At 42.6% G+C, this 70,846-nt stretch overlaps 5 protein-coding genes across 10 annotated transcripts in view; 3 read left to right on the forward strand and 2 right to left on the reverse strand.

Annotated features, from left to right (window-relative positions):
* Positions 1-1,865: 1,865 nt before the first annotated feature.
* On the forward strand, positions 1,866-13,786 carry LOC110492785 (testis-specific Y-encoded-like protein 2). Of its 2 annotated transcripts, none has more exons than XM_021567265.3 (7): positions 1,866-3,378; positions 3,567-3,644; positions 3,746-3,857; positions 9,035-9,189; positions 9,488-9,564; positions 10,780-10,949; positions 11,698-13,786. In XM_021567265.3, exons 1-7 carry the CDS (start codon positions 2,491-2,493, stop codon positions 11,844-11,846), a joined length of 1,629 nt encoding a protein of 542 aa, XP_021422940.3. In that variant the 5' UTR covers positions 1,866-2,490; the 3' UTR covers positions 11,847-13,786. The 2 variants fall into 2 exon arrangements, with proteins under 2 accessions (XP_021422940.3, XP_090059202.1); XM_090203076.1 differs by having other exon boundaries at positions 2,046-2,274; positions 3,559-3,644.
* Positions 13,787-20,735: 6,949 nt separating this feature from the next.
* Positions 20,736-36,660, forward strand: LOC110492136 (semaphorin-3F). Its single transcript, XM_036947051.2, has 18 exons — positions 20,736-21,200; positions 22,258-22,382; positions 27,520-27,680; positions 28,008-28,070; positions 28,229-28,348; positions 28,551-28,644; positions 28,749-28,868; positions 29,071-29,216; positions 29,450-29,564; positions 29,694-29,763; positions 29,980-30,124; positions 30,286-30,508; positions 30,629-30,717; positions 30,845-30,886; positions 30,978-31,135; positions 31,616-31,683; positions 31,849-31,976; positions 34,822-36,660. Exons 2-18 carry the CDS (start codon positions 22,271-22,273, stop codon positions 35,290-35,292), a joined length of 2,325 nt encoding a protein of 774 aa, XP_036802946.2. The 5' UTR covers positions 20,736-21,200; positions 22,258-22,270; the 3' UTR covers positions 35,293-36,660.
* On the reverse strand, positions 35,846-43,721 carry LOC110492137 (actin nucleation-promoting factor WAS). 2 transcript variants are annotated; one of them, XM_036947053.2, is made up of 10 exons: positions 43,273-43,721; positions 41,931-42,071; positions 41,498-41,584; positions 41,264-41,357; positions 40,320-40,355; positions 39,897-40,092; positions 37,884-38,059; positions 37,296-37,750; positions 37,080-37,188; positions 35,846-36,927 (listed from the first exon to the last, which is right to left on the reverse strand). In XM_036947053.2, exons 1-10 carry the CDS (start codon positions 43,378-43,380, stop codon positions 36,869-36,871), a joined length of 1,461 nt encoding a protein of 486 aa, XP_036802948.1. In that variant the 5' UTR covers positions 43,381-43,721; the 3' UTR covers positions 35,846-36,868. The 2 variants fall into 2 exon arrangements, with proteins under 2 accessions (XP_036802948.1, XP_090059204.1); XM_090203078.1 differs by having other exon boundaries at positions 39,897-40,216; positions 43,273-43,498.
* Positions 43,722-43,775: 54 nt separating this feature from the next.
* On the reverse strand, positions 43,776-54,802 carry LOC110492139 (sodium-coupled neutral amino acid transporter 5). 2 transcript variants are annotated; one of them, XM_021566184.3, is made up of 17 exons: positions 54,535-54,802; positions 51,581-51,698; positions 49,795-49,935; positions 49,519-49,603; positions 49,229-49,344; positions 48,138-48,211; positions 47,854-47,946; positions 47,614-47,695; positions 47,393-47,475; positions 47,183-47,241; positions 46,809-46,967; positions 46,572-46,651; positions 46,349-46,449; positions 46,019-46,143; positions 45,539-45,683; positions 45,194-45,297; positions 43,776-45,066 (listed from the first exon to the last, which is right to left on the reverse strand). In XM_021566184.3, exons 3-17 carry the CDS (start codon positions 49,881-49,883, stop codon positions 44,962-44,964), a joined length of 1,500 nt encoding a protein of 499 aa, XP_021421859.1. In that variant the 5' UTR covers positions 49,884-49,935; positions 51,581-51,698; positions 54,535-54,802; the 3' UTR covers positions 43,776-44,961. The 2 variants fall into 2 exon arrangements, with proteins under 2 accessions (XP_021421859.1, XP_021421860.1); XM_021566185.3 differs by having other exon boundaries at positions 51,609-51,698; positions 54,535-54,782.
* A 5,160-nt stretch (positions 54,803-59,962) lies between these two features.
* Positions 59,963-70,846, forward strand: part of LOC110492138 (protein bicaudal D homolog 2) — a 25,132-nt gene continuing 14,248 nt past the window's right edge. The window contains exons 1-5 of one of the 3 annotated variants that reach the window (XM_021566177.3): positions 59,963-60,226; positions 61,335-61,668; positions 65,947-66,159; positions 66,378-66,530; positions 69,731-70,195. In XM_021566177.3, the coding sequence (XP_021421852.2) occupies positions 61,420-61,668; positions 65,947-66,159; positions 66,378-66,530; positions 69,731-70,195 (1,080 nt within the window). In that variant the 5' untranslated portion in view covers positions 59,963-60,226; positions 61,335-61,419. The remainder of the gene's footprint in view (positions 60,227-61,334; positions 61,669-65,946; positions 66,160-66,377; positions 66,531-69,730; positions 70,196-70,846) is intronic. The other 2 variants (XM_021566179.3, XM_021566178.3) reach the window with 2 other exon arrangements.

Below are 70,846 nucleotides of genomic sequence, written 5' to 3' on the forward strand. Positions count from 1 at the left end.
CCTATTTCTACAATTTCTCAATTAGATTTTAAATATAACCTTAATCCTATCCTTAACCACACTGCTAAATTAAGACCAAGAAGCTAGTTTATCTTTTCATAAATGTTTATAATATTGCCACTTTGACTTTACGGCTGTAGTAACTCGTTGAAACCTTGCTCCCTGTGCGCACTGAGTGCTAGTGCGCATGTGATGTTGGTCCATAGAAGGGCCATGAATTGTCATATGCTAACGTGAGTAGATTACCTTGAAAACAACAGTAGAATATCGCAGTCCAGTTTTTGCATTACACCTCAACATATAAGGAAGTTGCATTATATATTCAAAATGCATATTTAGCAAAGTACATAACCAAGCCCACGAGTTTAACCTTTCTGATCTCCCCATCCCGGATCCGGGTTCGTGAATACAGACTCAAGCTCATTACCATAACGCAACGTTAACTATTCATGAAAATCGCAAATGAAATGAAATAAATATGCCATCTCTCAAGCTTAGCCTTTTGTTAACAACACTGTCATCTCAGATTTTCAAAATATGCTTCTCAACCATTGCAAAACAAGCATTTGTGTAACAGTATTGATGGCTAACGTAGCATTTAGCATTAACATTCAGCTGGCAACATTTACACAAAAAAACAGAAAAGCATTCAAAAAAATCATTTACCTTTGAAGAACTTCAGATGTTTTCAATGAGGAGACTCTCAGATAGCAAATGTTCAGTTTTTCCTGAAAGATTATTTGTTTAGGACAAATCGCTCCGTTTTCTGCGTCACGTTTAGCTATGAAAAAACCCCTGTATCCAGGATTGTGTAAATCTATCAGCAAGCTCATTAGCATAACACAACGTTAACTATTTATGAAAATCGCAAATGAAATGAAATAAATATGCCATCTCTCAAGCTTAGCCTTTTGTAAACAACACTGTCATCTCAGATTTTCAAAATATGCTTCTCAACCATAGGAAAACAATCATTTGTGTAAAAGTAGCTAGCTAGAGTTAGCATTTCGCGTTAGCATTTAGCGTTAGCATTAGCGTTAGCATCCAGCACGCAACATTAACAAAAACATAAAAGCCTTCAAATAAAATCATTTACCTTTGAAGAACTTCTGATGTTTTCAATGAGGATACTCTCAGTTAGATAGCAGATGCTCAGTTTTTCCAAAAAGATTCCTTGTGTATTAGAAATAGCTCCGTTTTATACATCACATTTGGCTACCAAAAAAAATCCATAAATTCAGTCCTCAAAACGCAAACTTTTTTCCAAATTAACTCCATAATATCGACTGAAAACATGGCAAACGTTTTTTAGAATCAAGCCTCAAGGTGTTTTTCACATATCTCTTCATTGATACATCGTTCTTGGATACATGCTTTCTCTCCTGAATCCCAGGAGAAAATGACCGCACCTGAAGATTACGCACAAATTTAGACAAAGGACACCGGGCGGACCTCTGGAAAATGTAGTCTCTTATGGCCAATCTTCCAATGATATGCCTACAAATACGTCACAATGCTGCTAAGACCTTGGGCGAACGACAGAAAGTGTAGGCTCGTTCCTTGCGCAATCACAGCCATATAAGGAGAGAATGGAAAACAGAGCTTCAGAAATTCTGCTAATTCCTGGGTGATGCATCATCTTGGTTTCGCCTGTAGAATGAGTTCTGGGGCACTTACAGACAAAATCTTTGCAGATTCTGAAACTTCAGAGTGTTTTCTTTCCAAAACTGTCAAGAATATGCATAGTCGAGCATCTTTTCGTGACAAAATATCGCGCTTAAAACGGGAACGTTTTTTATCCAAAAATGAAATAGCGCCCCTAGAGCTCTAACTGGTTAAGAAGAAAAAAATGTATAAAAAAAAGCGGACTCGGGTGTCCGTGCTATCTAGCATTCTTGGGACTAGTTGAAATGTAAAATGGTTAAGGGTTATGATATGGATATCCCAAGGATCCCGAATAGCACTGGTCTTATTATACCTCAGTGGGCTTCAAACGCTTAAACATTACCCCCGCTGTATCATTGGTGGAAAGCATTCGGCGCGGCGACCTCTAACCAATCAGCGAATTGTTTTCCTGTCCCGGAATGTAATAAATATCGCGGACGAAGAAATAGTGAGGGAAAGGACAAATAAGTAATTTCAGGACTGTGTGATTTATAAACCAATACATTATTCAATATAACGTTAATACTTTATTATGCACAACTATTGCTAAATTGATATCTAGCTTTTAAGAGAATGGGGCCGTGTTGTGATACGAAGGACACACGTAAGGTAAGCTAGCTCGCTTTAGGCCTCTAGCTAAATTTACGCGGAAAAGGAGGGCAAGTAGCTAGCCAAACTAGCTTGCTAACTGTTTATAGGAAATACTAGCTAGTAATTTGTGCAACGAACAAGTTAGCCAGTTACATCTAAGCAAGCAATTCCGCTACCCCCTAACTCATTTGTGGTGTATTGCTTTAGCTAGTAAGCTAGGGTTAATTGGCAAAAATGAGCGAAAAAAAGAGCTGCAGCAAAAAGTCTGCAGTCTCCGCACTGAAGAAACGATGTCCGTCCCCTGAACAGGCTGGTGAGGCCCCGCTTCCTAGTAAGTTAGCCAGAGTGGGCGACGACGTGTCCAGTGAATTAACATCGTATTCTCATGGAAACAAAAATAGGGAAGATGGCGATAAAGTATCAGCAAAGGAAGAGAAGAATGGAAATGACGAGCGTGGACTAGACGCTGATGCACAGGTCAGCGCCGCCGAGAGTGCACCAGTCTCTCGCGATCCAAAGAAAGTAGACACAGAGGAAAGTGCTGGAGATTGCCGACCCTCAACTTCAATGGGCCAGTCTGATTCGGCCGCAATAGCAGCCGCCAAGGCACTCGCTAGTTCCACAAAAGCAACAACAGATGAGGCGAAACAAACCTCCTGCTCCTCCAAAAAAGTTGTACATCATGAGAGACTGGGACACAAAGTTAAGCGTGGTGACCATGAGTCCTCAAACAAACGGGCAAAACCTGAAAGGGGTCTTCACACGCAGGCAGCAGCGGCAGACAGCTCTACCTCACTGTGTGGAGTTGACAGGGAGGATGCTGAGGACATGCCCGACAAGGACGACGACCCAATACCTGGATCATCCTCCACACCGAGTTCCTCATTCCCATCAGATAATGACGATGACGGGGAGTGCGCCATAGTATCAGTGAAGATGGCCCCAGAGATCCGACAATCATTGTCCCTTCTAGCACAGGTACAGATGAGGCTGGATACTCTGGAGAAGAAAGGTGCGTGGCTCCACCAGCGGTTAGAGCTGAAGATGAGCTGCCAGCGCCGTCCACACCTGGACCAGCGCAGCTCAATCACACAAGCCATCCCCGACTTCTGGATCACGGCAGTATCCTTTTGAATACTCCTACAAACGCACACAGTGACACACACACACACACACACTTTTCCAGATGGCAACAAATTACTTCATGATCCCAATTCATGTGCCTGTGAATTATGTGCATAGACACTGTATATGTTGGTGAGTGTGTAGGTATGTCACATTTATTTTTCTCTTGACTCAAAGCTCAACAGTTGTTGAACCACCCTCATCTCTCTGCTCACATCGACGAAACCGATGAAGACGCTCTCAGTTACATGACCAACCTTGAAGTAATTAAATATTCCCAGTGAAAATGTAATGAATCTTTATATTCTTCAGAATAAATAACCTATTGCTCCCCTGAATTTAAAATGTCTTGTCTCCTACGTAGATTGAATCCTTCAAAAACAACAAGCTTGGCTACAGAATTGGGTTCCACTTCAGGCAGAACCCTTACTTCCAAAACGTCATCATAGTGAAGGAGCTCCACCTTGGAATGGGAGGTGAGTGACAGATCCAGTTCATATCTATCTTGCTTGTCCTCTCTTACGTAAACGGACCCGGCTGGTGCACAACAATTGAATATAAGGGCAAATTAAGTCACCATCTCTAAACAATAGACTTTAGGATGCAACATTTAGACATTGGACAGGTTAACACGGGAACAGGACTACCTTGGGATTCTGGCAGGAATGGGGGTCAAGTTTGGGACAGGACCGAGCAGGATCAATAGTCCACAGGGACTGGCAGTGCAGGAATTATTTACAGTTGAGGAACAAACAGTTATTTTTGTGTTGTAAGCAGTTTTAGGATGACATCGTTTTGAGTTTTTTTTCCCCTCTACCCCTCCTCACTATAGTAACACATGTTCTTCAGTCCTCAATCACTTTTTAAAATGTACAATTTTGGTATTTGTGACCGACTGGCTCGATTTGGTCTTGTGTAGCAAAATTTGAAATTGTATTTTTTACATTGGATAAAAGTAGAGACTCAGAGCTAGAAAATGGTATCATACACTACAGTTGAGGAACAATGGGAAAGTAATTCTGCTTTGAAAGTTGATAAACCTCACTTTTGAGAAAATGGCCTTTGAATGTTTTGGTACACCTACTGGAGAGCTCTTTGTCTACAACCATTCAGCATTGTTCACACACTCTTAAGCTTTAGCCACACCCATCTCTTTAAGGGTTGAGCCGTGCTTTGTGTACTAACAGCAGTCAAGCACCCAACCTAACTGGTTAACTTTGGCTAGCTTGCTAGCTACTTCCAGACACAAATGCAAGAACAGCTCACTCTGACCATTTTACTCGCCCTTGCGGGGCTGGATATGCTGTGTTTGTTATCCAGAGCGTTGGTGACTGCAACAAGCTTCTGGCATCAAAATACTTTTTTCTTTTTTTCAACGTTTACTGACACCGGCCATTTAAAAGGGTGTTGAGCGTTTGTAAATTTGTCCGTTATTCTGCGCTCTGGCACACTCCGATGAGTGCTTGAAATCGGAGTAGATAGCCAGAGTGAATTTACCAGCTACGTCTATCAACGGCTGTCACGGTGACATGAACATTCTATTGAAGGACCAAAAAAAGCAGTAACCGATTAATCAGACCATTTTTATATATGTATTTGTAATAAGGACAATTACAACACTGAATGAACACTTTTTTTTTTATTATAACTTAATATAATATATAAATGAAGTCCATTTAGTCTCAAATAAATAATGAAACATGTTCAATTTGGTTTAAATAATGCAAGAACACAGAAGTTGGAGAAGTAAAAGTGTAATATGTGCCATGTAATAAAGCTATCGTTTAAGTTCCTTGCTCAGAACATGAGACCATATGACAGCTGGTGGTTCAAGATTCCCAGTTCTTCAATATTCCCAGTTGAGAAGTTTTAGGTTGTGGTTATTATAGGAATTATGATGCGTCGACTATTTCTCTCTACTATTTGTATTTCATAAACACAGCAATACAAGCTTTTGCTTATTAATATGGTCAAATCCCGAAACTATCATTTCGAAAACAAAATGTTTATTCTTTCAGTGAAATATGGAACCGTTCCATATTTTATCAAACGGGTGGCAACCCTAAGTCTAAATATTGCTGTTACATTGCACAACCTTCAATATTATGTCATAATTACGTAAAATTCTGGCAAATTAGTTCATCGGGCCAGGCGGCCCAAACTGTTGCATCTACCCTGACTCTGCTTGCACTGAATGCAAGAGAAGTGACACAATTTCCCTAGTTAATATTTCCTGCTAACATTCATTTCTTTTAACTAAATATGCAGATAAAAAAATATGTACTTCTGTGTATTGATTTTAAGAAGGGCATTGATGTTTATGGCTAGGTACATTTGTGCTTTTCTCGATGATGAATTAATTATATGCAACGCAGGACAAGCTAGTTAACCTAATAATATCATCAACCATGTGTATTTTTTTTAATGAAGTTTAATGCTAGCAACTTACCTTGGCTCCTTGCAGCCACAAGGTCCTTTTGATGCTGCACTCGCGTAACAGGTGGTCAGCCTGCCACGCAGTTTCCTCGTGGATTGTAATGTAATCGGCCATAATCGGCGTCCAAAAAGCAGATTACCGATTGTTATGAACACTTGATATCGGCCCTAATTAAATCGGTCGACCTCTAGTTACTACCCAGCATGAATCTGCAGGTAGCTAACCAACCAGGTTAAATGTTAGCTGGCTAACATTAGACTATAACTAGCAAAGCAAAGGCTCTGAGATACAAATAATATTACTACACAGATCATACACGTAATGTGTATACGTGTATATCATACACGTAACGTGTAGCTAACTATACACTAACTTGAAATGAAAATGACTTTGACAAAATTAGGAATGTGTAATATCTGAAAATGTAGCTAGCTAGACTATCTTTGACGGATTCTTCTCCCGCTCTCTTGCGGATGCCATGGTTATCCTTAGTTTGTAATCCGGAGACAACTGTGTTCTCCATCTCCTTAGCTATCATACTCTAATTCCACTGATTTCAAAACTTGGTCCTCCAGAAAGTGGAGAGAAACTCTAATGCAGTTCTACTATGCGATATCTTAAAAAAAATAAAAATAAAGAAGCTGTGTTAGACAGGATTACCTACACGTAAGTTTAATGCTAGCTAGCAAAGGTAAAAAATCTGTCCTTCTGCCCCTGAACAAGGCAGTTAACCCACTGTTCCTAGGCAGTCATTGAAAATAAGAATTTGTTCTTAACTGACTTGCCTAGTTAAATTAAAAAAAACATACTGACCAGCTCAAATAGACAAAAGTGCGCTACATGGCAGACCAATCCGAACTCCTCTCTCGGCATGTCCAGCCAATCATGGCTAGCGGCAAGGTTACTGTCTTTCTGTGGCTAAATCAACTAGGCTCGTAATTAAAATATATATTTGTATTTACACATGGCATACAAATGTAAGGCACATGAAAGTTCACATGTTCCAGAAGGCATTTCTGCCTTTTGATAAATAAATCAAAATGTACGTTCAAATGGCTCTCCTGTGAAGTATAGACTCGTGACATATGCCTAATATACTGAAACGAGAACCAATAGTGATGCAGTCACTTTCCTCAACTTTGAGCCAGGCGAGACTGGTATGCATGTTACTGACACTTTCCCTCCATGTACATCTAAGTGCAATATGTGCTGCATTGTACTGGACCAACTGACATTCATCGATGTCTTTTGCCGCACATTTCCTTTGAATTACACAGCTGGGCAGTAGTCCAGGTTTGACGAAACTAGGGCCCGTACGACCTGTCTGGTCGACTAGAATGTCAAGAAGGCAGAGCGACGCCCTATCATGGACAGACCTCTTCCCATTTTAGCAACCATTTGAATCTATATGTTTTGACCATGACAGCTTGCTATCTAGGGTTACACCCAGTAGTTTAGTCTCCTCAACTTGCTCAATAGCCACATTATTCAATAATAGATCTAAACGAGGTTGAGTGAGGGATTTGTCCCAAAAATGATGCTATAAATTTGAGATATTTAGCACCAGCCTATTGCTAGTTACCCATTCTAAAATTGACTGGAGCTCTATGTTAAGTGTCTATTTAATTTACTGTTGCTGCCAACGTGTTTTCGGTAAGTCATCAGCGTACATAGGCACACAGGCTTTATTCAAGGTCAGTGGAAGGTCATTTGTTAAAACAGAAAACAATAATGGCCCTAGACCAGTGGTGGAAAAAGTATCACATTTTCATACTTGAGTAGAAGTAAAGATGCCTTTTTAAAAGAAAATAACTCCAGTAAAAGTGAGTTACGAAGTAAAATACTACTTCAGTAAAAGTCTAAAAGTATTTGGTTTTAAATGTACTTAAGTATCAAAAGAAAGTATATATCATTTAAAGTATCTTATATTATGCAAACCAGACACAATTTTCTTGTTTTTAAAATGTATAGATAGTCAGGGGCACAGTTCAATATTCAGACATAAAATACAAACAAAGCATGTGTGTTTAGTGAGTCTGCCAGATCAGCGGCAGTAGGGATGACCAGGGATGTTCTCTTCATAAGTGTGTGAATTAGACCATTTTTCTGTCCTGCTAAGCATTCAAAGTGTAACGAGTACTTTTGGGTGTCGGGGGAAATGTTGAGCGTAAAACGTATATCATTTTCTTTATGAATGTAGTAAAGTAAAAGTTGTCAAACATATATATATATAAATAGTAAAGTATAGATTCCCCAAAAAACAACTTAAGTAGTACTTTAAAGTGTTTTTACTTTAGTACTTTACACCACTGCCCTAGCCGGCTGCAGTGCGGTACACCACACTCCTGAATTTGCATGAGAGAGGCTTCCATTAACAATAACCCTCTGTTCTATTCGAGGGGTAACTCTCAAACCATAGTAAGGCAGAGGATGCAAATCCATAACACCGACATTTCTTCAGCAATGGTTTATGATCAATGACATCAAAAGCTGCATGGAGTCTAACAAAACAGCTTCAATCTTCTTACTATCAATTTCTTTCAGCCAATAATCAGTCATTTGTGTCAGTCCCGAGCATGTAGTGCCCTTCGCCAAAAGCGTGCTGAAAGTCTCTTAATTTGTTTTCTGTAAAATAACTTTATTTGATCAAACACCATTTCTCCCCCACCCCCCCCAAAAAGTTTGATTGGTCGGCTGTTTGAACCATTAAAGGGCGCTCTGCTATTTTTGCGTAGTGAAATGATCTTTGCCTTGTTCGGCACACACCGTCTTCTAGGCTGAAATTGAAGATGTCAGTATTCACAATGTATTCTGCTACCAACCTCAGCAATTGACCATCCAGGTTGTCGGTACCAAGTGGTTTGTCCTTATTTATAGATTGCAAAAAAAAAATGAATCCGCTGGGCAAGCAATGGAAAGTAGCTACCAGCGAGCGAACAGCTCTCGTGTCTTGTGAGGGGCCATTGCTATGAAAACACACTCAGCAGGGAGTGACAGACGAGTTATTTCTGCATGTTAAAAGGAGCACGGGACTGGAGTAATTTTATATGGGGACAGGAAAGTTGTCGAGGTCATGGAACTGTTGTGGGACACCGACAGTATGGGGAAAATATTGACAGGACAAGACTCCCATGTCAACGCAGGTGTAATCTGGGTTTAGGTGTAAATGAGGCCAATAATGACAATATCCTTCCCCTGTTTCATGTCCTTTTACAGGAACTCCAGTGTCTTTCTCCGACCCCATCCTGTGGTACCGCGGGCAGAATCTGACGCTCCACAGTGAACCCAGGAGATCGGGTCGTGGCATCTACCAGACCTTCTTCAGCTGGTTCAGCGACCACACCAGCCCTGGCCGGGACGATATAGCACAGGTAACAGCATGCTCACTGCTTGGCACAGGTTGTGAGCTGGTGCACAGTCTGACATGCATGAAGTAATCCAGCAAACACATTCAACATTTTAGTCAGCAGATTTTTCACCTAGTCGGCTCAGTGAATCCAACCAGCGAACTTTCGGTTACTGGCCCAACGCTCTTAGCCGCTAGGCTATTTGCCACCCATTGCACAGTTCCACTGGTGACCACACGACTGCCATTATTTTAGGCTCTGACACTCAATGTTACTCCACTATTCCAACACACTGTTCTGTTTGTTCCGTGTCAATCTATAGATACTGAAGGATGACCTTTTCAGAAACCCTCTGAGATACTACCTGACTCCACTGTGGGTACTCAGGCAGAATGGCAGGTAAGCTTCCCAACAACTCCTCTTCTTGTGGAACTAAGTTCAATAAGGACTGTTCCATCTCCATGATACTATTACCATGCTATTACCACTTTAATATGTGCCGTAATGTCGCCTAAAATGATACCAAACACTTTTATTAGAAAGCATTTTGTGTATAAACAAAAACAGGACATGTCAGGTCTAATGATTGTCCTAACTATCACAACTAGGGATGCAAATTTCAGTCAATTTTGCTGCCGACTAACCGATCCCCATTATCTGGTCAACAAACTGTTACATTTTTTCCAAACAGTAAAATTACTGACCAACATAAAATACTATGCATGCATACCACTAGGCTAGATGCATAGAAGGAATAGGCATTTTTCATTAAGAGCTTAATGGAAACAGGCAAAATAGCAAACCTATCATCTTCGTCAAAAGGCCTATTATTGAACATGCACTTCCTGTAATGAAGCAGCTAATAAAACACAATTTTCAAACTTTCACTAGAATGTAAGTCGCAGTAAAACACAGTTCTTAACAGCACACCTGATGTGAGCGGTTCCATATGACAGAGATCAACATCTCTGTTAGAAACATGGAAAGAGGGAATCCAATAGCAACAACTATGATGGGTTGCTAATATGACTGGGATGGTGCCTTTGGCTTCTGGACAACGAAAGAAAGTTGACATGAAAACCAATAGAACAGGAGAGAAATGCTGGTTAATGGCATGAGGAAATCTTAATAAAAGAATTGCCTCCATGTTTCTATGGATGGATTTTGGCAAGGCTTCTTTGAAGCAAATTAAGACATGCCTCATTATTTGAAGTAAAGTAATATTTTCAGGTTTCAAACAATTATACTGCATCAAGCTCATATTGCAAAGTGGTGGGTGATGCGCTGATAGGCTGCCTACCGTTTACTTTATATGTGGCCTAGTGGTTAGAGCGTTGGACTAGTAACCGGAAGGTTGCAAGTTCAAACCCCCGAAATAAAGGTAAAATAAAATATGCACTCGAATGGCGAATGAGAGGCAAACTTGATGAGATTGAGAAATAAAAGTGGCTATTTTTAATCGTGGTGATCAAAACCGTTTAACAGGCGAATGCTTTTAGAATTGTTATTTGTTGTGCAATGACTGGGCTGACAAAAGCACTTCACTCCAGTACCAGCTTTTTGTAGAGCTACTCTCGCGCTGTTAACATCCCTGACCACATCTGGTTCCAACAGCACCAGTGGGCCCAAGCCAGCTGACAACAGCAACAGGGATGATTGTGTGGTGATCTCTGACTCGGATGATGACGAAGACCAGGCTGAAGAGCAGGCTAATCCTGGACGAGGTCATAGCAGGGAAAAGGAGGATGAAGATGAGGACGAGGTGCATGGGGGTCAAGATGCAGGTTAGAGAAGACTAATGGACCTCATTCTAGTGCTTTAGGGCCACACTGTCTGCTGGTTTACCTCTACCTCCTGAGAAATGTGTATAAGTGTATAGCAAGATGTCCCTGTAAGAGTAAGCAGGTGAAACTGAATAGACAGCGGATATGTCCTGAGAATCAGATGAAAAAGCCCACAGGAGGATGGTGACGGAGAGGTGGTGAGACGGTAAGACATTTTCCACAAACGGAAATGTTATACGAGAACCACATAGCATGTGGAAGTTTGTTGGCTCTGCTGGTCAGCTTTGCAGCTCAGTTCAGAACATGAAGTCATTGTTTGGATGAAAGTCTATTTATTTCAACGGTTCAGGAAGTCTGATTTTTACATGCAAACTCAGCAGCTTATTCACACTGATCTGCCAAATCCAGTAGACCCAAAGACTGTTCGTACATTTAAATAAGGGGTATTTGTACAGTCATTGGAAGTAATTTTTTTAATGTTTACTGTGTTAAGGTGTGCTTTGTTTATACATTTTGGTTACCTGATACTTCAATCCACCACTTACTGTTTTTACCATTCTCACACATTTTATTGCCGGGGGAACTAAAATCAACAGTTTTGACCAATTGTACCACATAATTATATTCCTACTCCTTCTCAATATTCACCATAATCCATTGTTAAATCCCTGTTTATATCCCGTGCCAATCACTCCATTTGCTCAGTGGGAAACCCATTATAAAAGGTCTGATCATCTCCATTCTCCAGTGTCTGATGACAGCGGCCAGGAGGCCAGAGAGGATGAGGACTCATACGGAGAGAAGGATGAAGAGGTGGATGAATCACGAGGTCGCGAGGTTCGAGACCAAGATGACGAGGAGGATATTGAGGTGGACGAAGAAGCGGACGAGTGCTAAGATTGTTCATTTTTCCCAGTTTCCTTTTTTCTTATTATGCACAAAATCTAAATTATTAATACATTCTAAGTTCCTCATTGCCTTTTTAAAATTAGGGCAAATTAAAAAAGCAGAGACACAATGTTTTGACCTCCTGGTCAGTCCACCTTTTGAGTACTTTAACTTGGTGAAAAAAATACCTTGTTTCACCTTTAACATTCTGTCATAAAGAGCACATGTTAAAAAACATGTTTTCCCATTTCAAGACTATAGCAGGTGCCTGTTAAGTGACAAGTAAAGTAACAGGGTTGACGATGTTCTTAAATTAGCCATAAAATCCCTCTTAACAGGGAAAATGGAAGCATGTCCTGTGCAACAGGGAGGGGCAATTTGAATGTGAGCTTCACCTCAGAAAATGAAATTGCTAAAACATTTTCTAGAGTGTCAACCCTGTTACCCATAGATAGACATGTTATTCTCAACCCGTATAGTTTTCCACCACAAAACTCTAGAAAATTGCCAAAAAGAGTCGAACCAGCTCACCTGCATTTGTGCACAATTTCTACTTAAAATATCAAAGGGCTGCAAAGGGCACTCATTTCGTCGAATGTTTTGATTTCTGTTTAAAATTTAGATCCCAGTAATAAAGAATCGAAGGAGCCATGCCTATCTATCTTAATTCTGTAACATAAAAGGTATTCGTTCTTGAGTCATTCACTCTAGTTGATAGGGCTACTCAGCACAAAATGGAAAGAAAATCATATTAAATGAGATTTGAGACTGCGAAAATTTGAGAGCATCTCTTGTTGCAAGTAATTCTATAAAACAATCCTAGATATTTTACTGACCGGTATCAGTGATCATGTCTTGAACTTTTCCTATTGTAAATCTGATCTTTGTCGAAGTAAATAGGTGATTTTATTTTTTTGTTGGTGGGTTGTAATAATTTACAAAACATTGTCTCGGATGCACTTCATACTGAACCAAATCTTGTTCTCAGGGATGACCTAGTCGTGGGTGTTTTCATGAAAGGAAACTGATTTATTTTAGGGACCGTATAAGGTTTTCTTACACACCTGGCATTGTTTGGGTGTATCTGTGTAAAAATAAGTTTATTCTACAGTAGTTTGTTAGTTTAAGGTAAATATAGGTAATGTGTCACCAGTGTTTTGCCTTTTCTGTCATAAACTTAGTGTGTAGCTCTACACCCATATTCCCATATTTTCTAGTCAGTGTATTCATTTAAGTCATTTTAAAGTTGGAATCCTGCATGGCGACACAGCCACGTCCGTTTGCGATATTGCAACAAAGAAGTTACTGCAAATAACACTTTTCCCCCTCTGATGTCATTGCAAAGCGCGATTGAAGAGCACAATATGTACTGCAATGCTTTACTGCTCCTCAGCCAGTGGCGCTGTTTCCCGCTACTCTGGATTCCGTCTTTAAATATATTTTAACAAATTGATTGAGATGTGTGAAGTCCAACATTTTGACATGAATTGTAATATTTTGAGCTTGTTGCATTGTTTTTATCTTTTAGAAACTGGCATCATCACAAGTTGTTTTTGCAATAAGTAAAGTTAAGTCACGATGATGTTTGAATGGTGTGCTGTCCAGAGAGAATATTTGCATTGATGAGTGGTCTGACGAAGTAGTATAACTGTAGCCACGGGTTGCTCTTAAACTACTGTAACAATACTAGTGCTTTTATGTTATTTCTTTTCCACACAGACGGATGGCATTGGCATATTTAGAGTTAACCTTTTGTGCAGAGTTCAGATCTGTTAAGCTTAAATCGTTATCTGTAACCATCTGGAATTTGAAATATAGTGTACAATAACAGAAAGTTATATTTTGTGTGCTGAATTTTATAGTATGCTGTAGTTTTGAAGAAAATGTTTGTTAGTTTTTTAAGATGTCCACATTTTTGAATCAGACTTAATTAAATAGCAAGTTATTTATTTTTGCTTACTGTTTTTAATTGTTTAAATGTTGATATTAGAAATTGTTAGGGTGACACAATCAGCCTGTACTAGCCATACTTAACTGGTAGACTGTGATCTGGGCCCAGAACGGGGTCAATATGGGTCCCAACTTTTTAGGAACTCAGTCCAGTTCCACTTACTGCTGTTGAGTTATTATAGAATGCACACGGTGCAATTTCAGAATTTGGTATTGAAATGGCAGTTTTCCTCTGTCATTCACTGATAGACCTTTAGAGAGCTATTTATGTGTCTGAAAATTCCAGTTTATTATGGTGCTGATTCCAGTCTGGTAGGTAAGTTAGGTTGTAGTTATCATGGCCAGGTATTGTGCCCAGGGGCCTCGACCCTCCCCCCAATTTGATTTTGTTGATGGCAAATGGCAATGTGTAGAATTGCAGGAATTTAGCTAAAAATTGTAATTTTTATATCTACCAACAAGTGGGGTTTGAACAGTTTGGGTTAAATAGGTTGCTCGGTGGGGGTTACTATGATAAATTACAATATTCCTCTGGACCTTTGCCACCTAGGAACTTTGTGACCAGACCTCAAATAGTTGACTACCTATGAAAGTTGTTTGGGAAATGCCATGTTCTGGATGGAATATATTGCCAAACCAGAAGATGGCAGTATACAAAAGCAAGGATAATTGGTATCGCTACTCTGAACTGCTTTTGTAACACAAATGATGGGTACAGTCAATTTGGTACAAATTATTGAACAAATGGTACTTTGACTTGGAAACAAAGGCCTACTGTGTATCCATGGTAACTGCATCCCTGAGCTTACCTTTCTTTGCCCAATGATTAAGTATGTTTAATACAGTGGATCTCAGCATGAAAGAGGTTGATACGCAAGATGAGATACTCTAATGACAACTGACTTTGACATTATGACAGCAAAGACATTGTATTCACAATATGTTTAGGTTGGCCAATTCTTATGTGAACAGGCAAAGGGGCTTGGAAGACACCAAACATTATCGGTGTATAATTTATGGTTTAGATGTCAACCTGTATCCCAGTTCAGATATGACGCAGGTGCCAGCCAGTATGTGATATAATTTAGAAATGTGGATTTACATGCTAGCTCTTGGCTCTGAAAATAGCCTCAAGGTGGACATTTTTGGACAGGCCCGGACAAAGGAGCAGCGGCAATGGTACACTTAAACCCTTGATTCCTTTTTTTAATGCACAATTCTAAATATTCAACTAGCAAAAACCTGTCCTGTTAGCTCCAGAACATACGAGACATGCCGTCTAGGAGAGGCACTTACTAATAGCTCTGGAAAAAACAGCATACAGACGCCATCAAATGATCACACAACGACAAACACTTTCTCAGCCTCATCTTGTTTCAGCTCTGCCCACTTGTATTCAGACCAGTGGATTACTGTACCACCCCATGGGCTCTAGTGCAAAAACCACATATGCTTTTCTGTGTACGATTTAATTATGGAGGTGGTTTCCACAATATTGATCATGGTAAACAGACATACGGAATGCAGACAACCATGTTATCCAGAGACGTGTTGGAGCTTGTGGTTGCAGCACCTTAGGTTAAGACTTTGTTTCATAATGAGTGACAGAAGATAAAGCTTTGTTGGATTCCAGCTGGGGTCAAGTCAATGTGATTACACACTGTTAGATACAGTAAGTCTGACGTCTACCTTCTGGTTTTATCAGGAACGTTACTGAACTCATCAGGCACTTGTAGTGAGCCTTGTCCAAAGACGACCCCCAGCATGTGTGATGGGATAGGCTCAACCATGATCCGTAAATCATCTTTGCATCTTAGTACAACATGGTGCCCGGGAAATACCAGCTACTTGACAATGTGTATGCATGTTTGTGTGTGTGCATGTGTGTCACCACCTGTCATAGTATGTACTATGCTTGTGGTGAGTAAGATAAGTTACAAGAAGTTCCACTGAGCAAGAGAAGGCGTGGAGGAAGAGTGAGGGAGTGAGAATAGAGAGCAAGAAGGAGTGTGGGAGACGCTGAGTGGGGAGAGAGAGAGATGATTGGACTGATTCGCCTCAGCCTGGCCTCCCAGCTCCTGACAGATATGCACATCAGATGGATGACTGTTATCTGAAAGATCCTAGAGAGCATGGTGACTACTCAGCTCTGCCTCGTCAAAGAGAAAGAGGGAGGCATGATCTCACTAGAATGATGTGTGAGCACTCCCCACCACACATGCTTGTACAGTCGTGGCCAAAAGTTTTGAATGACACAAATATTAATTTTCACAAAGTCTGCTGCCTCAGTTTGTATGATGGCAATTTGCATATACTCCAGAATGTTATGAATAGTGATCAAATGAATTGCAAAGTCCCTCTTTGCCATGCAAATGAACTGAATCCCCAGAAAACATTTCCACTGCATTTCACAGCCCTGCCACAAAAGGACCAGCTGACATTATGTCAGTGATTCTCTCATTAACACAGGTGTGAGTGTTGACAAGGACAAGGCTGGAGATCACTCTGTCATGCTGATTGAGTTCGAATAACAGACTGGAAGCTTCAAAAGGAAGGTGGTGCTTGGAATCATTGTTGTTCTTTTTTCAACCATGGTTACTTGCAAGGAAACACGTGCCGTCATCATTTCTTTGCACAAAAAGTGCTTCACAGGCAAGGATATTGCTGCCAGTAAGATTGCACCTAAATCAACCATTTATCGGATCATCAAGAACTTCAAGGAGAGTGGTTCAATTGTTGTGAAGACGGCTTCAGGGCGCCCAAGAAAGTACAGCAAGAGCCAGGACCGCCTCCTAAAGTTAATTCAGCTGTGGGATCGGGGCACCACCAATACAGAGCTTGCTCAGGAATGGCAGCAGGCAGGTGTAAGTGCGGAAAAAAGCTTGTCCGGAGAAGACAAGGTGAGCGCTACCATCAGTCCTGTGTCATGCCAACAGTAAAGCATCCTGAGACCATTCTTGTGTGGGGTTGCTTCTCAGCCAAGGGAGTGGGCTCACTCACAATTTTGCCTAAGAACACAGCCATGAATAAAGAATGATACCAACACATCCTCCGAGAGCAACTTCTCCCAACCATCCAGGAACAGTTTGGTGACGAACAATGCCTTTTCCAGCATGATGGAGCACCTTGCCATAAGGCAAAAGTGATAACTAAGTGGCTCGGGGAACAAAACATCAATATTAGCGACCATGGCCAGGAAACTCCCCAGACCTTAATCCCATTGAGAACTTGTGGTCAATCCTCAAGAGGCAGGTGGACAAACAAAAACCCACCAATTCTGACAAACTCCAAGCATTGATTATGCAAGAATGGGCTGCCATCAGTCAGGATGTGGCCCAGAAGTTAATTAACAGCATGCCAGGGTGGATTGCAGAGGTCTTGAAAAAGAAGTCAACACTGCAAATATTGACTCTTTGCATCAACTTCATGTAATTGTCAATAAAATCCATTGACATGTATGAAATGCTTGTAATTATACTTCAGTATTCCATAGTAACATCTGACAAAAATATCTGAAGACACTGAAGCAGCAAACTTTGTGGCAATTCATATTTGTGTCATTCTCAAAACTTGTGGCCACGACTGTACACACACACACGCCTGCACACTCGCTTACATGCATACACAGTGGCGCAGTGGTCTGAGTGGCGCAGCGGTCAAAGGCACTGCATCTCAATGCTAGAGTTGTCACTACAGACCTTGGTTCGATTCCAGGCTGTATCACAATCGGCCGTGATTGGGAGTCCCATAGGATGGCGCACACATGGCCCAGCATCGTCCGGTTTAGGGTTTGGCCGGGGTTGTTGTAAATAAGAATTTGTTCTTAACTGCCTTGCCTAGTTAAATAAAGGTTCAATAAAATGTAAATGAACACAGACACACACACTTCCATGCACAAACACAGGCTTAACAGCCTCCTACAGTACATGCTGTGCACACCACAGGCTGTAGTACACAAAGAAAGAAGCATCTTTGTACCACAATAACTCCTTGGTTTGCCCTCACTGATTTCTGTTGGAGGGCAATGAATTTACGCAAATTACAATGCAAGGTCTATGGTCTCGCCATAACAATGAAACACCTGGGGAGGGATGATTGGAGAGAGACAGAGGCGTTATTACCCAGGAATAATTGGTTGATTTTCAATTGGATGGAAGTAGATGAGAAGAGAGCTGATTGAAGTGGAATATGCTTATGTGTGCCTACTGCTCAATATTGTTTGAGAATCTGACTGAGTATGTCTGGTGTCTGTGTATGCAAGTGAGCGCGGTTCTCACTTCAACAGCTTGACTGACTTCACAAAGTGGATCTCCACTCTCCAAATGGAAGAAGAGAAAGACAAACATGGGAGGTGATTATGGTCCCACCAGGAAAAGATGGAGAAGAAGTGGAGATTTTAATGACTGTTCAAAAATAACAGTCCCTTCAAACCCTTTATTGCCCAAAAATCTGCCATAGAGAATCCATATTTAATGAGCCTTAGCACGCTCATCCATTCTGCTCTTACCGAAGTGGTGACAGATGTATCTCCCAAGACAGACATTTACTCATCCCTCTGTAGCATTTTTCAATATCCTTCATTTTGCCCCCCCCCCCCCCCACCCCTTGTATTTGTTTTCCTTTAAAAGGAATTATTCTAAATCAGCTGTCTAGTCACCCAGCTGCATTTTATAGTGAGGGAGGGTGCCAGTGTTGTCTTCTGTGCAGATGGTGACTGAATGGCTGGCTACGGCTTGGTGAACCCATGTCATAGCGCCGGCCGTACATGTGCAGAAAGACAGCTTCAGAGAGGGAAGCTGCCCCCTTCCTTCACCTGTGGATACCTAGAACAACCCAGCTTCCAGTTCCAATATTGACTGAAATGTTTTGAGCGCCATGTATGCAGTCTTCATGTCAGGGATGTTTTCATAACTTGTTCTCTTTTGATATTCATTTCAGCATGCAGCGTTTGCATGGCACTTACAGCACCTGCTCCACTACCATCTAATTGTCATTCTACTTTTGTTTGAGGGGTATTTTTTCTTCTTCTAGGCAAACACCTTTTATTCTTTCGCATTCTGCCAAGTGTGTAGCTCCTGTTGGTGTGAATATTCTGAACAGTCCGAAATGATAAAAACGTGAATAAAATATCGTCCTTCAGAAAATAAATCTGGTTCACATTCACACCATCCGTCAGTGTAATAACAGGATTTACTCCCTCTTAGGGCCTTGCTTTTGTCCTTGGACATGTTGTTTTGATTGATGTATCTCGGCCCCCTCTCAGGGTAAGAGGTGCTGCTTGAGGCTCTGTGGGCTGTCTGTCTTACAAGGTTTTTCAATTCCATAGTAATCACATGGCACATTACCTGAGGGTCAGATGGAGAGGTCCAGAGACAGACAGACTACGAATCCAGTACATGTTCACAGATGGGCCACATCGTACGTGTTGTGTTTGCAGATGTACTCCTACTTTTGTAAGAGACTGTCTACAATGGGAGACTGTCTTATGTACTTGAGATGTGGAATTGTTGTACAGCAAGTATCTTTTGATCATGTGTTTTACGAATTATGGCAGAACCTGCTCTTCCATTGAATCATTTTGCAGAAGTGTCCTTTCAAATCAGAGCAAATCGAAAAAGGTCTTCCTGTGGACATTCACAGAAGGCAAAAACATAATTCCCACTATGAAAGTGGTGGTGGTGAACAATAGAGCTAAACTATCACACTCAGCGGGTTTAGGCAATAGTGGGTGGGCACGGGGCCGATAAGACTATTAAAAAGCCATATCAGTGACGTTATTGGTGCCCTGTAAAGCAGTGGGAGCCGGTCAGTGTGACGGTGTCTATGGCTGCTCGGGGTACAGAGTACGTAGTACGGAAACCCGAGCTCAGCGCTGACTCATGACACATTTCCTCAGCTGGAAAGAGAAGGATGCCTCCCACAGAAAGCAAGAGAAAAAAATAACACAAAGACCTCATTGCTCACTCCTAACCTAGATGTACTTTACATGAAAGTAACCCAAAGGTCTCTCCTGCCCGATGAGCCAGCCAGAACAATGGGGATGAGTGAGAGTGTAAATAAATGCAGCTTGCAAGTGTGCCGACCTGTGAAGGGAACAAGGCCAGATGGAAGGGAACATTGCCCTGAATGAAACGCAGCACCCTTCGGAACGGACAGTGCATACGATTGACATCTTATTCGGCATATACAATGGCACTGTCTAAATGTCTAAATCAAGTAACTGATTTGTCTCCCTCCACCCATGACACACTGATGTGCAAATCAAACACACCGTCTGAATCGGTTAAATTCTGGCCTTAAGCTACTTATCTGAATACATCCCTGTGCCTTTTCATCTTCTGTATGCCTGATTTGCCAGCTTTCCACAAAACCAATGCTGGAGAGAGGAGAACGGTGTTTGGTAATTTCAGGCATAGAGCTGGTTTGATAGAATGAATGTCTTCTTTAAAAATCCCCCTCCTGGATACTTTGTGGCCGTTGTCATGAGCCCAGGAGTCAGTCCATCAGGAATCTTAGGAATCTGTAGGACTCTTCTGGCTCTCATGTGGAGCTAAACAGCTCTGAGATGGAGACATCTTTCAGGGCACAGCACAGGGCCTCAATTTACGGTGACATCGGAATGTAGGCTATTGTATATGCACAACCAAGGTGTATAATACATTAGCCTAGTTGTACAGATGGGAAAGTACTGTATATAGTGGCAAAGTACTGTATATAGTGGCAATGTACAGTATATCATTTGAAATAATAGCCTGAAATTGTATTTTTATCTCTAAATCAATTTAATGTGATATAATAACATTTTAGAATTTAATGTATTTGAATCATTTAGAATTCAAGTTCATTTCAATTCCCTGTTTACTTTAGCCTAATCTACATTAGCCGAAATCAGACGTTTCCCCTTACCAGGATCAAGTGGGTTAAAAGTGGGACATCCTGAGCTTTACCATAGTACTGTAATGATAGGAGAAGGAGGGAGGGAGCAGGAAGACGGGGGGGAGGAGAGGGGGCCAGCCCTCTAAACACCTGCAGTCACAGACCTTCACAGCATAGGACCCTCATGAGGAGACGACATACGGACCTATACTATTATCTTATTTTCAGATGGACGGGGGCAATGGGAATACGACAAAAACTGTTGAAATTATCATTCTATAAATCTTGATCTGAAATCTATGGGATATGTTTTTTGTCGTTTGGAAATAATTCGAGAGAGACTAAGAAACTCTGCGGCTCTAGGCTATAGGGTTCTAACTGAGTGAACGTTTAAGCATTTAAGACCTTTTCAAACGGATTTTCGTTGTTTTCGTGTGGAACTTCAGTATCTTAAATTGTTGAGCGAGACGCCCAAGGAATGTAGCGATAACATCTTATTATCTTATTTCTGGTCTCCTACACGAGAAAAAGAAAAAGGTAGGCTACGTTGGCAAGTTCTCTCTAGACACTTTTTTCAAAATCACAAGTATTTGTTTGTTTGTTTTAGTCAGTGTGTTGAGGGACCAATATAATTACCAAGAACGAAGGGGTAGCCTACATCTGGAGAGAACGTTTACTCGCTCTTTCTTTTGATGTGTGAGTTCACAGGTAACTGCGATGTTATCAGGAGCCATCGATCGACGTCATGGTCATGAAATGAATTCCTACATAATATGCACAGTCGACAGTTCATGATTCCCCCCCTCAAACAATTACAAGATGAAAACATTTAGAATATAAACAGTTTCAAATTAGAAATACATTGTTTTTATAATGTTCACAGGACACAGATGTACACAAGTCAAACTTGTAGGCAGAGGAAAAAAAATGGGCCGTGACAAAGGTTAGGTTTATAATTGTAGAATAAGTGCTTTATAAACAGCACCCTGAAATGTATTGCTGGGCACACATTTCCCCACCCAAGGGAAAATATTTTTATGAATGTGTTTACAGTCTATATATGAAGTTCTATGAAGTGCTTTAAATTAACTTGCTATTTAATTTCCTCCCTTTTGCAAGTTATTGTAGCAGATGCAGAAGTACTCTGTGGCCTACTTGATATATTTGGTTAGAAAAATAAGAGCATTCCAGGGCGCATCTGATAAGTACTCCTTTGGGGAGAGAATTTAATGGACGTTATGGACTCAGCTTTTAGTATTCATAATTTATAAACAATCCTATCCAGCAAAGTGCAGATACTACATAATGAATGCTGACATAAAAGTAAAACAGTTACCTGACAACACCCCTAAACTGTCAGAAATGGTTTTCACATTATTTTCTTAGCAATGTATTTTGTATTTCCTGCATGAGGCAGGAAATGCACTGTTAACTGTGTGTCTCAGTATGACTGTCTAGCACAAACAGGTCTATTAATTATGTCTCCCATGCCCTCACTCAGACACTCACAATCTCACATCACACAGTGGTCTCTTTCTCTCTGTCTCCCTCTCTCACACACACACAAACGTGACAATGAATTATTATCTTTCAGACCTGTCTCTACTATGGATAGTGCCAAGACAGCGACTCGAGCCCTACTCCTCCTGTTGAGTTTCTGTGTTTGCAGTACCTCAGGCCTCCAACAGTCTGCTCCGAGGATACGCCTGTCTTTCAAAGGTGAGTCACTTGACCAGAACATAGGTCTCTCAGACACAGACACTGCTCATATGTCAGCTGGCATGGCTTCCAGGATAGCTTGGTAGCAGATATTTTCTATTTTGGCTTTTGTTGTTCTTAGCGAACCTGTCAGCGATCTCAGAAAGTCTTGTGGTTTACATGCACACAATCACGTGCAGGCACGCACACACACACACACACACACACACACACACACACACACACACACACACACACAAATACACAGACATATGTTTCCTCTTTTATACATATGTAAAAAGCTTATATCCTGCCTACTGGCAAAAAGTTAATGAGAGAAAACAAAAGGTGGATGTTGCCATTGAGTGGGGGGTGGGAGTGGTGGTCTCTAGTGCCCTTCATAACAGTTGAGCCCACACCCTAAGCCCTCATTAACATAGTACAGCATTTTTATTTGATTTATGTTAATGATTCAATGACAACAGTTAACTAGGGAGATGAGAAAGATTCTCCAAAATCGATTATACGATCTGCTTATTCAAATAACTGCTGGGTCTAAAGGAATTGTTACCATACATTTCCATGAATTGTTTACAAGGTTTAGTGTTCAATTTGTTACATTAAATAATTAAGTAATCTCCAGTAAGAAACTGCTAGCCTTTGGCTGCTAACAGCTGAGAACTGCTGGCTAACTGGCAACCACAAAACAGTCAACAACTTCGGGAGTACAGACCCACAGAAATAGTCTGATCAGTGGCGAAAGTAATAACTGCCGAAAATGTACAGTCAAAGAGGAGAATAATTATTCTGTAAAGAAATAAATATATTTGAAATAGAGTGATACTAAGACAAAATAAACTTGACATAGTGTGTAAATTGATTAAAATGCTGGAAGTGAATGCTGGATTTTTTTTTTTTTGCAAAAGCTGTGTGCATTAATTAAGGAAATAGAAGCCTGGCTCAAATAGAAGCCTGTCTCTAATAAGCTCCTGTTGTGTTCAGGGATTTAAGCAAATAAACTCTCGGGGTATTCATTGAAATGTTACGGTAGTTCAAGTACATATAAGCTTAGTTGGTTGCAATGTGATGTGGTAGAGTCTGCCACAGAAGCTAAGCCCACACACCAGTGTTTGTTGCTAATAGTAAGGGTAAGCCTGAACTGGTGGTGAACTAACCAAATGGTATTATATTAGATTGCTGGCGTATTGAATTGTATCGGATTGCTGTGGATGATATTACATTTATTGTTTGCTTGCTGTAACTGTCTGTCGTTCTCTTCCATCATTCACAGAGTGGTGTTGATTTCACAATGAATGCAACCAACGTGTAAAAATCTCACAAATATATTTTGTCAGTCAAATCCGTGTAAAGACCTCACTGATATCGTTTGTCAGTCATATCCACCCACTTACCCCTAAAACCCAATCATCTCCACTTCTTTTCCAAGAATAGGTGGAAAATTGGGATTTGCTCCCCTGCTCTGTGTTTTCTGACATTCCAAAGATTGATTGTTCATTGTTTGCGACAGGGACTCTCTTTGTTCCATAAGGCGCCTGTGGAGGAGGGTTTTTGGGGAGGGACGGGGGAGGGGTGCATGTGACTCCCTCCCATGGATGTGATTTAGAGACTGGGACTGGGACTGGGTGAGGGGGGCAGGAGGATAGGAGGACCACTGAAATGATGCCGGATCAAGATTGTAAATTATATGATCTATGATCAAGGCCCTTCGTGTTTCCTGGTTGATGGGAACTGTGTCGGAGGAAGGGACAAAACAAAAAAAAGTTTCCAGTGACCTAGGACAGGGGTGTCAAACTCATTCCATGGAGGTCCTAGTGTCTGCTGGATTTTATTTTTTCTTTTTAATTAAGACCTAGACAACCAGGTGAGGGAAGTTCCATACTAATCAGTGACCTAAATGTATCAATTAAGTACAAGGGAGGAGGAAACCCTGCAGACACTCGGACCTGAGTTTGACATGTGTGACCTAGAATGGCAGGTAGAAATAGAGGCAGAGAAATATGGATTTTAGGTTGTCTTCTGCATTATGGAGGCAATGGTTTAAAGCCTCACTTGGACTTATTTTACACTTTAAAAGGGTCAGATCGGGACATTTGTCTCAGGTCTTTCATGTCTGGACCTGGTTTACCTGAATCAAATGAGGTATGAAGAAACATTAAGTGTTTTTTTTCTTCATCAGATAGTGCCAACACATTGTTATGGCGATGAGGATGGGCGCGGCCAGGCACTGTGTCGTGACTCGGGGGTGTGTGTTGGCATGTTGCTAGTTTTAGCCATTGCTGTACACTTTACCCCAGTGGACGGAGCAGATGGACGTTTGCCAGAGAGGCTTGTTATCCTGTGTTTACCTTGGAGGAACAGAACCGGACCTTGCCCCACCTTTTAAGAACCATCCCGTGTCAGCCAGGAGCAGATCCGATTGCGCAGCAGCTTATTTTAGCGGCACATTGACTGCATCCTGTTAACAGTATTCAGACTAACAGTCACCTCAAAGGAAGACGGCAGAGCACTTTGATGTAAACACAGATGTCCTTACTCTGGCCAGGCTAAAACCGTACGTGCTTATGCAGATGTTTGTTCACAAACCTTTGTCAAATGCCATGGGACATTCATCATATGTCCCACATGGACAAACTGAGGGATTTTGTATAGATTACACATGTGTTTCCACGGTACATAGTAAATACATCATAGCACATACACGTTTAAAAGCTATTGTACATACAGTGGCAAGAAAAAGTATGTGAACCCTTTGGAAATATTTCTGCATAAATTGGTCATAAAATTTGATCTGATCTTCATCTAGGTCACAACAATAGACAAACACAGTGTGCTTAAACGAATAACACACAAACATTTATATGTTTTCATGTCTTTATTGAACACACCGTGTAAACATTCACAGTGCAGGGTGGGAAAAGTATGTGAACCCTTGGATTTAATAACTGGTTGACCCTCCTTTGGCAGCAATAACCTCAGCCCAAAATTTTCTGTAGTTGCGGATCAGACCTGCACAGCGGTCAGGAAGAATTTTGGACCATTCCTCTTTACAAAACTGTTTCAGTTCAGCAATATTCTTGGGATGTCTGGTGTGAACTGCTCTCTTGAGGTCATCAAGAGGTCATCTTGAGGCCACAGCATCTCAATCTGGTTGAGGTCAGGACGTATATTTTCTGTTGAAGCTATTCTGTTGTTGATTTACTTCTGTCTTTTGGGTCTTTGTCCTGTTGCATCAACCAACGTCTGTTGAGCTTCAATTGGCGGACAGATACCCTAACATTCTCCTGCAAAATGTCTTGATAAACTTGGGAATTCATTTTTTCCGTCAATGATAGCAAGCTGTCCAGGCCCTGAGGCAGCAAAGCAGCCCCAAACCATGATGCTCCCTCCACCATACTTTACAGTTGGGATGTGGTTTTGATGTTGGTGTGCTGTGCCATTTTTTCTCCACACAGTGTTGAGTTCCTTCCAAACAACTCAACTGTAGTTTCGTCTGTCCACAGCATATTCTGTCAGTAGCGCTGTGGAACATCCAGGTGCACTTTTGCAAACTTCAGACATGCAGCAATGTTTTTTGGGGACAGCAGTTGCTTCTACCGTGGTGTTCTCCCATGAACACCATTCTTGTTTAGTGTTTTACCTATCGTAGACTCATCAACAGAGATGTTAGCATGTTCCAGAGATTTCTGTAAGTCTTTAGCTGACACTCTAGGATTCTTCTTAACCTCATTGAGCATTCAGTGCTGAACTTTCTCCATTTATAGACAGCTTCACGACCCTCACAAACTTTAAGCATCAGCTGTCAGAACAGCTCACAGATCACTGCACCTGTACACAGCCCATCTGTAAATAGCCCATTCAACTACCTCATCCCCATATTGTTATTTAATTTTGCTCCTTTGCATCCCAGTATCTCTACTGGCACATTAATCATCTGCACATCACTCACTCCAGTATTTAATTGCTAAATTGTAATTACTTTGGCCCCTATGGCCTATTTATTGCCTTACCTCCCTAATCTTACTACATTTGCGCACACTGTATATAGATTTCTCTGTTGCGTTATTGACTGTATGTTTGTTTACTCCATGTGTAAGTCTGTGTTGTTGTTTTTGTCGCACTGCTTTGCTTTATCTTGGCCAGGTCGCAGTTGTAAATGAGAACTTGTTCTCAACTGGCCTACCTGGTTAAATAAAGGTGCAAAACATTTTTGTTTTACCGTTGACTGATGAACATCAATGCTTTTACGGGGAGATGTGACGTCTCTTGTCTCTGAATGAATGAATGAATGAATGGGTGTAAATCTCATTCATGGTGCCTTTCCATTAAGTCTTACTCGCACACCAGTGTTTTATGTTCATGTAAGCTCTAGTGCTATTGTGTTTCCCTCAGGAGTGTGACGCTAAATATTTGTGGCGAGCAGAATCAACAACCTCTGCATCGTTCAAGACGATTGCTTTGCGAGAAGGTTTTAACGTTCAGCTGGTCACTGTTATGTAAATGCAGGCTGCCTTGGCTCCAAGTCAGAGCAGGTCTGCCAGAGCCATGGCCCAGTGCGACACGGGTGCCGTTCCGCATAGGAGGAAAGAGAACATTTGGAGCCGTTTGTGTAAATCACTCGGGTGGAAGAGAGAGACGGAACACGCGGGGGAAATGCGCCATCAGAGAGTGGGTCACAGAACAGACCTGGTTTAAAGGCTTTACTCAGAGTTCCTCATACCGTGTCTCCTCAGAGACCTGCATTAGCATCCATAAAGTTGCACAGTACATTCAGCCAATGCCACAAACTCAATCAGAAGCTTGGAACACATGAAATATTGAAATCTTAAAAGCCTCTGCAATACGCCCTGAGAAGTTACGTATTTAGTCATTCGCACATTTTCTCTTGGTGTTAGTAGTCTATGTTCTGTAAATGCTGCTGATAGTGAGAAATAAAGCACTTGTAGTCGTTATCAGGGAAACTGCATGGGAAAGATTCAAGGCAATAAACAGAAAGAGCTCATGGCTCCCCCTGCTGGATATTAAGATTTTACCATTCTCATCTGCTACAGAACTTATTTTGCAGATGATTTACACTAACGTTGTGTCCCTGTGTGTGTCCATGCATATTTGTGCATATATGCGTCTCTCTCCTCCGCAGAGTTGTTGGACACCAGAGCAGTCCGTCCCTTCTCCTTCTCCTTCAACACCAGTGACTACCGCATCCTGCTGATGGACCAGGACCAGGGCCGTCTCTACCTGGGCAGCCGGGAGTACCTGGTGGCCCTGGACATGCACAACGTCAACAAGGAGCCCCTCATAGTAAGAACGCACATAACCACAACTCCCTCAAAAAGACCAATGAATCTTTCCTGTGTATGCATAGCTTTACCACAGTTTAATGTGGTAGTATATTTTACATTTAACCAGGCAAGTCAGTTAAGAGCAGATTCTTATTGACAATCTACCAGGAAACTGCCTTGTTCAGGGGCAGAACGACAGATTTTTACCTGGTCAGCTCGGGGATTCGATCCAGCAACTTTTCGGTTACTGGACCAATGCTCTAACCACTAGGCTACCTGCCTCCGCGTAGTAACACACCTCAAGTAAAATGATCCTGTAATGTCTGGTATCATTTGTCCCTGACAGATCCATTGGCCAACCTCTGACAAGAGAAGAGGGGAGTGTCGGATGACAGGAAAAGGAGGACAGGTGGGAATGCCTTGTCTTTGTAAAAGAACCCTGGCCCCTCTACCTTTCAGTATTAACTAATGATGTCATACTTTCATGGGTCTTATTTCACAGTTTTGAAAGATAATTTTCATACACCAACAATTGATAGCATTCCCATGTCTGTGTACACACACCAGGGTGAGTGTGCAAACTTTGTGCGTATGATAGAGCCATGGAACCGCACCCACCTGTACGCCTGTGGGACTGGAGCCTACCAACCCATCTGCACCTTTATCAACAGAGGCTGGAAGGCAGAGGTGAGAGGTTCAATATGCCCAAAATCATTTTAAAACACAATTAACTGCAGCATATCTGTGCATCTTCACGACCAGCAGCTCAGATTTCTCAAAACTGTGGTACTCAAAACTAGGGCTCAGATTTGAGCTATTTTTCACTATACATTTTGCCATTTCAAAACACTTGATCCTTATATGGCCTTTCTGGTCTCTCTCTTTCCAGGACTATGTGTTCAGGCTAGTTCCTGGATTTACTGAATCAGGGAAGGGAAAATGTTCCTACGACCCTTCCCAGGAGAACATCGCTGCTCTTATCGGTAAGCTTCACCTCACTTGTGCATACATTTAGTAGACTGCCCAAAACCGTTTCCTAACCTCTCCTCTCCATCTCTTTCTCTTCCTCCTCTCTTCTCATCTGCAGATGGGAATCTGTATGCGGGGGTCCATGTAGACTTCATGGGGACAGACGCAGCCCTCTTTAGGACCATGGGGGGCAGAACAACAGTCAGGACAGAGCAGTATGACTCCAAGTGGCTCAATGGTGAGTTACTACGCCTGAAAAAGACTACCATCTTGTAAGGGTGGATTCCCAAAATGTTGCCATTTTTTCCCCATGGTCCTTCAAGCCAGATACGAACCAGCGTGATCTGACTCTAAGAAATCATGGCAAACTGATAATACTGCTGCAGGTTTCTCTTTCTTTCATCACTCCGTTCCTCTCTCTCTCTCTCTGTCCGTCTCAGAGCCCGTGTTCATTCAGATCCAGCAGATTCCTGACAGCTCCGAGAGGAATGATGATAAACTCTACTTCTTCTTCCGGGAGAAGAGTCTGGATACAGGGGGAGGGGCCAGCCCCAGTGTGTTGGCCAGAGTGGGACGAGTGTGTCTGGTGAGAAGGCCTTTGCTTGGACCTAGCAGGATGGCCCTGTGAAACTGAGCTACGCCACTCTTGTATAGACTCTTATTAACTCTATTACTTGAATGACTTACATAATTATAGTTTGACTGCAACATTATGGACAACATTGTGATTGGGGGAATTGTTAAGGGTAAAAAAAAAAGTGTCTTCCACGGAAACAGGCTTCCCTTACCTCTTCCATCCTTTACGTTCCCTCTTCCCAGAATGACGAGGGGGGTCAGAAGTCCCTGGTGAACAGATGGACCACCTTCCTGAAAGCCCGCCTGGTGTGCTCTGTGATCGGAGACGATGGGGTGGAGACCTTGTTTGACGAATTGAGTGAGTCAGACCTCAGTGAAAGATTTAGTGATTTCGATAAAGATTTAGAGATCATTAGTTGTCGATGGAAGTGAATCCTTCACCAGTTCTACAGGAAAATCATTTCTGTCTCTTTCGTCATCCTTTCAGGGGATGTTTTTATCCAGCCAACGCAAGATGAACGCAACCCTGTGGTCTATGCCCTCTTCACAACTGCTGGGTAGGTCATCATTGTATCTGTCTTACATCACCTGTTATACGTAGCCTCTCTCCAATTTCCCTTCTCTCTAAAGGCCTGCCCTGTTCTCGCTCCTCAATGCTTTTCTACTCTCATCTAGGACCTGTTGGTTTACCTCTCTCTCCTCCTCCCTCCACTTCACTGGTTGAGGCTGATTGCATTCCACACTCCCCTTGTTTTACCTTCTTTCTCTCCCAGCTCTGTGTTCAAGGGCTCAGCAGTCTGTGTGTACTCCATGGCTGACATCCGCAACGTGTTCAATGGACCCTTCTCCCACAAACATGGTCATAACTACCAGTGGACAGCCTACACCGGCAAGATTCCTTACCCTCGCCCTGGCACAGTAGGTTCAGACCAGTTACTCACTGAAAACAATCCGTATATATACATCCCATCAACTGTCACCTCTTTCCAATAGGAAAACGCATTGCTTACACTCTCTCTGTCTCTCTGTCTCTCTCTGTCTCTCTCTGTCTCTGTGTTACTCACGATATATAATTCTAGTGTCCAGGAGGAACATTCACCCCGGGCATTCGCACCTCTAAGGACTTCTCAGACGAGGCAGTGAACTTCATGCGAGCTCATCCCCTCATGTACCACCCTGTGTACCCTATCCACCGTCGCCCCCTGGTGGTGAGGACCGGGGTGGAGTACCGCTTCACAGCCCTGGTGGTGGACCAGGTGGACGCCGTGGACGGCCGATACGAGGTGCTCTTCCTGGGCACAGGTGAGTGTCTCTCCGTCCCAGGGCAATTGGCTGACTGAAGGGCTTCATTGCATGTTTGAATTTCACATTTTGTCTTTTGTCCAAATTCGACACGGTGACATCAGACCTCTCTTGTTCCAGATCGTGGCACTGTCCAAAAGGTCATAGTTTTACCCAAGGACCCGAGCACCATGGAGGAGCTCACCCTGGAGGAAGTGGAGGTTTTCAGGGTGTGCCTATATGATTTCTCTAAATATTGTTCACGTTATAGCAAAAGTCTCTAACCACTGTCCTTGGACATTCTTTCAATGGTTACACTTTGTTGATACTTATGTGACACGATGCATTTAATTACAGACACGTGCTGCTGTTAAAACAATGAAGATCTCATCTAAAAGGGTGAGCTGAACTCTCTCTCTCTCTCTTCATCGACAGGAAACACTAGAGATATTGTTGATGCTGAGCTCTTGTTTTCATTCTGTGGCTATAGCAACAGCTGTACGTGTCATCGGAGGCAGGGCTTACCCAGGTATCTCTGCATCGTTGTGGGGTATATGGGAGGGCCTGTTCCGACTGCTGTCTGGCACGGGACCCTTACTGTGCCTGGGACGGGGAGAGCTGCTCCGCTTTCACCCTCGCCACCAAGAGGTCAGGGCCACAACACACACCAACACAACACACACCAACACAACACACACCAACACAACACAACACAACACACACCAACACAACACACACCCACACCACACACCAACACAACACAACACACACCAACACAACACACACCAACACAACACACACCACAACCCCTCATCTGATATTGACAGGGAAGGAGTGTCATAAAGCTTTATTAGTCCTTCACTGCCTGCCTGCCTGCCTGCCTGCCTGCCCTGCCCTGCCCTGCCCTGCCCTGCCCTGCCCTGCCCTGCCCTGCCCTGCCCTGCCCTGCCCTGCCCTGCCCTGCCCTGCCCTGCCCTGCCCTGCCCTGCCTGCCTGCCTGCCTGCCTGCCTGCCTGCCTGTCTAAATGTCTAAATGTCTAAATGTCTGTCTAAATGTGTGAGTGACTGAATTCATTTCTGTGCCTCTGAAATGTGTTGGATGAACTCTGCTCTGTCTCTCTCACTCAGGAGGAGCAGAAGACAGGATGTGAAACATGGGGATCCACTGCGACAGTGCAGAGGCTTCAATGCCAAAGGTTAGACAAAAAAACATTTTTTTAAATAATATTTTAGCAGAATTCAGTGACACAATCAAATCATGTAATAACTAAAACATTAGCAAATAACTGCCATTTAAGATAATCTCCTATCTGTCTCTCTCTCCTTCTTTCTCTCTCTCTCTTCCTCCTTCCCTCCTTCAGTGGAGAATCGTCCTAGAGAGACAGTCCAGTTTGGTGTGGAGGGGAGCAGTACCTTCCTGGAGTGTCAGCCTCGCTCTCCTCAGGCTACAGTCAAGTGGCTCTATCAGAGAGAAGGAAGGAGGAAAGCGGTAAGGAGGAAAATGCATCTATTTCTGCTCTCTGAAAAGAGACCAGTATTATTCAAATATCAAATTCATACCACATTTATTGGTTACACTTGAGCTGTTGGAGCAGTTTACACAGGGGTTATCCATGTTTGATTGACTAAATAAACATACGTACATTTTTTATTTAACCTTTTATTTAACTACGCAAGATATTTAAGGACCCATTCTTATTTACAATGACGGCCTACCCCGTCTAAACCCAAACCCGGACGATGCTGGGCCATTTAAGCCCTGCCCTATGGGACTCCCAATCACTGCAAGTTATGATACAGCCTGGAATTGAACCAGGGTCTGTAGTAATGCCTCTAGCACTGGGATGCAGTACCTTAGACCTCTGCTCCACTCGGGAGCAGAAGTAAAGTTTTTCTTGTTGATATTAATAGTATTAATGATCAGCCAATGTTATTTCAGTTCCAAAATATCTATAGAGAAATAGTCAATCACTTTTGAAACACAAATGAGGCAGATGTGGACCTTGTTCTCCTCCTCACTACCATAACACTCTCTCCCCCTCACTACCATAACACTCTCTCTCCCTCACTACCATAACACTCTCTCCCTCACTACCATAACACTCTCTCCCCCTCACTACCATAACTCTCTCTCCCCCTCACTACCATAACACTCTCTCCCTCACTACCATAACTCTCTCTCCCCCTCACTACCATAACACTCTCTCCCTCACTACCATAACACTCTCTCCCCCTCACTACCATAACACTCTCTCCCCCTCACTACCATAACACTCTCTCCCCCTCACTACCATAACACTCTCTCCCCCTCACTACCATAACACTCTCTCCCTCACTACCATAACACTCTCTCCCCCTCACTACCATAACACTCTCTCCCCCTCACTACCATAACACTCTCTCCCCCTCACTACCATAACACTCTCTCCCTCACTACCATAACACTCTCTCCCCCTCACTACCATAACACTCTCTCCCTCACTACCATAACACTCTCTCCCTCACTACCATAACTCTCTCTCCCACTCACTACCATAACTCTCTCACTCCCTCACTACCATAACACTCTCTCCCCCTCACTACCATAACACTCTCTCCCTCACTACCATAACACTCTCTCCCCCTCACTACCATAACACTCTCTCCCCCTCACTACCATAACTCTCTCTCCCCCTCACTACCATAACACTCTCTCCCCCTCACTACCATAACACTCTCTCCCTCACTACCATAACACTCTCTCCCCCTCACTACCATAACATTATCTCCCCCTCACTACCATAACACTCTCTCCCTCACTACCATAACACTCTCTCCCTCACTACCATAACACTCTCTCCCCCTCACTACCATAACACTCTCTCCCTCACTACCATAACACTCTCTCCCCCTCACTACCATAACACTCTCTCCCCCTCACTACCATAACACTCTCTCCCCCTCACTACCATAACACTCTCTCCCTCACTACCATAACACTCTCTCCCCCTCACTACCATAACACTCTCTCCCCCTCACTACCATAACACTCTCTCCCCCTCACTACCATAACACTCTCTCCCTCACTACCATAACACTCTCTCCCCCTCACTACCATAACACTCTCTCCCTCACTACCATAACACTCTCTCCCTCACTACCATAACTCTCTCTCCCACTCACTACCATAACTCTCTCACTCCCTCACTACCATAACACTCTCTCCCCCTCACTACCATAACACTCTCTCCCTCACTACCATAACACTCTCTCCCCCTCACTACCATAACACTCTCTCCCCCTCACTACCATAACTCTCTCTCCCCCTCACTACCATAACACTCTCTCCCCCTCACTACCATAACACTCTCTCCCTCACTACCATAACACTCTCTCCCCCTCACTACCATAACATTATCTCCCCCTCACTACCATAACACTCTCTCCCTCACTACCATAACACTCTCTCCCTCACTACCATAACACTCTCTCCCCCTCACTACCATAACACTCTCTCCCTCACTACCATAACACTCTCTCCCCCTCACTACCATAACACTCTCTCCCCCTCACTACCATAACTCTCTCTCCCCCTCACTACCATAACACTCTCTCCCTCACTACCATAACATTCTCTCCCTCACTACCATAACTCTCTCTCCCCCTCACTACCATAACACTCTCTCCCTCACTACCATAACACTCTCTCCCCCTCACTACCATAACACTCTCTCCCTCACTACCATAACACTCTCTCCCCCTCACTACCATAACACTCTCTCCCCCTCACTACCATAACACTCTCTCCCCCTCACTACCATAACATTATCTCCCTCACTACCATAACTCTCTCTCCCCCTCACTACCATAACACTCTCTCCCCCTCACTACCATAACACTCTCTCCCCCTCACTACCATAACATTCTCTCCCTCACTACCATAACTCTCTCTCCCCCTCACTACATAACACATTCTCCCCCTCACTACATAACACTCTCTCCCCCTCACTACCATAACACTCTCTCTCCCCCTCACTACCACAACACTCTCTCTCCCCCTCACTACCACAACACTCTCTCTCCCCCTCACGACCATAACACTCTCTCTCCCCCTCCCTACCGTAACACTCTCTCTCCCCCTCACTACCACAACACTCACTACCATAACACTCTCTCTCCCCCTCACTACCATAACACTCTCTCTCCCCCTCACTACCACAACACTCTCTCTCCCCCTCACTACCACAACACTCTCTCTCCCCCTCACTACCACAACACTCTCTCTCCCCCTCACTACCACAACACTCTCTCTCCCCCTCACGACCATAACACTCTCTCTCCCTTTCACCCCTCAGCTCAACCGGGACAGAGAGTATCTGAAGACAGCCCACGGGATCCTTCTGAAATCCCTCAGCCAATCGGATGCCGGGCTCTACCACTGCCTGGCCACAGAGAACAACTTCAAACACACTGTGGCCCGGGTGTCGCTGCGCATTCTGGACCGAGACATCGTGCTGGCCCTCACATCCCCTGACAACGACCCCATGACCTCCAACAGCCCTCCCACTGGACGGGGGAGACAACATGACCCCAAGCAGCAGAGGGTCCCTCCAACCCCCCCTTTCACAGACACCCTGTCCCAGCCGGAGGTCAGGCTGATCCACCAGTACTGTCAGTCCTACTGGGAGCAGCTGAGGCACAAGCAGCAACAGCCCAAACGCACTTCCAGGAGACACACAGAGAGCCAGGAGCAAGAGCCGGAGGAGCAACAGCCTAAACGCATCAGCAGAAGACACACAGAGAGCCAGGAGACCCAAGGAGGATAGAGGACTGGACTTCCAACACTAGCCAGCTAGGACACTCCTGTGGTAGACTACAGATCCATGTTTGACACCAAACATGAGTTTCATCTCTCTTTGTACATTGAATGACATGTGATACCGACCCTCACACAACCCAGTATCTCAGTATAGAAATGTAATATATCGATACGTGTATATATTTTAGGATCATAATAGATCCATGGTTTATTAATGTTTAAAGGTTATGACATAAAACAATTGATAAACATTTGCCTTTTCACGCTTTATTCGGTTGGAAATGTGTACATTTTGCTGTTCAGCGTTGAGCGATAATGTTTTGGTGTGATGTACATGTATGTGTGTCTTTGTCTACTAATACCATATGTGATATTGTAATTGTGGTGACTCTCTTGTTCTCTCTCACACCTTTGTGACCTATGTTTGTTTGAGGACTCATAGCTATACGGTATCCTTTGAATTGTGTGCGTGGACGGTGGTGGATTGAAAGGGACGTAAGGGATCTTTCAACAAGACAGATCATCTCCACATGTAGAAGAATAAGACGATAAATCCCATGTGTGCATAATCTCTGTATTACATTATAATACTACATTCCAGCCATATCAAATTGTCACTTTTAATGGGAACAGGTATAAAGAAGACTGTGAAGAAGACCTCACCATATGTTCTAATGATATTGAGCAACATACTGCAATGTGTAGTACAGCAACATACTGCAATGTGTAGTACAGCAACATACTGTAATGTGTAGTACAGAAACATACTGTAATGTGTAGTACAGAAACATACTGTAATGTGTAGTACAGCAACATACTGTAATGTGTAGTACAGAAACATACTGTAATGTGTAGTACAGAAACATACTGTAATGTGTAGTACAGAAACATGCTGTAATGTGTAGTACAGCAACATACTGTAATGTGTAGTACAGCAACATACTGTAATGTGTTGTACAGAAACATACTGTAATGTGTTGTACAGAAACATACTGTAATGTGTAGTACAGCAACATACTGTAATGTGTAGTACAGAAACATACTGTAATGTGTAGTACAGAAACATACTGTAATGTGTAGTACAGAAACATACTGTAATGTGTAGTACAGAAACATACTGTAATGTGTTGTACAGAAACATACTGTAATGTGTTGTACAGAAACATACTGTAATGTGTAGTACAGAAACATACTGTAATGTGTAGTACAGAAACATACTGTAATGTGTTGTACAGAAACATACTGTAATGTGTTGTACAGAAACATACTGTAATGTGTTGTACAGAAACATACTGTAATGTGTAGTACATACTCAGCATGAGTCCTACACTGGAAACGTTTGAACGGCAAATATAAAGATATGTGATCCCATCAATCGTTTCTCTGTCTTACTTGATTTCTCTCACATTTGGGACTTTCACACAATCCTTATCTGTAGCATTCTTCTGATGTAAATCTTCGTGAGTCACCTTCCAGTCAGCAACTGATACAAAAACACCAACACAAAAGAGATTAACCGGATCAACCAGACTGTTGAGTCCATGGTTACAGAGTGGAAAATAATACAGGATGGAATGCACTTATCAGTCGTCCCACTCATCGTCATCTTCATCATCATAACCTCCTTCTTCTTCACCTTCATCTGAAACCGAAGGGAGTTATGTCTGTTATGCTGGTATTTATTTTTAGATTCATGAGGATGAACCACAATGCATTTGGTTTATTTGACACATTTGTAGATGGAATATAATACATTAATGAATGAATGATAGATTAGGATGAGAAGGTGTTTACCAGAGGAGTGGATGACTTTACTCCTCTTCTGCATGACCATCATCAGAGCTCCTACGATGCCCTCTGAGTCTGTCTCAGCAGGCGGAGGTGACTCAGGACTGTCTGTGACCTGGGACACAAAGGTCAAAGGTCAATGATCATGTAAACTGAAATATATAGACTTCACTCTCATTGACAAAGACAATTTCTGCATTTGAATAACAAAGTTTAGTTTACGTTTTTGAGCTTCCTCCCCAGGCGGATCTGGTCCAGCAGAGCTCCTCTTCCACCTCCTTCACATCCTCCTGTAGATGCAGGAGCAGGTGATGGGTGACCTTTATAGGGGTGTGGAGGAAAAGGAAAGTCTCCAGTGCTCTGGGCTGGGGGAGGCGGTGGAGGAGGTGGAGGAGGAGGGGCAGGCATGGAGCGCTGGTGGCCAGGGGGAGGAGAAGTATAGGACACAGTGGGTGGAGGGGGTGGGAGTCCGCCTTGGCCGCTTGAGGGGGGTGGAGGTGGCAAGGCTCCACGTGATGGAGGGGGATGGGAGGGGGGTGGTCCTCGCCCTGGCTGTCCTGGGGGAGGGGGCAGGGGGCCGGAGCGACCCCCCCGTGGAGGAGGGGGGGCAGGAGAGGAGGAACAGCTGCCTGGTACGGGAGGTAGAGAACCCTGTCTACCAGGAGGAAGCTCAGGATCTACATGACATTGGGATGAAAAAAAGGCCAATTTATTAGATTACAAAAAGAGATTGATTTACAGTTAGTTGTAAAAAAAGTGAGGAAGTTGGTAACTCTAGACCAGGAGACAGACACTCAGAATGACACTTACCAGTGTGCATGGCCTTTTTGACTGCTTCCATGCCGCCTGAGTTCTCGATGACTTGTTGGATGAGTTGGGAGGTCTCCTCATCCTTCAGCTCAGCCTCACTGATCCCAGCACAGGACAGCAGCTTCTTCAGGTCAGGGTCCAGGTTGTTGGGATCCCAGCCCACATGGCTCACGTGTCTGAGGAAGAGCGGAGAGAGAGGGAGAGGAACATACACCTGAGTGAGTACCTTAGAAAAGTATGAGTGGCAAGCTTGGATTCTGTCCTGGTTTGTAAATTAGACAAATTGAGGACAGACAATTTGATGATAGGTGTCATGTACAGTGCCTTGCGAAAGTATTCGGCCCCCTTGAACTTTGCGACCTTTTGCCACATTTCAGGCTTCAAACATAAAGATATAAAACTGTATTTTTTTGTGAAGAATCAACAACAAGTGGGACACAATCATGAAGTGGAACGACATTTATTGGATATTTCAAACTTTTTTAACAAATCAAAAACTGAAAAATTGGGCGTGCAAAATTATTCAGCCCCCTTAAGTTAATACTTTGTAGCGCCACCTTTTGCTGCGATTACAGCTGTAAGTCGCTTGGGTTATGTCTCTATCAGTTTTGCACATCGAGAGACTGAAATTTTTCCCATTCCTCCTTGCAAAACAGCTCGAGCTCAGTGAGGTTGGATGGAGAGCATTTGTGAACAGCAGTTTTCAGTTCTTTCCACAGATTCTCGATTGGATTCAGGTCTGGACTTTGACTTGGCCATTCTAACACCTGGATATGTTTATTTTTGAACCATTCCATTGTAGATTTTGCTTTATGTTTTGGATCATTGTCTTGTTGGAAGACAAATCTCCGTCCCAGTCTCAGGTCTTTTGCAGACTCCATCAGGTTTTCTTCCAGAATGGTCCTGTATTTGGCTCCATCCATCTTCCCATCAATTTTAACCATCTTCCCTGTCCCTGCTGAAGAAAAGCAGGCCCAAACCATGATGCTGCCACCACCATGTTTGACAGTGGGGATGGTGTGAGCTGTGTTGCTTTTACGCCAAGCATAACTTCTTGCATTGTTGCCAAAAAGTTCAATTTTGGTTTCATCTGACCAGAGCACCTTCTTCCACATGTTTGGTGTGTCTCCCAGGTGGCTTGTGGCAAACTTTAAACAACACTATTTATGGATATCTTTAAGAAATGGCTTTCTTCTTGCCACTCTTCCATAAAGGCCAGATTTGTGCAATATATGACTGATTGTTGTCCTATGGACAGAGTCTAACACCTCAGCTGTAGATCGCTGCAGTTCATCCAGAGTGATCATGGGCCTCTTGGCTGCATCTCTGATCAGTCTTCTCCTTGTATGAGCTGAAAGTTTAGAGGGACGGCCAGGTCTTAGTAGATTTGCAGTGGTCTGATACTCCTTCCATTTCAATATTATCGCTTGCACAGTGCTCCTTGGGATGTTTAAAGCTTGGGAAATCTTTTTGTATCCAAATCCGGCTTTAAACTTCTTCACAACAGTATCTCGGACCTGCCTGGTGTGTTCCTTGTTCTTCATGATGCTCTCTGCGCTTTTAACGGACCTCTGAGACTATCACAGTGCAGGTGCATTTATACGGAGACTTGATTACACACAGGTGGATTGTATTTATCATCATTAGTCATTTAGGTCAACATTGGATCATTCAGAGATCCTCACTGAACTTCTGGAGAGAGTTCGCTGCACTGAAAGTAAAGGGTCTGAATAATTTTGCACGCCCAATTTTTCAGTTTTTGATTTGTTAAAAAAGTTTGAAATATCCAATAAATGTCGTTCCACTTCATGATTGTGTCCCACTTGTTGTTGATTTTTCACAAAAAAATACAGTTTTATATCTTTATGTTTGAAGCCTGAAATGTGGCAAAAGGTCGCAAAGTTCAAGGGGGCCGAATACTTTCGCAAGGCACTGTAACTACATGTATTGTGATAGCTTATGAAGGCTTTATTTTACCGCCTGCTTATATGTGTGTGCTTAGTATCCACTCACTTAAACCCACTGGGTGCTCCAATGTCTGCTTTGGAGAGTTTACTGCCCTTCCTCTTGTCCTTCTTCTTGTCCTTTTTCCCCTTACTGACAAAGGCAGGAGCAGGCACAGGTGTGACGGAGCGGTAGCGTGAAGCCTGGATGTCTGGGATCTGGATGTCTATGGTTGCCACAGAGGGAGAAGCGGGACTCCCAGGTCCTGGATTACAATTGGTGTGTACATGTATGAAACACATTGCATGTTTACATATTGGGTCAGTTGGTATTGGTGCCTGGGGTATAACACGTACAATGGGATTAGGGATACTCACCTTTACCTCTGTCTGTAAGTAAAACACACATATTAAGAAAATAAAAAAGGATTCTTTAGTGATTACTTCAGACACCCGCATCCAAAGGTCCGTGGTATTAGTATGTCAGTCTTACCATTGGAAGGCAGGGGGCGCTGCTTCTTCTCTGAGACTGTGAGAAGGAGAAAAGAAGGGAACGGGAAACGAGAGGATGTCAGTTTAGATAATGTCTTCTCATCTCCAACACAACCTTTTCCTTTGAAAAGCCACAGCTAACCTCTATGGAACCACACCTTACAATATTTGTTCTGTTTTCCAGTATCAGAGATACACTACTGTTCAAAACATTTGGAGTCACTTAGAAATGTCCTTGTTTTTGAAAGAAATTGAAAGGAGATGAAAGGACATTTTTTTGTCCATTAAAATAACATCAAATTGATCAGAAATACAGTGTAGACATTGTTAATGTTGTAAATGACTATTGTAGCTGGAAACGGCTGATTTTTTATGGAATATCTACATAGGCGTACAGAGGCCCATTACCAGCAACCATCACTCCTGTGTTCCAATGGCACGTTGTTAGCTAAAACACCAGTTTCAACATCAACAGTGAAGAGGCGACTCCGGGATGCTGGCCTTTTAGGCAGAATTGCAAAGCAAAAGACATATCTCAGACTGGCCAATAAAAAGAAAAGATTAAGATGGGAAAAAGAACACAGACACTGGACAGAGGAACTCTGCCTAGAAGGCCAACATCCAGAATCGCCTCTTCACTGTTGACGTCGAGGTTGCTGATAATGGGCCTCTGTACGTCTATGTAGATATTCCATTGAAAATGAGCTGTTTCCAGCTACAATAATAATTTACAACATTAACAATGTCTACACTGTATTTCTGATCAATTTGATGTTATTTTAATGGACAAAAATATTGCTTTTCATTCAAAAACAAGGACATTTCTAAGTGACCCCAAACTTTGAACAGTCGTGCGTATTATTTCAAATATGACAAATAACAACCACAAACAAATAACGCAAAACACAATGTTTCTGTCCTGGATCCTACAACAAATGACCTGACCTTGACGGTTTCTCTGGTTTATCTTGTCTTCCACTGCACATAGGAATGTTTCAGACTCTTGTTCATTCACAAAGTTCAGCCCCACTTGGCAGTCCTGCATTGTATTGGAGTGAACTATGACATATCTTGGCATACATTTGCAGAAGGAGAAATACAAATGGACAATCACTCAACCTTGGATTTATAATCAAGCCATCATCATGAGCATCCAGGGCATATTCATGTTTTGCTTACATCTGCAGCAAATGCGTGGAAGAAGGGTCGGGGGCTGTGGTAGATCATTTGGTTATAGAGCTCCTGCTCCCAGGTCAGCTGTCCTTTCTGGGGGGGAAAACAACTGTTAGCATAACTGTAGCTTAAACTGACAGTGGACAATATTGCAACTGATCCTTCAGGCTCTCATCTCATGGTAAACTGACAGTGGACAATATTGCAACTGATCCTTCAGGCTCTCAGCTCATGGTAAACTCAACAGTGGACAATATTACAACTGATCCTTCAGGCTCTCAGCTCATGGTAAACTCAACAAAGGATCCTTATCTAGACTGGGTTACTATACACACTTTGTGACAACTGCTAATGTAAAAATGGCTTTTTAAAGAAATATGATTGATTGATTGATAGATATTCGACCATCATTATAGCTGACGTTACATATTCCTGTTACCTTGACATCGAAGAGGCGTATGAAGTAGGAGCGACGAGGGTTGTCCTTGGTGAAGCAGGCCACCCCAGTGTGCTGCAGGCTCCAGCAGGTGGGACTATGTGGCAGGGCCATATACAGCTGCACCACAGCCGTGGCCAGGGACTACACACACGCACACGTGCACACGTGCACACGCACACACACACACACACACACACAAAGGGTATGGAATTAGTTTATATGTTGGCTCCTGATAAGTGCACATCGGAAAAGTGCAATTAAAATGCTGACTATAGATGATTTTACTCTGGACAGGCTGTGCTCAGGTTAAGAGCAAACATTTAGGACAATCGGAAGTTTATCAGTTTATCATTTATCAGGAGTCGACTATACAGAGCCAAGTTACCTGTGATACGAGCTTACAATCTGCTGTTTGGTACTCTGTTGTGGTTCGAAAAGTTATTGGGTAGTTGCCAGAGCAAACACCTGCCCCATTAATGTCATCACATTTTCTGTAGTAGGACTTTTTAGATCTTGTGTTTTGTTAGAATTATCAGCTACCACTGCAGGCTTGGGCCTACTTCAGAAACCAGGAAGTTGGAATGTGAAAAAAAAAGGAGACTGCACATACTCATATGTGACTGAGTTTAACTGCTGCCTCTGATTCTGTTACCAGAGGAAGTGGTTTACACCAGCATTTCCTGTAATTTACTCATGTCTGTTTTAAAGTCATTGCGTAGAGACTCTTGGTGGACATGCAAAATGTATTTTAATTGTTTGAATTTCTAACAATAGATTACTTTTAAAGTTACCAAATGTTACATCAAATGCCATTGCCATTGTAAACATAGCAGAGCAACAGTACGAATGGTTCATTCAGTCCCTGAAAAAGATAGACAACAAGGATGAGGCTGAAGCACCGGCGACCATGATATTGCCCAATCATATCTTACTGTATACAAAGAAGATGTAAAAAACATGTTTTATCCACGGCCTGGGGAAATTGACACACAGGAAAATTGATAAAAGGTTAGAATTCACATATATACCATAACCTGTATTTAGAGTTGATACATATTCTCTCACTAAGTACTCTCGGCTGGCAAACGCTACCGGTGTGGCCGTGCCTTTAAAGTACCCTCATAACCCCACACCAATCTGCAGTAGCACACCAACCATATAGTTTCCTCTACCAAACACTCTCCTACATACCAAACACTCAAACACCAGTCATATTGTTTCCTATATGCCAACCATCCAGTTTCCTAGTACCAATCATTCAACCAGATAGCTTCCTACATACCAAACACCAACCAAATATACCAATCCTCCCCTCCCTCCTTGATTCCCAGGAAGGACTTACAGCACACCTCCTCCCCAGGAGGTCCTCCAGCCTCTCATTCTCCTGTGGGCTCAGCAGAGAGCTGGGACTGTACCCCTGAACTCCTTTAGACTTAGATCCTAGACTCATAGTTCCCTCTCAGAATATCCACCTAGTACCAAAGAGGAGCTGATCATTGATGTGCCTGGCTGTCCTCTTCCTCAAACAGGCACTAACAAGTTGAAATGACGCAGGCGGTTTCTCTTCTGCCTTCTACAATGTGTTAAATGCACACAAAGACTCAAAGCAGGAAATGGACAATTACAGTCCCCCCCCCCCCCCCCCGTTTATCTCGCCCATGATGATGATCACGTTTGAATGGCGTTGCTTCTATTTCATGGTCTGACTAAGAAGTCTCTTTTAAGTTTTAGTCATTGTTTCTTTTCTTAAAACGTCAAACTCTTCTCAGGCACTCAGTTTCCTCTACAAGGACCACACATTAACGTGACATATGTCATAAAAGAGAACAAACCATATTCAAAACATTTCATTACATGAAACTTTATTGGCCGAATAACTCCATTTTTAAAATACCAAATAAAGACAGTCTCCAAGCTCTCTTAAAAAGTTAAATTGATCAACATCTTTATACAGGCCTCCCCTATTCGGAATTTCTCCGACTTACTCAGAAAAGCCAAGTCCAACGGTAGCAGATGACATCATACTACTTCTGCTCTCTGACTGATTAGCGACACGGAGGTCAGTATTGAGTGGACATTTGTTTGTACGATCACACCAACAGCCCTCTCTGCCCCTAATCATTTGCATTCCATGACTACATTTCATTTATTTTTTTTTGGTATGTACCACATGACAGATAAAAAAAACAAAACAATATAAAAGTTTGAAATATCCATTTAAAGTTGCTGGATATAATATAAAGTTCACATAAATGTTTTTAAACCAATCAGTCATGAGGAATTGGGAGGGTCATCCCTTCCGTCATTATCACGGCTGATAGCTGCACTTATAGGAAAATGTCTGACTGTGTTATGCTAACATGAGCTTGGTACCATGGAAAAAAAACTAACAGGAATGATCAAACCTTAGGATACTCTATAGAGTCAATACACCTAGCAATATGTATGGGCATTGGGCAAAAACACTGTACAAATTCTGGATTTGATTAAAAATAACACATATTCCTTGATTTATAAATGACAATCACAGAGAAAATTACGTAACATACTGTACAATCTTGTTTGAAAATAAAAAACTTCCCATAAAGAGAAAAATAATAATAGATCCATTTCATTTCTTTATGTGTAAAAAATATCTCATTGAAAATTCAAGGGAGGTAGATAAGGAGGGTAAATGATGAAGCCATTCATTGGTATACTTCGAACATATGCTATCATTACCCTCAGAACCTGTTGTCTCTGCGACAACTTTATTAGTGCCTCAAAACAACATACTGAAAGCAAACCACAATGTTTGTCACCTCAGAGCTGCTGCTTTTGAGTTGCTGGTTCTGTTTCCCACCCCGAACAAGACCTACCACCACATAATGCCATCTTGTGGGGGAATTGTAATGATATATTCTTTTCCATGTCCAGCCAAGGCCCTCTCATTTGGCTATGGTTAAATAATGTGCACGTCGTGGGGGAATTTGATGTTTGGGATAGATTTGGTTGGCATTTTGCTGGTATTACTGTTTATTATGGTCTGTTGCTAGTGCCCGCCTCCACTCCGAGACTCTCCAGACACCCAGTCAAGGATGATGAATGACGTACTCATCACCATGAAGACGAAGCCTAACGCTGCAAAACAGGCGGCCTGCAGAGAGAGAGCGAGGCAAAAAGAGAGGGATGTGAGCAAATTCTCAGACATTGATTAAGAAGCTTGACTGTACTATTTACTGCTACATCGCTAAACAAGACGAGACAACAGATTGAGGTTTTACCATAATCTTTGGTATGGATTTTAAAGGCTCTGTTTCTTCAGGAACAATCCTGATGTAGAAGATTCCCGGGAGGATGAAGATCAGGCTGGGTGCAGAGGTCGCTCCTAGGGTGGGAAGGGGGAAGAGGTGGAGGAACGGATAGAGGTAGGAATGCAGGGGTGAAGAGGAGGAGGTAGGGGAGTGGTCGAATGTTAACATTTTCAATAGGAACAAAACTACGAGAGGCCATTAAAGTAGTACTCATTTTAGTTTATACTTTGGATAACAATAGTCTGTGAATCTTAACTAGGTTTCCACTGAAACCACAACCAGTCATTTTACATGTGTCCGTCTCGGCACACTTACCAATGACGCCGAAGATGTCTCGAATGGTGGGCACGAAGATGACCAATAGGTTGACGATGACGAGGAGACACACGGCGATGGAGATGTGGTGAGCCCAGTGGAAGGGCTTCTCTGGGAACAGCAGCTGCAGCAGGGCCCTGCGGATCTGCAGAGGGGGACGGACGGAAGGACGGGGGACAGAGAGGTGTCACCAGGCCTGCATCACAAACCATGGCTGTGTCCATTTGTGACACAGACTATGTCTCGGGAGAAGCAGGTCAAATACGTTCCTGAAACCTGTTAGCCAATTAGCGACCTAGCAGGGGGGGTTTTGCGGGATCAAGAGCTTAATTATCCTCATACTGCAGTAACTTCAGTGCTTATACTGGAATAAATAGGAATTAAAGTAACATTACTGGGCCCTTCTAGCCAATATGAGAATACATAAACACAAGCCAGCATTGACACTGTTCAGGGCTACAAGGTAGATTTGACTCTCACCGGAAAGAGTACCACAGGAACAGTAAGGGTAACGGCAACCAGGACAGCCATACGCACACACAGGATCAGTGTGTCCAATGGGTCCACTTTAATGTATGTATGAAGGAGCTCGGAATCTACTCCACCTAAAACACAGAGAAACCGAGAATGGTAATTCTACTTCCAGACACAGATGCCTTAAAAAGGTCTTAAACACGAAGAGAAGTTCATTTACCAGTGCTCCAATTCCTGACTTCTCAAAATGGTAGCAACACGGTAACAAGATGAGTGAACAGTCTGAACATAAATAAGTACTTCAAAATTCTCATTGCCTCAGGAGCAGTGTCTTACCAAAGAAGGTGAGGTAACCGAAGATGGCGGTCAGCCCGTACATGACGAACATGGCCAGAATGGAGATGTTGGCAACCGTCTGCATGCGTTTCTTGGTGGCGCTAAGGTCAAAGTGCACAGACAGAGATCGATTAGTAGCTGAATTTGGCAGTAACTGTATGTGTGTGAACCACGTGGATATGTGTTGCATCTCTAATCGGAACTGTGTCAAGTCATGACTTACTCTCGTAACTCTGTGTAGATGGGAAGCACCTCAGGATGGCAGACAAAAGCGAAGGCCAGGATGGGGATGGTATATGCTGTCTGAAAACAAAACAGACCATGAATTAAATGGTTCAAAACTACAAACAGAACTTGCAGCTCATTGGAGTATAATAAACACATATTGCCACAACAAGTCCTTAACTCCATACTGTATACCGTTATCTCATTTCATGTGAAACTAGTTTTCCTCTCTGACCTTCATGTTGATGGTGAAGGACTGTGCTTCACAGAAGTCCACATCAGAGGAGACAAATGAGTGGTTATCATGACTCTCCCCCAGGACGGACACTAAGTGGTTATCTTGACTGGTTATCTTCTCCAGTGGACACGGGATGTTGAACTTCTTATAGATCACCTAGTGGGAGGGACCAACTGACTGTTTAGTCAAGCACTGACGTACTGACTAGCCTGGTCCCGGGTCTGTTTGTGCTTGTATAGCCAACTTGTGTGGTCGTTGACCATTACAACCATGGGAGTTGGCGAGACAGCACAAACAGATCTGGGACCAGGCTATGTATTGCTCAGTTGGTTGGGAGATTGGTTAGAAGGTTGATGGCAAAGAAGACTCACGGAGATGAGGAAGAAAACCATACAGGAGAGAGAGAAGCCACTGGTGTAACCAAGGTAACCTGTGAAGTAATGACAAGGATACGGCGTGTTCAATAGAGCCATGTCACTCTGTCCACGTGTCCTTTCTCAGTACTAGCATGTTACAAGAAGCACCAAATATGAAAAAACAGAGAGCAACAAAAAAAAAACAGAGTGACCGAGGAAACATACCAAGATGTCGCATGAGTGAGAGTGGAAAGACGATGATGACGCTTACGATGATGATCAGGTACTTCCCATCCAAGTACCACTCTCTGACCGACAGCAGGGACATTAGACAACAAAGAACAGACCAACTGTCATGTCAATCCATCAAACAACACTTTAAAAGGCCCTGTTTTACAGCCGACGTGATGAAATAACAGTAACAACTGCCCTCTAGAGACACTTACCCAGTATTGTCCTTCAGGCCCAGAAAGGCCTGCATGACCAACGGGAGCTCAGACTTCACAATGAAGAGGTAGCTGGACATCGCTACGGGAAACAGGAAACAACAACGCGTTTACACACAACGCTATGACGGAAGCATTTTCAACGACACTTGTACTTGCACTTAAGCGGGGAACATTCACGAGGCTTACATATGATAACATAAGCCAACCATGGCTTGGCGGTCACATCATATACGGTACCTCCAATGTTGTGCATGGTGATGATGGAGCCAGCCAACACTTTGCCTGGTTGTCCAAAAGCACGGTGCCCTAGCTGCTCATAGGCTCGGATGCCTGAAAGAACACACACACACACACAGGCGTGTTAATATTGTCTCTGTGGTTGTTGCTTTCAGGCGAACCATAACATCCTGTCAGCCACGTACTCTAGTTCCTTGGACATCTTAAGTAATGGTAGGCTATACTACAAACGTTCTTGGTTTCAATAAAGAGATAGGCATCTTGGTGAAATAACAGCATCTTACCTACAACTCCTGCACTTCTCAGGAGGAGGTGGATGGAATAGGCAGACAAAATGGCGATGCATAGCAACAGGATACTGAAACAAAAACACACATTAATCATAACGCTGATCTCGTAACAGGACAACGCTCTGTAATTAGTCTAACTAGCTAAATCAACATATCAGTACTACATTTGGCACAGCCTCATCAATGCCTCAGTAGTCTCACGGTTCCAGACAGCTTAACGGCCGGAGTTAAGGCTAATGACTCAGTAAATCTGTCGCTGACACAATTTCTCTGGCCGCTACAGTACACCTAGGCCATGTGAATGGCCATCACAAGTGTGACTTGTTTGTGACGCAGCTCCCTGGCCTGCCAGTCCACCCCTTCCCAATGGACACACAGGACTGATCCAGGCAGACCTGCCTTTGATCTGATCACTACAAGCTATTTATAACCCCAAATCTGATTTAGGAGAGCAGTGTGTGTATGAGCACAAATATACACACACTGATAGGCCAGCCCACATACTCAGACACGGGAAGCGACTGCGAACACACACAAACGGTGACACGGCCGTACGACACAGATCAGGCTAAACCGTATCCTTCGATCACACCTTGTGTGTGCATCCTTGGCTCCGCCCGTCTAAAAAGCATGTGACTAGTAGAGGGGGGGGGGGCGTTTATGTCATTAAGTGAACATGTTATACAGTCAACAGACTTCTCAATAATGTACACACACACACACATAGCCAGAATGTCACACCCATAATAGCCCTACTGTTTTCTTGTAAAACAAACAAATGTTTCCCGTGATGGATCTGCTGGCGAGCACTGGGTCTGGTATGGCCTGGATAGTGTATTTATCATAGTGTCATCACAACCAGTGTCATTCTTTAACCCTATTGGGTATATAGCCTGGACACACACACACTCGCGCACACACACTCGCGCACACACGCACACACACACACGCACCTTTCAGCTCAGATCTGTCTGATCTGAGGTCATGGTAGGGCTGCATGTGACGTCAAGCCTTAAGTAACCACAGTGATATTGCCAAAGAAGGAGGACTAGCGCGGCCTGTGTTGTGTTGGCTTGGTAACTTACAGGAAGAGGACGATTCCGGTGTTTGACATGGCGTATGCTAGTCCCAGAATTCCACTGCCCATGATGGCATTGCTGAGATTAAAGATGGACATTCCAAATGACGTCTTCCCCTCAAACTATGGTCCGGAAAGAAAGGAAAGAATTACACATACAGAATGGGTTGGAGAACATCTAGTTTTAGTTTACATTTGCTCTTATACCTGTGTAGTAACAATGTAATTACACTAGTAACAAGAGACTGATTTCTCATGCGTACACATTTGACCTTTGAACTAAGGCTGAGCACTCACATCAGTGAACTGAGGTGCCTTTATTCCTGGGCTCTTCCCTGGCAGGAACTCATCTCGCTCTGCCATGAACTCCAGCCCGTCAAACCTAGAGAGAAAATAAACACATTTAGAAACAAGAAAGCCGTGGTACCACTGTGACACAACTCGCGTATACAAAGATCAACGGGTAGCAAAATCACATATTCATTACCTGTCCGTTAGCATTGCTGTGAGTAACGAAATGCAGACAGGTAGCCTGTTGATGTGTTAGGGTTTGTGGTGGAGCAAGAGACTCACCCATCTTCTAAATTGAGCTTATCTGGACCAAGGTCCCTGCTATGTTGCCCGTTCATCTTTTGGAGCTCCAAACCTCTCCCAACATCCATGGCTGTGCTGGGGATGAAGATCCTGTGGACGAAGCCAAGTCTCAAATGCAACCTATGGAAATAAAGAGCACAGAGTTTAAGTTTAAATTCGGTCTCAGATTGTTCTCCGGTAATATTGGAAGGGGGTCCTAAAGACATTACTCTGATGCTGATGATTACACATGGTGCCATCAACCACTAGACTAATTCTAATAAAGGTCATGTTAAACACCATGGGTTCTTTAAAAGTTAAATAAGATAGGACTATACTTTGTTGAACATACTCCTGAAGGATAACTGTCTGACAGTCTATATTTGGCTCTTAGAATATACAAGACGTTTGATGGGTTGTCCAGACGGAAAGTCTGTTGTGGAAAGCATGGTACTGGTGTAATGCGATGACTATAACAGCTGACCTCAGGACAGACCTAATGACACGAATAAAGTCACGATGACACTGGAGTTAGCCTAAACTCTCCTGACTATGGATGCAGTCACTAGGCTTGACATGACTAGGTAGAGGAAAGGCCACTGGGTTCGGAGAGAAACGCTGGACGGAGAACACAACGCACAATAAAAAATACTTGAAAAAGGGGCTAAACATGATTTGTGTTATTGATTTTAGCGCAATCTGTATAACCTTAGGTTCTCCTCTATAATACAGCATTGTCCTCTGTGTGACCTTAAGATACTGTTTTTTATCCAGAAGTGTAATCAAGGCTGCATGAAGGGCTACTCTCAGAGTGTTGACCTACAGCAGGACTACCAAACACATGGTCTTAATTAACCAATGCGGGTCCACAATATTTAAAACCCATTGCCAGGATAAAGGGAAATACTGTTGAAGTACGGAGGGAGGGGGGTTGTAGCTATTGAAGCTATTTGAATCTTTTGCGCCAGGAAAGGCTTTAAATAACAAATGTTGTCTACGGACTAAATGTTGTGCTAATCTTCTATGGGCAACACAAAGCAAACATGGAGAGTAGTTTCTGTGTTCCCAGTTCACATTCCCTAGTCTCAGTGCCACTGTGTCATGGGTCCGCTAGGCTGCATCCCAAACAGGACCCTATTCCCTATAGTGCACTATACTTGACCAGGTCCCATATGGCTCTGGTAAAAGTAGTGCACAATGTAGGGAGTAGGGTGCTGTTATTAATGAGCTATACAACACTCTTTTGAAAAGTCAACAGTGAGTTTACTAAGGGTCATAAACAGTGTGCTTTACATTGTTTTGTGAATGAGAATAACTAGATAGAACTGGGTTGCTACCAGTTGGTTTGCTACCAGTTCTGTTTAGAGGAGTTTTGGTCAGGAAAGACAGCATGCCACCACCCTTCGTTGGGTTGAAATCACCCAAGGACTATAAAACAACCACATATGAAACAAAGTTGCTTTAACTTACATAGCTCATAACCTATTCCTCTAAATAGCTATTGCAAAAAATATGACCATACATATATTCTAAGTGAAACATTGATAAAATAGTGGCTGATACTACCAGTTTTACCTAAACCTTTAAGTCAACTTTTAGACCTGAGTAGAACTGACCATCCGTGTGTCATGAGCCTCCCAGTCCACCACATTAGCAGCGCTGTGCTTCAGACTCCCACCACATGGCCCTTGTCTGATGCAAAACTGCCTCTATTGACAGTTGCCCTTCCATTGTTTCAACAGCTCACACACTATTACAACACACTACAACTCACACAGCTACTTACCAAGATAGTGGAGGGGAACTTCTGTTACCTTTGGGATGGATATCTTTTTGGAATCCACCACTGTCTGTGTTGTTGATATCCACTGAGGACTTTTTCCCCCTCTCTAAAGCTCCTTTGGCTGAGGAAGGGAGACAGAGAGAGCTTAGGACATGCTTGAGAGAGAGAGAGGGAGAGAGAGAGAGAGAGAGAGAGAGAGAGAGAGAGAGAGAGGAGTCTGATAACACACCTCCCCTCTTTAACCCTTTATTAAACCTGTCGGTCAAATAATGTTGAGTTACAGTCTGGTTGTGAATGGAATCTAGTGGTAGCTACACGTCTACATTCAAGAGATCCTGTTTAACTTGATGGGCGTGATCAAAACATTCTGTCCCAAACTATGAAACAGCGTGGAAGCTAACAGTACAGTACAATAATGGGTTGCCATCTCTCTATCTCCATAGTAAGACCATCAGAATTAGTAGTTAGGGGTGGCTATTTAACATTGCCGTTGAGGTATTCGGGGTAGACGGGATCAGCGAGAGAGTTGCATCCTGCTCGATTCAAGGCCACAGCGCCTTAATTAGCTTAGGAGGTAAGTGAAAGCACTTAGGTTACCTGCATTGTGCTTCTGCTTTAAGACTGTAAACATTCCAAACGCTAAAAATTTATCATGTGCCTGAACACAGATGGACAGCAGTTAGGTCAGCATAGACAGAGACAGGCAGCGTTGCACAGAATACATAGGAAATTGTCAAACAATCATTGGGTTCTGCTTGGGAGAATTCCAACTCTCATTGAGCTTGATGTTTACACTCAGAAACATGTGTAGTAAAAGACATACAAAATGTTGGCCACTAGTTGTTCAAAATGGGTTTGATCACGTCTATTTTCTGGTTGGTTAATAAAGTTCAAACTAAGTCAGTTAGATACAGTGCATTCAGAAAGTATTCAGACCCCTTGACATTTTGTTACGTCACAGCCTTATTCTAAAATGAATTAAATTGTTGTTTTTCCTCATCAATCTACACACAATACCCCATAATGACAAAGAAAAAACAGTTTAAAAAAAATATATTTTAGCAAATGTATAAAAAACTAAAACTGAAATATCACATTTACATAAGTATTCAGACACTTGACTCAGTACTTTGTTGAAGCACCTTTGGCAGCGATTACAGCCTCGAGTCTTCTTGGGTATGACGCTACAAGCTTGGCACACCTGTATTTGGGAAGTTTCTCCCATTCTTCTCTGCAGATCCTCTCAAGCTCTGTCAGGTTGGATGGGGAGCATCGCTGCACAGCTATTTTCAGGTCTCTCAAGAGATGTTTGATCAGTTTCAAGCCCGAGCTCTAGCTGGGCCACTAAAGGACATTAGAGACTTGTCCCGATGCCACTTCTGCATTGTCTTGGCTGTGTGCTTAGGGGTTTTGTTGTGTTGGAAGGTGAACCTTCGACCCAGTCTGAGGTCATTCAGAGTGACCATCAGGTTCTTGGTCACCTCCCTGACCAAGGGCCTTCCCCCCGATTGCTTAGTTTGGGCGGGCGGACAGCTCTAGGAAGAGTCTTGGTGGTTCCAAACTTCTTCCATTTAAGAAGGATGGAGGCTACTGTGTTCTTGGGGACCTTCAACGCTGCAGAAATGTTTTGCCACACTTCCCAGACTTGTGCCTCGACACAATCCTGTCTCAGAGCTCGAAGGACAATTCTTTTGACCTCATAGTTTGGTTTTTGCTCTGACAGGCATTGTCAACTGTGGGACCTTATATAGACAGATGTGTGCCTTTCCAAATCATGTCCAATCAATTGAATTTACCACAGGTGGACTCCAATCCAGTTGTAGAAACATCTCAAGGATGATCAATGGAAACAGGATGCACCTGAGCCTTTCGAGTCTCATAGCAAACTACTTATGTAAATAAGGTATTTCTATTTTTAATAGATTTGCAAGAATTTCTAAAAACCTGTTTTCTTGCTTTGTCATTATGGGGTATTGTGTTCAGATTGAAGAGGATTTTTCATTTATTTAATCCATTTTAGAATATGGCTGTAAAGTAACAAAATGTGTAAAAAGTCAAGGGTTCTTAAAACTTTCCGAATGCAGTGTATGAGTTCGGGAATGCACCCCCCCAACCAACATCTACATTTACTTGATCTACCATGACACAAAGGAAGGTCACAGCTACCGCAAACACAGAAAGATGACGTTTCCATTGACTGAAACGTCAGTACATTATTTCCTTGTAGTATTTGAAAATTGTAAATTATCCTTCTGAAATTTGACTGATGTCACCACTGTATTTCTTAATTTTACTGCAGTGTGCTAAATTAGGGTCACACAGAGTGTTTCTTGGTAGTCTTAAACAAATCTACTTTGAAACAAAAGTATACAACCACACACACATGGTTATGGGCTTAAAAAAAGAAGACACGTGTACCATGTGAGATATAAAATGTTTTCAATTTTGAGTTTGCATCCCAATAATACACTTCATATACATCACAGGAGACTGAAATATAACAGAACCGTTTGACGAAAAGAAAACACCGGACTTTCGGCGGGTTGTTTGAAATAATGTTTATTAATTATGAAATTATGATAAATATTAATAACATTCCACCCATGAGGGCAACTAAAGTGGCGATTTGGTCATTCAATTAAAACTGCATTTTGGTTAACACGCCATGAAGATGAATGACTCTTACTTCAATTAAATGATGCATGATTTCTCCCATTGCATGTTTGAAAGAATGTCATCTCAGTACTTGTAGCCAAATTGAATGTAAAATAAAGAATTACTTAAATGTATCTCAACACTAAGTTTACAGTAGAATGGTCGTCTTACTTTTAACCTTACTTTTAATGTTGTTACTATCGCTACATTCAAAAGCAAAAGTACTGTACGTTTCATGACCCACATGGCAGACAGCGGAATGGTGTCAGATCGTCGACAGCAGGACATGTCCTTGTACTCACCTCTCTACTGGTCTGTAACAGAAAGGTCTCCCTCCGCAAGAGCAGAAAGGTCAGGACCCACCAAGGAAGGATGGCCAATATACTGTAAATGCTTCAGTTGCAGGTAATGCCGTTATCCAATGACGCCGCTAAACCAGGGAGTCCTCTTTGGAACTGCACGAGAAGAGCTAAAGTAGGAGCGAGGGGGGAGAAAATGCGCGGGAGTAGAAGCAGATACTTGCACTTAGCCCCTCCCGGTACCTACACTTGACGTAATCTGTTCCTTAGCACAATCAACAGATCATCACTGCGAGGAGTATGCAATGGGGGAATGTTCACTCAGGAGGCAAAACTATTATCTACAGAAGGTTTTCAAATTCTCTACTACAGGACACTGAAGCTCTGTGCCCACATTGATCTGAGAATAAAGTTGTCGTTAGACATACAAAATAAAAAATGTTCGGCTATCTAACTAAAACTTCCATAGCAAGGCTGAACAAGTTCACTGGAAACTACTGCCATCAATCAGCACTATTTGTGTCGTAAATCATATTGGGGAAATATAAAGAATATGGGGACTCTAATGTTTGCGCAACAGCTTCCTCCGCGCTTGACATGCAAAGCTGAACGACCACAGATGTAAATGTAAACATTCTTAGTAAGCATAGGAAGTATATGAAACCTTAGCATAGCCAACTCCATATTTTATCTCTACAGAATTCGACAATTGTCAAAATACTTGAGTGATTTTGCTATATGACCTTACTTTCGTCCTGATGCCATATAGAGTGACTAAAGGCAGCGCACAATGAATACAGGAGTATTATTCAATTGACAACAGTCTGTTTTCTGATGATAAACACTCATGCTCATTTTGCATTATTGATGAAGAGCAACAGATCACTCTGTGTTGGAGTTTAGCATCCACTGTCATTTGATTACACAACACCAAACGTAAGCTTTGGGATGCTTGCTGTATGGTGAGAAGGCAGCCTCTGAATGTGATCATGTGAAATATGTTACAGAAGTATGAGACAATAGAATGCTGACACTTTAGAAAAACGAGTGTCTTTATTTTACTAATAAATCCATATCGCAGATTGATTACACATATAAACCACTACATGGGGGAAATGTCTGTGTGTTGCTAGACCATAGTCACTATTTTCCTTTATTTATGCACCCAGGAAAAGAAGCTACAGCAAGCCTCAGGATTGGATGCATGGCCCTGAGGGCGGTTACACACAAAGAACTGCCTGACAAAGTTTGGCCCCGCCTTCTTGACTGTGAGGCGTAAACGGGGTTCGCCATGTACCTCACAGGGGGGCGATGGGGACGACCCACGCAGGACTGTCTTCTAGAACCCCCCCCAGTGACACCTTCTTGGAACATGTGGGGTCTACAGTAGGATCTGAAGCCAGGGCCTCCTCTTTCTCCTGGTTCTGACAACTACAACACCCGATGTCACAGGAAGGCCAAAAAGATCATCAAGGACAACAACCACCCGAGCCACTGCCTGTCCACCCCGCTATCATCCAGAAGGCGAGGTCAGTACAGGTGCATCAAAGCTGGGACCGAGAGGCTGAAAAACAGCTTCTATCTCAAGGCCATCAGACTGTTAGACAGCCACCACTAACATTGAGTGGCTGCTGCCAACATACTGACTCAACTCCAGCCACTTTAATAATTACAAACCGGATGTAATAAATGTATCACTAGTCACTTTAAACAATGTCACTTTATATAATGTTTACATACCCTACAGTACTCATCTCATATGTATATACTGTACTGTATACCATCTACTGCATCTTGCCTATGCCGTTCGGCCATCGCTCATCCATATATTTTATATGTACATATTCGTATTAATTCCTTTACACTTGTGTCTATAAGGTAGTTGTTGTGAAAGTGTTAGGTTACTTGTTAGATATTACTACATGTTTGGAACGAGAAGGACAAGCACTTCGCTACACTCGCATTAGCATCTGCTAAACATGTGTATGTGACCAATACAATTTAATTTGATTTGACACTGACCCCTTTCACTTGAACTCCCTGGGGGTTGGCTTGAGGCTTTGGGCCAGCCTTTAGTGTCTTACTCTTTTTGGGACAAATAACTCCTGCTTAACGTCCTCTTCTTTCCAGAGCTTATTCCTGCTCTCAGTGGATTCAGGTACTCTCAGGTCTCCCCAACCTCCTGAGATACTGGTAGTGGGTCCTTGCACCCAACCCAAGTCCCCCTGCATATGGCCTACTCACCTCCCAGCCTCCAAAATGGCTTCAGCCCGATACTGAAGAGGCTTGTAAAACTGCAGTTCGAACAGTTTCCATTCAGGCTTTTCTGGGTCAGCTCGTGGGATAACCATAGCTGTTTCATGTCAGTCTTCACACCTGTGAAAAAGAAAGTGGGCACACACACAGGAAGAAACACTCAGATCACATGAGAAACACATGATGGCTTTTCAGTACACCAACAAGTAAACAATTGAAACTTTCCATTACAATATTTCTTAAAATATAGAAAGTCATGGGACAAATCATATGATAAAATTATTTTTTCTCCCCTGTGCTGTGTGAGAACAGCCCTTCCCTCGTTGTCCAGGACATGCTGCTCCTCACTGGAGAACTCTCCCTGGTCTCCATAGCATTCAACGGTCATCTTGTGGTTGATGGTCAGCAGGCCGGTCAGGCCCTCGTCTGCAGAAAATGGGGTGGCACTGTCTTTGCAGTAAGTATCAACACCTATTTAATAAACCAATTAAGAAGGTACATTTTATGAGTGTGTACAGTGGCAAGAAAAAGTATATGAACCCTTTGGAAATACTTAGATTTCTGCATAAATTGATCATAAAATTTGATCTGATCTTCATCTAGAGCTTGTTCATTTCTATGCCTATGTAGGCTACTGTAGCCTACCATGTTATACAATAAATGTAGAGAATGATATATTTGCATCTGTTGGCCATCAACTAGCCGGTTAATTTCTATGCCTATGCAGGCTACTGTAGCCTACCATTTTATACAATAAATATGTTGAAATGACGGTATCACTGGATTCATTGCAAATCAATTTGTGCCACACTTGTGTTGACTACCTGGAGCTTGCAAACTGATTTAATAAATAGCCTATAACTTCAGTTTGTTGTTGTTGTAGCCTTGTGTTATTATGCAATTATTATTGGGCATGTTTAGCAGTGGTGGAAAAAGTACTAAATTGTCATATTTGAGTTAAAGTAAAGATACCTTAATAGAAAATGACTCAAGTAAAAGTGAAAGTCACCCAGTAAAATACAATTTGAGTATAAGTCTAAAAGTATTTGGTTTTAAATATACTTAAGTATCAAAAGTAAATGGAATTGATAAAATGTACTTAAGTATCAAAAGTAAAAGTATAAACCATTTAAAGTCCTTATATTAAGCACAATTGTCTAGTTTTTGTTGTTGTTGACAGATTAACAGGGGCACACTCCAACACATAATTGCAAACGAAGCATTGTGTTTAGTGAGCCCGCCATATCAGAGGCAGTAGAGATGACCAGGGATGTTCTCTTGATAAGTGTGTGAATTGGACCATTTTCGTGTCGAAATGTAACTAGTACTTTGGGGTGTCTGGGAGGATGTATGGAGTAAAAAAGTATTTTCTTTAGGAATGTAGTAAAGTAAAAGTAAAAGTTGGCAAAAATATAAATAGTATAGTACAGATACCCCAAAAACTACTTAAGTAGTAATGTTAAGTATTTTTTACTTAAGTACTTTACACCACTGACGTTTAGTTAATGAAATTGGAAGTTATCGATTGTGATCATGGTCACAGTTCTGTCGCAATTGCTGATCAGCTGTTGTTAGAGTGCATTAGATTGATATTTTTTTTAATTGTTTTATTTAACCTTTATTTAACTAGGCAAGACAGTTAAGAACAAATTCTTATTTACAATGACGGCCTACGCCGGCCAAACCCGGACGACGCTGGGCCAATTGTGCGCCACTCTATGGGACTCCCAATCACTGCCGGATGTGATGCAGCCTGGATTCGAACCAGGGACTGCAGTGAAGCTCAGTGTTACAAACAGTCAGATTAGGCTACAGGTTAAAACAAATAATTAACACAGGCTGTTGTTGACAAGCATAGGCCTATTCAGTTCATATCCATATTATTAACATTTGATTTAGTTATTTAAATTACAACCCCGTCCTCTGTAGCATATTCCAGCAGGCTATTGTACCACGAAAGCACTTCTTAGCATGAAAATCGCTTCGCTATTCTTGTTGAATGTTAATTTGAACTAAACAAGCTGCTAAATCGTTAAACGTACATCTTGCCTAGGCTATTGTGTGGTCTATCTGAAATTAGATGTAGGCCTATCAGGGGCTATAGGCTACCTGCATCTAGCTAACCAGACTATGGCAAAGTTTAATTACAATCATAAACCCAGATTTTAGTAAGTAGGCTTAGCCTATGTCTATTGAAATGACAAGTCAATCTCCCAAATAGGCCATTTATAATGGTTTGTAGTCTTAACATCTGGCACGTAATAAACATTCGTTTTTTAAAGTTTAATAAAGGAGAATGATCTTTTCTCTTGTAACATATTCAAATTCGGTTATTAGTCACATTAGCTCACAATTATTAATTTGATGGAAAAACGAATTCCTTAATTCGGTTGATACTGTTATGGAAAATTGTTTGTTGGCTAAATGTGGCAACTCCCCTGGCAACTCCCCTAATGAATGATCCCAACCGCTGCTTCAACGACTGAAGCTGAAATAGGAGTTATAACCTTCAATACGAGTTATAAACTTCAACAACAGCAGGTCTCCTTTCACAGACAAAACACAGAATGACAGACACAGTAGATAATGTTAAATTGCCAGAGTTCAAATTGAAGTAGAGAAGTGATGTCACGTGTATTGTACAATCGCACATTTATGATAATAGTTTGTTAGATTATCAAACTAGCCTGAGTGCCAGTCTGTTTTTACTATGCCTGACAACTCCTTATCACTCATTGGCATGCCAAACATGTTTAGCTTGACAATAGCCTTTTTAATTCCAGCTTTGAGACCGTATGTCATTAATGTCCAAAGTGACAATCTTTAATCATGGTTTTACAGCACTCATGACAAACTTTTCACGTTTTTTTACATTTTGCATTACAACATGTGTAATTGAAAATGCAGCCTGCAAAAACGTGCGGATTGGATAACAAGGAACTAAACCGTAAGTACGTATATGCATGGAAGAAAAAAACTTGATACCAAGAAACCCTAAATCTGAAAACGCCCCTAATTGCAGTCTGCAATTATATCCTTCTCGTTATTTTGGACTTTTATTTGACATTTTGAAAATATTTTTGCTCAAAGTAAAACAAAACAACAACAAAAATCTCAAATCGGGTACGGTAGCTATCTAATTCCACCTTCCAAACGTTGTGATCCTCGACGTAGGGGGCAGTCTTTCACCGCTCTGTCCCTAATGTCTACTCCGGTTGCTTCCGTGCGCAATGACTTTCAACGTGCTCAAGCCAAAGAGGCGCACATTGGTCGGGAAACCTGGGTGGGTAGCTAACGATGAGCTAGCTAGTCCACGCAGAAATTCGAATTGAGGACTGGGAAGTGTCAAATTCTCTGAACCCTGCCGGTTAGCTTGATTTCGATATACGACTATGAAATAACGTTGACTTTTGGCAACACAAGTGCATCGATATTGGAGGTGAGTGATTTAGCAAGCTAGCGATGCACTTGACTTGTTTTAGCTCTTGCGGCTATCTATCGTTAAATAGCTAACGTCAATTTGCCTAACAAACTAGTTAGTTAGTCTGACCACAGATGGCTAACTAGCTATAGTAGGAGTCTTTGTTTTGACAGTTCTGACAACTAACGTTAGCTACCTAAGTCAACTAGCTAGCTAGGGATAACCAAGACAATGTGAACGTTTTAGCTCGCTTTCTTGCTTGCTAAAGTAGTTAACCGTTAGCTAGTTGATAATCTTCGTGTTGGGTAGACTCAACTCTGCTAACTAGCTAACATAACCATAGTTCATCCATTTTGAACTAACTAGTTTACTAATCGTAGATAGATAACGACTCCTAACTAGCTTAGAATATGATTGGCAAATCTAACGTTGATTGAATGACATCTAGCCATCCAATGAGTTAGCTAACGTTAGTGTCTGGGAATTGTAGGTAACGTTAATTCATTGGACAGACTTGAAATTCATTTGACAGCCAGTCTACGTTACAGCAGGAGACTGACTGTAAAAGTTATCTAACGTTAGATGCTGCAACAATATCCCAAGAGACATGCAGCTCTCTAAGTGTATAAATTATGATGTGTAGGCCGTCATTGAAAATAAGAATTTGTTCTTAACTGACTTGCCTAATTAAAATAAAGGTTACATTTAAAATGAAATGTAAAACATGATAGCTAGCTTCTTGCTCAAGTGGGAGAATGTTAGGCTAAAAACTGAGCATGTAAACAAATGCTGTAACATAATTTACAAATGTAGTTGCTTTTTTCTTTGCACTCACGGGCCTTTACCCTGACAACAAAGATCACAAGAAAGTGACAGAGGGACTGGTTAAACTCATGTAACCACCTAATCTGACTCTTGATGACTGACTGGGCTGCCAAATGTATTCTCTTCATTTTAGCTAGTTGTCAGCTGTCAGCAACTCTTGCGAATCAAATTATATCATAGTTTTACCTCGGGTTAGTTGCGCTTTCAACTGTAACATCATTGGTTACTATTTGTGGCAATGAACAGTATGATGATCCCTAAATGCCCCTGGGCGGTGTGTTTCCTTCCTCCACTCCCACAGTGAGCAGTAATGAGGCAGGAGGATTGAAGGAAGAAGCAGGTGTCCTTGTGGTGCATTGGGAGACAGCAGTCAGGAGGAGGACAGGATGCTGGAGGTAGAGGAGTCAGGCCCAACGGGGGCTGAGGGAGATGAGGAGATGGAGCTGTGTGGCGGTGACCTGAGAGTGGAGGTGATGAGGCTGAATTTGGAGCTCCAGGAGGCCAACGAGGAGAAACTGCAGGCGGCCCGGTATGGCCTGGTGGTGCTAGAGGAGAGCGCCGAACTGAAGAAGAAGCACAGCCAGCTGGAAGAGGAGCACGAGACTCTCAAACATGAGCTGCAGCAGCTAAAAGAGGTCAGCAGAATCTCAGTAATTTTTCTAAAAAGCAGAAACACTATAATCGTGCCATTAAAATAAATGTTCAATATAGCTAATATAAACCTTACTTGCACACGTACAGCTACTACTATGTGTGCATGGTGCTGACATTGTCTGTGGTTGTGTTGAGACGAGACCTTGTTCATACGTTTCTTATGGCTTTGTCTAACACTAAGTACTTCCATGTGAACAAGTGCCAGTCACACATGTCTATCTATTAACCAACCTTGGATTCGCCAAACAACGGGCTTGCTGTTAGTACACAAGCTTTTAGCAAAGTTGTTCTGATCTAAGAAATCATCACAATCATAATGTTGCTAGGTAGCTGTTAATCCAGTGTTGCATAGCGAGTTATTCATTGCCTACTGAACATTTGATAGGTCCCTTAAAGATACTCTATCATGTTGTTGCATGTTACTAGCTTTGCTGAATGAAAGTTCCCCAAGACTCAAAACGAGGCCTGGTGTTTATATGAATAATTCAGTTTGTGTGATCAGGAGGACAGGTCAGTTTCTGCTTCGGTAGTGTCATAAGATGTTGATGTGTATAGATACAGTGGGGCAAAAAAGTATTTAGTCAGCCACCAATTGTGCAAGTTCTCCCACTTAAAAAGACGAGAGAGACCTGTAATTTTCATCATAGTACACTTCAACCTCCACCATAATTTGCAAATAAATTAATAAAAAATCCTACAATGTGATTTTCTGGATTTTTTTTTTCTCATTTTGTCTGTCATAGTTGAAGTGTAGGCCACTCATCTTTTTAAGTGGGAGAACTTGTACAATTGGTGGCTGAATAAATACTTTTTTGCCCCACTGTATGTTACTGTTTATCTCTACTAGAAATGTTCCATATGCACAAAAAGCTTATTTCTCACAAATGTTGTGCACAAATTTGTTTACACCACTGTTAGTGAGCATTTCTCATTTGCCAAGATAATTCATCCACCTGACAGGTGTGGCATGTCAATAAGATGATTAAACAGCATGATCATTACACAGGTGCTGGGGACAATAAAATACCACTTTAAAATGTGCAGTTTTGTCACACAACACAATGCCACAGACGTCTCAAGTTTTGAGGGAGTGTGCAATTGGCGTTCTTACTGCAGGAATGTCCACCAGAGCTGTTTTCAGATAATTTGTTAATTTCTCGACCATAAGCCGCTCCAACATTGTTTTAGAGAATTTGGAAGTACATCCAACCGGCCTCACAACTGCAGACCACCTGTATGGCGTCATGTGGGCGAGTGGTTTTCTGGTGTCAACTTTGTGAACAGAGTGCCCCGTGATGGCAGTGGGGTTATGGTATGGGCAGGCATAAGCAATTTGAATGCTCAGAAATACCGTGTAGAGATGAGGCCCATTTCTTTTAAGGTATCTGTGACCAACAGATGCATGTCTGCATTCCCAGTCATGTGAAAACCATTCATTAGGGCCAAATGAATTTATTTAAATTTGACTGATTTCCTCATATGAACTGTAACTCAGTAAAATTGTTGAAATTGTTGTATTTTAAATGTTTTGTTCTGTATAATTCCAACACTCATCTAAGATGCTTTGTCTGATGCAGACAACATTATGGTATTAGGTGTTTTTCCCTGGTATGTTCACCCCTATCAGAGTCAAAGCACACATCATTATCACTGTATGAAGGTTATTAAGTGTCATTCATATAAAGAAATAATCTGAATATATTGTAATTGGATTTATTCACATTTGGGTAATATTGTTTTTGACCACTCATTCCAACTAGGCCCACTCCACAAATTTCTCGTTAACAAACTATAGTTTTGGCAAGTTGGTTAGGACCTATACTTTGTGCATGACACAAGTAATTATTCCAACAATTGTTTACAGACAGATTATTTCACTTATAATTCACTGTATCACAATTCCAGAAGTTTACATACACTAAGTTGACTGTCTTTAACAGCTTGGAAAATTCCCAAAATGGTGTCATGGCTTTAGAAGCTTCTGATAGGCTAATTTACATAATTTGAGTCAATTGGAGGTGTATCTGTGTATGTATTTCAAGGCCTACCTTCAAACTCAGCAGTGCCTCTTTGCTGGACATCATGGGAAAATCAAAAGAAATCAGCCAAGACCGCATCATTTTTTTGTTGTAGAACTCCACAAGTCTGGTTCATCCTTGGGAGCAATTTCCAAACGCCTGAAGGTGCCATGTTCATCTGTACAAACAATAGTACGCAAGTATAAACACCATGGGACCACGCAGCTGTCATACCGCTCAGGAAGGAGATGCATTCTGTCTCCTAGAGATGAATGTACTTTTGTTCGAAAAGTGCAAATCAATCCCAGAACAAGAACAAAGGACCTTGTGACGATGTTGGAGGAAACGGGTACAAAAGTATCTATAGCCGCAGTAAAACGAGTCCTATATCGACATAACCTGAAAGGCTGCTCAGCAAGGAAGAAGCCACTGCTCCAAATCCACCATAAAAAAGCCAGACTACGGTTTGCAACTGCACGTGGGAACAAAGATCGTACTTTTTGGAGAAATGTGCTCTGGTCTGATGAAACAAAACTGGAACTGTTTGGCCATAATGACCATCGTTATGTTTGGGGGAAAAGGGGGAGGCTTGCAAGCGGAAGAACACCATCCAAACCGTGAAGCATGGGGGTGGCAGCATCATGTTGTGGGGGTGCTTTGCTGCAGGAGGGACTGGTGCACTTCACAAAATGGATGACGTCATGAGGGAGGAAAATTATGTGGGTATATTAAAGCAACATCTCAAGACATCAGTCAGGAAGTTAAAGCTTGGTCGCAAATGGGTCTTCCAAATGGCCAATGACCCCAAGCATACTTCCAAAGCTGTGGCAAAATGGCTTAAGGACAACAAAGTCAAGGTATTGGAGTGGCCATCACAAAGTCCTTACCTCAATCCTATAGAAAATTTGTGGGCAGAACTGAAAAAGTGTGTGCGAGCAAGGAGGCCAACCTGACTGTTACACCAGCTCTGTCAGGAGGAACGGGCCAAAATTCACCCAACTTATTGTGGGAAGCTTGTGGAAGGCTACCTGTAACGTTTGACCCAAGTTAAACAATTTTAAAGGCAATACACTCAATTAGTATTTGGTAGCATGACCCAGTGGGAATGTGATGAAAGAAATTAAATCTGAAAAAAAATCATTCTCTCTACTATTATTCTGACATTTCACATTCTTAAAATGAAGTGGTGATCCTAACTGACCTAAGACAGAGAATTCTTACTAGGATTAAATGTCAGGAATTGTGAAACTCAGTTTAAATGTATTTGGCTAAGGTGAATGTGAACTTCTGACTTCAACTGTACATATAATGCATAGCATGTTCTGGGTAAATACCACATTTTATGTAACTGAAGGAATTGTGCACATTTCTTTTTGTACATTACCTCCTGCAACAACATGACCGAGAACCCAACAACCTGGTGTTCAATGGTGTAATTTAGTAGACGTTCTTATCCAGAGTGACTTGCAGTTATCAGGATGAGTAGAGGTTGGTCTTGTTGAGATTGCTGCTGTGCTCTGAGAGTCTGTCTCCACCTGCCCTCCCAGTATCAACCAAATCTAATTCACTAACCACATTTTATTTTTATTTTTTATCACATTTTTCACTTCAATGTTACATGTGAAAGGAAAGCTGCTATGGGGCATACCTGTATTTCACATATTAATGAGTTCCAATTGCGGTATGACTTCAAATCAAGAGATTTTGGGTTCTATACCACCCCTATAATGTTGTGAGGTTAAATGAGTATAGGCTGTTTGCTTAGAAGTTGTAACTATCAAATTACATTTGTGGGGTAAAGTGAACGAAGTTGTCATTTGAGAGAATGTATTCCTCTTTGACTTGTCTCAGATGAAACTGGTTTGTACCACATTCTCAACTGATGACACGTAGGCATAAGATATGCATGGGATGTACTTAATATTCAAGACTGCTCAGATTTCGACAGCTGGTCTGTGGAGTCCTATTTCCACTGCCACCGATATACAGCTTTGTTGTCTTGGGTCTAAGTAGATGTGCCACTTGGCACCGTGTTTTAATTTCCAGCTTGCCTTTCATGGTGCACCCCACTGATGACCCATGTGCCTTACATACCACCATATGGTGGTCACACGAACAACTGGACACCCAAATAAATGGCACCTTTTTTTTTTGGTCTTCGTCTGTCTGTGGTCTCTGGCAGACTCTGGATGACGCCCAAGTAAATTCCGCTCTTTTTGCTTTGTCTGTGTGTGCAACTAGGCTCTGTCAGACTCTGTGACCTGCCACAAACGTGCAACAGCAGATGGGGAGACCCGGGAGGAGTGCCTGTTGGAGGAGACTGCCAGCAAGGAGGCTGCCATGGCAACCAGCATGGCTGAGTTGCAGGCCGAGTTACGGCAGGCGCGCCTCGCTCTGGGCAACGCTCACGCTGAGATAGACCGACAGGCCGGCCTCTCCTCCCAGCTGAAGAAGGTATTAATAGCTATCATTCACTGACATACCTAATGCTTTACACACCACTAGCATTTGTACGTCTCTCCATCTAACAGAGAAATGTAGGTCTCAGTTAAATAGGCTCATTTTACACTCTACTTCCTGCTAGTCTCTTGTGTGTCAAGAGCAGTGTGCAGTGCTTCCATAACATTGTGTTATTAGTTCAACTGTATGCTGAGAGTGTGTGTTTTTCCCAGGAGTGTGAGTGTTCAGAGCTGGAGAAGGGCCACATGAGGAATGAGATGAAGGAGTATAAGGTGCGGGAGCTCCGTCAGCTCCAGGACAACAGTGAGCTGGAGGAGGAGAACACCTGTCTGCAGAAACAGGTGTCTGTACTCAAGGAGAACCAGGTCAGAGCTCATCCCTTCTAACCACTCGCCTCACTGATAATAATACTCAGTTAACACAACAGGGCCTTGTTCAGTAGGGATAATGTTTTTGAAACTGGGAGGAAAAAGCTGAACCAGTAAAAACACTGCTTTTAGTTTTCTATTGCATGAAGTTTTGCTACAGTGTGCCCTACTGAACACAACCCTGGTCTCCCATCAGCACCTCCAGTACAACAGCCAGTAGTTGGGCCAAAATACTCCTATTCTTCTCAAAAGGGTAATGGAATGTGGACCTCGAATGACTCAGTACCTTGTGTAACCGCTGAAAAATGTGCAACGTCATAACAAACGTTAGGAGTGTGTTCGTTTAATTATTATTTATTTTTTTACCCAATTTCGAGGTATCCAATTGTTAGCCGTTACTGTTTTGTCTCATCGCTACAAGTCCCGTACGAGCTCGGAGAGATGAAGGTCGAGAGCCATGCGTCCTCCGAAACACAACCCAACCAAGCCACACTGGTGCTTGGTTGGGTTGCACCAATGTGTCGGAGGAAACACCGTACGCCTAGCGACCTGGTCAGCGTGCACTGCGCCCGGCCTGCCACAGTTGTCGCTAGTGCGTGATGAGACAAGGATATCCCTACCTGCCAAACCCTCCCTAACCCGGACGATGCTAGGACAATTATGTCCCCCCCCCCCCCCCCCATGGACCTCCCGGCTGCGACAGAGCCTGGGCTCGAACCCAGAGTCTCTGGTGGCACAGCCTTAGACCACTGCGCCACCCGGGAGGCCCTGGAGTGTGTTAGTTTCTTAATGGAGGGTTTCAGATCATTCTGTGGTAGTGCTGAGCAATTAGTGTTTAACACAGAATAAAACAATGCATTCCCATGATGGTAGTGACTGCCCATTACTGCTTATCACTTATTAACCATTTATTCAAGTTACTTTAATAAAATATTTCAGTTGTGTATATTACATTTATTGTATTTAATGACTTTATTATTTCATCTCATCTCTATAGAGCTGCTACCCATGCTGTCTGACAAAATCAGTACTTTGTAAATAAGGCCTACTTTTGACTGAATATTAACTAGCAATCACTTTGATCATGTATTTCCAGGTAGAGATACCTTGCGAAGTGACACTTGCTCTCTATATCCCTCATGATCGCGCATTCTTGTCTCTCATAGCAGGCGTAAAAGAAACACAGACCGGACAAGTAGATGTGCAATGGATTTTTCATTTTTTTCATTGTAGTATCCAATTGTTGTAGTAGCTACTATCTTGTCTCATCGCTACAACTCCCGTACGGGCTCGGGAGAGACGAAGGTTGAAAGTCATGCGTCCTCCGATACACAACCAACCAAGCCACTGCTTCTTTAACACAGCGCACATCCAACCCGGAAGCCAGCCGCACCAATGCGCCGGAGGAAACACCGTGCACCTGGCCACCATGGCTAGCGTACACTGCGCCCAGCCCGCCACAGGAGTCGCTGGTGCGCGATGAGACAAGGACACCCCTACCGACCAAGCCCTCCCTAACCCGGGCGACGCTAGGCCAATTGTGCGTCGCCCCACGGACCTCCCGGTCGCGGCCGGTTACGACAGAGCCTGGGCGCGAACCCAGGACTCTGATGGCACAGCTGGCGCTGCAGTACAGCGCCCTTAACCACTGCGCCACCCGGGAGGCCCTAGAATTCTAATTTTAATAAATAAAGGTAAAATAACTGTTAATCGCTCAGCACTATATTGTGTTTGGTAGGCTTCTATTCTTCCTGTCCATTAAGTCTCCGTCTCCTACTGGGTTTAGACTCTGAGGGTGTGTGATGAGGATTCTTTCCAAGTGGTTCATGAATAAGGGCTAGCCTTGTGTGCTGGGTTTGGGTTTGGCTGACAGTGCCTTCCCCTGTCGGCCTGACACACACCCTCATTGTTGGGGAGTCATCTCAGATGGGATACAATGGCATCTCTGATGTTGGAAGTCTCGACGAACAATCGGGACAGATTTGATTCTCATCCTGATCAAGCATACTGTAAATGTGACGTAAACTCATCTTACTCATCAATAAAAAGCTGAGGGATGGGCCTGGAGAAATGTAACCACTCTCAGATTAATATACAGAGCTATGGATGCAAGGACTGACCATCCATGATATCAACATATTGATATCCATGATATCAATATTGTTTTAACCATGTTATGAGGCTATACAGTGGTTGTTTACATTTACAATGTTTACAAACATTGGAGGAAAACCTGCTTATATTTTGGGTTCTCATGGAGTGTGACATTTGAACTAAGCTCATGAGGCATTTATAAGTTATATTCTTCAAGAATCAATGAATATATAATTTGTAAGTAATTTGTAAAAATAGTTTTAGCCACTACAGATGACCCTTTTTAAGTCTATCAAAAGTGTGCAAGTTCCTATGGAGTTTCTTTTTTTTATCAGCATGAATTAAATTGAGCAATAAAAGCCCCTCTTTTATTCCATAGGCTGGGATCTGCACTGTGCAGCTGTTACAAGAGCACATTGTTCACTTGGCTGTCCACTGGTTTCAATACCAATGATTGATAGGCAGCTCAAACTAGTTTCATTCAAACATTATTGGGTTCAAATACACATTTAGATTTGTGAACAGCCATCCACAACAACCACAATCCGTAAGGCGTAAATAGCTAAATGAGAGAGCAGCAGTGTGAATCACATCAATGTGCTATGTAGATAACAATACGTAATATCTGTATCGCCGTAGACTCCACCACTGCTGTCATCCTTACCTCCAAGCGTTTATTTAAGTTGTATAATCTATGGATGCCGACAGCAGTCCCACCATTGGAAGACATAGCTTGGACTGTAGCCTACAAAAGCCTATTCCTGCTCTTTTCCCACAATCCATCAAACGTATTTAGTGTGTCATCGTAGTGGTCTCTGACTTGTGGTCAGACTCGCTCAGGTGGAACAAACTTAAACTTGCTCATTTTTTCAATGCTGATTTGAATGTCATTGAGAAACTGTCAACAACAAATTTACTCTTAAGTAATCAAGATTTTCAAAAGTATCTCTAATCTGATTACAATATCTTTGCTGGTCGCGTAACAGATTAGTTACCATTGTTGTTGTAATGTACATGTAATCCCCAACCCTGCCCGTAACACTCAGTCCTACACTCTGAGTCTCTGTAATCACATGGCCTCTCTCTCGTCTTGTCATCTGCAGGTGGAGTTCGAGGCGGTGAAGCTGGAGCTCACCCACAAGGAGGAGCAAGACGACGTTCTCCGGGCCCAGCTGGAGGAGGCGGCGCAGCTAAGGGAGATCGCCGAGCGTCAGCTGGACGAGGCCCTGGAGGCCCTCAAGGAGGAGCGGGAGCAGAAGAACACCCTGAGGAGGGAGCTCTCGGCCCTAGCCCTCAACCCCTTCGACTCGGTCACACACCTGGAGATGCAGCTGGATGACAGTGGGGACAGCGGAGGGGACCGGGAGCAAGAAAAGGATAGCGGTTGCAACGACGGCCCGGGGTCTGGTTGCGCTCCTCCTAACCCCAAGGCTAATGGGCACATCCAGCGCTTCTCCACCCCCAGGAACAGTGACGTGTTCCTGAGGCCTGCCCCTGGCCTGGTGTCTGACCTGCTCAGCGAGTTGCACCTCTCTGACGGACAGAAACTCAAACAGCAACTCATGCAGGTATGCAATGGGATCAAAACCATGTACGTACTGGTACATACTCTATGGACACTAACTCATTTCAAGTAATCATCGGTCTTCTCTTTCAGTAAGTAATTGTTGGAATGAAAAAAGATTGTAACAGAGATGGTCTGTAGACTAGTAGTTACATGTGTCAATGTCTAGATTTAGGTCTCTGATCAGCAGTACTTCTTGCCATGGCGATGTCCTATATATGAGTTGTAAAGGTTTCAGTCAGGTAAGCTTCCTGCTATAGACCACATCCTGCTACAGATATCATTGGATAATGCAGTGAGATTGAAGGCACTGGATGGTGAAATGTGTGTGTACCGTCTCAGAGAGAACCTCTGCTTTTGTCTCAGCAAAGATGGATCAACCTGGAGAAATGTATTACTGACATTTGTCGTGTATTGAATGTGCCGTTAAGTTCAGCCACCCAAATGCTTGCTGGAGTAATCTGACGCATAATTGGCACTTTGAAATGCCCTGGAAAAAGGATAATAGAAAATTGCGTTTATATTTACAGTACCAGTCAAAGGTTTGGACACACCTACTAATTCAAGGGTTATTCTTAGTAAAAAAAATATATATATTTTCTACATTGTAGAATAATAGTGACAACCTCAAATTATGAAATAACACATATGGAAT

Source organism: Oncorhynchus mykiss, chromosome 16 (assembly GCF_057628025.1).
Source record: "Oncorhynchus mykiss isolate SJ-2025 chromosome 16, ASM5762802v1, whole genome shotgun sequence".
Taxonomy (NCBI): domain Eukaryota; kingdom Metazoa; phylum Chordata; class Actinopteri; order Salmoniformes; family Salmonidae; genus Oncorhynchus; species Oncorhynchus mykiss.

Excerpts from the sequence above, each read along its gene's own strand:
- LOC110492785 (XM_021567265.3), top strand. The coding sequence starts at position 2,491 with ATGAGCGAAAAAAAGAGCTGCAGCAAAAAGTCTGCAGTCTCCGCACTG. Across the intron at positions 3,645-3,745 it reads GTTACATGACCAACCTTGAA|ATTGAATCCTTCAAAAACAA; the intron begins GTAATTAAATAT and ends TCTCCTACGTAG. Across the intron at positions 9,565-10,779 it reads GTACTCAGGCAGAATGGCAG|CACCAGTGGGCCCAAGCCAG; the intron begins GTAAGCTTCCCA and ends TGGTTCCAACAG.
- LOC110492136 (XM_036947051.2), top strand. The coding sequence starts at position 22,271 with ATGGATAGTGCCAAGACAGCGACTCGAGCCCTACTCCTCCTGTTGAGT. Across the intron at positions 22,383-27,519 it reads GATACGCCTGTCTTTCAAAG|AGTTGTTGGACACCAGAGCA; the intron begins GTGAGTCACTTG and ends TCTCCTCCGCAG. Across the intron at positions 30,125-30,285 it reads CTTACCCTCGCCCTGGCACA|TGTCCAGGAGGAACATTCAC; the intron begins GTAGGTTCAGAC and ends ATATAATTCTAG.
- LOC110492137 (XM_036947053.2), bottom strand. The coding sequence starts at position 43,380 with ATGAGTCTAGGATCTAAGTCTAAAGGAGTTCAGGGGTACAGTCCCAGC. Across the intron at positions 40,356-41,263 it reads AAACCAGAGAAACCGTCAAG|TCTCAGAGAAGAAGCAGCGC; the intron begins GTCAGGTCATTT and ends TCCTTCTCACAG. Across the intron at positions 40,093-40,319 it reads GCGCCCCCTGCCTTCCAATG|GACCTGGGAGTCCCGCTTCT; the intron begins GTAAGACTGACA and ends ATTGTAATCCAG.
- LOC110492139 (XM_021566184.3), bottom strand. The coding sequence starts at position 49,883 with ATGGATGTTGGGAGAGGTTTGGAGCTCCAAAAGATGAACGGGCAACAT. Across the intron at positions 49,345-49,518 it reads AGGCACCTCAGTTCACTGAT|TTTGAGGGGAAGACGTCATT; the intron begins GTGAGTGCTCAG and ends TCCGGACCATAG. Across the intron at positions 45,067-45,193 it reads AATCCATACCAAAGATTATG|GCCGCCTGTTTTGCAGCGTT; the intron begins GTAAAACCTCAA and ends CTCTCTCTGCAG.